This window comes from Botryllus schlosseri, chromosome 6 (assembly GCF_051294905.1).
Source record: "Botryllus schlosseri isolate E-star chromosome 6, Bs_hap1, whole genome shotgun sequence".
NCBI classification, from domain to species: Eukaryota; Metazoa; Chordata; class Ascidiacea; order Stolidobranchia; family Styelidae; genus Botryllus; species Botryllus schlosseri.
The window spans coordinates 3,132,193-3,204,281 of NC_137241.1; the positions used below are offsets into that span (position 1 = coordinate 3,132,193).

General features: G+C 40.0%; 4 protein-coding genes, 2 long non-coding RNA genes and 2 other non-coding genes across 8 annotated transcripts; 2 read left to right on the plus strand and 6 right to left on the minus strand.

The window, feature by feature from the left end:
• Positions 1–1,996: 1,996 nt before the first annotated feature.
• On the minus strand, positions 1,997–5,555 carry LOC145440959 (myb/SANT-like DNA-binding domain-containing protein 3). The gene is made up of 2 exons (XM_080318753.1): positions 4,486–5,555; positions 1,997–4,326 (listed from the first exon to the last, which is right to left on the minus strand). Exons 1-2 carry the CDS (start codon positions 4,796–4,798, stop codon positions 4,235–4,237), a joined length of 405 nt encoding a protein of 134 aa, XP_080174879.1. The 5' UTR covers positions 4,799–5,555; the 3' UTR covers positions 1,997–4,234.
• A 6,562-nt stretch (positions 5,556–12,117) lies between these two features.
• LOC145440943 (retinoschisin-like) lies at positions 12,118–22,819 on the minus strand. The gene is made up of 5 exons (XM_080318731.1): positions 22,444–22,819; positions 18,472–18,501; positions 13,238–13,366; positions 13,013–13,179; positions 12,118–12,370 (listed from the first exon to the last, which is right to left on the minus strand). Exons 1-5 carry the CDS (start codon positions 22,736–22,738, stop codon positions 12,233–12,235), a joined length of 759 nt encoding a protein of 252 aa, XP_080174857.1. The 5' UTR covers positions 22,739–22,819; the 3' UTR covers positions 12,118–12,232.
• A 6,785-nt stretch (positions 22,820–29,604) lies between these two features.
• On the minus strand, positions 29,605–40,484 carry LOC145440942 (retinoschisin-like). The gene is made up of 5 exons (XM_080318730.1): positions 40,102–40,484; positions 31,015–31,044; positions 30,439–30,567; positions 30,218–30,384; positions 29,605–29,991 (listed from the first exon to the last, which is right to left on the minus strand). The coding sequence occupies exons 1-5, from the start codon at positions 40,394–40,396 to the stop codon at positions 29,854–29,856; spliced, it is 759 nt and encodes a 252-aa protein (XP_080174856.1). The 5' UTR covers positions 40,397–40,484; the 3' UTR covers positions 29,605–29,853.
• Positions 40,485–41,085: 601 nt separating this feature from the next.
• On the minus strand, positions 41,086–48,106 carry LOC145440964 (uncharacterized). Its single transcript, XR_013915661.1, has 2 exons — positions 43,690–48,106; positions 41,086–41,913 (listed from the first exon to the last, which is right to left on the minus strand). It is a non-coding gene; the product is annotated as an uncharacterized LOC145440964 (long non-coding RNA).
• Positions 43,362–43,444, plus strand: Trnal-uaa (transfer RNA leucine (anticodon UAA)). The gene has a single exon. It is a non-coding gene; the product is annotated as a tRNA-Leu (tRNA).
• Positions 48,107–48,393: 287 nt separating the features above from the next.
• Positions 48,394–55,183, plus strand: LOC145440965 (uncharacterized). Its single transcript, XR_013915662.1, has 2 exons — positions 48,394–52,579; positions 54,356–55,183. It is a non-coding gene; the product is annotated as an uncharacterized LOC145440965 (long non-coding RNA).
• On the minus strand, positions 52,825–52,907 carry Trnal-uaa (transfer RNA leucine (anticodon UAA)). Its single transcript has one exon. It is a non-coding gene; the product is annotated as a tRNA-Leu (tRNA).
• Positions 55,184–62,579: 7,396 nt separating the features above from the next.
• Positions 62,580–71,453, minus strand: LOC145440944 (retinoschisin-like). Its single transcript, XM_080318732.1, has 5 exons — positions 71,114–71,453; positions 71,020–71,049; positions 69,992–70,126; positions 69,761–69,927; positions 62,580–62,954 (listed from the first exon to the last, which is right to left on the minus strand). The coding sequence occupies exons 1-5, from the start codon at positions 71,397–71,399 to the stop codon at positions 62,817–62,819; spliced, it is 756 nt and encodes a 251-aa protein (XP_080174858.1). The 5' UTR covers positions 71,400–71,453; the 3' UTR covers positions 62,580–62,816.
• Positions 71,454–72,089: the final 636 nt, after the last annotated feature.

The following is a 72,089-nucleotide window of genomic DNA, read 5'->3' on the forward strand; positions in this document are numbered from 1 at the left end:
TCTTGCGACTTAACAGCCAATACCTCACAACAGCGACACTGTGACCATGAAAGGGACTCCATCATTTAACTAGTATAGTGCCTTTACTATAAGCCATATCGATGATTTCGGGCTTTTCGTGCTATTCGTGAGCACGGGATGTGGACGCGGTAAGTGTTGGATGTGAGAAGTAATTCCCGGGCACAGAATGTCTGACAGCAACGTAAAGTCGGTGTACGAAGTGATTAAGGTACATCAGTGATACTAGACAAAGCATACCTTCACCGCCCACTCGGAAAGTCATTATGAATCATTTCAAATTTATAAAAAAATCAAGTTTCCTTATTTTTATAACAACTGTATTTAGGTCGATTTTCTGCGTCCACTGTTGGTGTTTATGTGACTAAGTAGGCTTACTCAATGAGCGCTTCCGCGTTTTGTTTGAAAGAAAATTTTGTTGTAGTCCAACATGCAAAACATATAAGGCGCGCATAATAGATCACTTAGGGTCGGTTGCATAGATCGTGATCAGAAACGATCCGCCGATAGACATGATCGTCGATCTTTGGATCCGCGATCGACACTGTAGCACGATCACGTCTCACTGATGCGGATCCAGTGGCGAGTCGAATGATCTCCGATCGTTGACGCAAACTGACGCAAATGACGTCAGACAATCCGCGAAATATCAGCTGATGGCGAAGGCGGGAATGGTGTAGGCATCTTTCAAGGGGACGTTGCATGTGTTGTGTAGTGTGTACTTGAGTGCACAGCTGAAAATGGATTTGTACCGATACGTTGACGTGTTAGAGACACAGCGGAGCTTGAGAGAAGAAAGAATACCCAGGAGGGTGCTTAAAGACCGTTCGAATCCTCTGGAATACCTTGACGATGCAAAATTCGCGAAACGGTATAGGCTGTCCAAGTCATCAACTTTGGATCTTTTGGACATGGTGAAAGAGGAACTTTCATTCCCCAGTCGCCGCTGCCATGCAATTCCACCTCATTTCAGACTGCTGGCTGCCCTGCGTTTCTTTGCTTCCGGTCACCACCAAATGACTGATGGAGACCTTCTGCATATAAACAAAAGCACTGTGTGCAGAATAGTACATAAAGTTTCCAGGGCTATAGCTGGCAGGAGGAAGGAATTTATGAGGTTCCCGACAACGCCTCAAGAAATAGCTGCACAAATGAATGCATTTTATGCGGAGCACCAGTTTCCAGGAGTCATCGGTCTCGTCGATGGCACCCACATACGCATTTCAAATCCTGGAGGGGATGATGGAGAACTTTACCGCAACAGGAAAGGATTCTTCTCCATAAACGCACAGCTTGTGTGCAATGCAGATATGGAATTTACCCATATAGTAGCCAGATGGTCTGGCTCTACGCACGATAGCAGAGTCATGGATAACAGCACTGTACCAATCCTGATGGGCAACAATAATGGTGTGCTACTAGGAGACAGCGGCTACCCTTGTGTTCCATATTTGATGACGCCAATTTTGAACCCCTCATCACCAGCTGAAAAGAGGTATAACAAATCTCACATTGGCACCAGGATCAAAATTGAAAGATCGTTTGGGGTATGGAAACAAAGATATCTTTGCCTCCAACTAGGCCTACGCACCAAGCTTGATAACACCTTGCCCATCATAGTGGCAACTGCCTGCCTGCACAACTATGCCATCAGGCGCGGGGAAGTGGATATGACGGAGGAGTTTGAAACTGGTGAGGCAGATGACATTGTATCACCTGACTTTGATATGCCTCAAAGTTCTAGTTGTGGACTTGTGAAACGCAGAGGTATCGTCAACAATCATTTTAGTTGAGCAATGTTTTGCAACGAGCTCACTGGTGTGGAATTTACGATAAAAAAATAACAAGCCTCAATACACAGCTTGTTTCATTAGTTCTTATTTTGGTTGTCATAGCACTCACCAGAGAATGTAGCGTTCTTGATATTTCAATAGTTTTTCACAGTACCCACCGGTCATACAAATGCATTACACCCTCATACAAACTGTCGATGTATTGTTACTTTTGCAGAAAAAAAATGCAGACATGTGGATTAGGGTTGTTCAAAAATGACTTCCACATTTTACTGGTTACTTGTATCAGGAAAGAACAAGACAGGCGTAGGTTGGAAGTTTTAAAAAATAACTTCAAATTTTACTGGTTACTCATAGCAGAAAGAAAAACGAGGCAGGTTGATCACGTGTCCACGGAAATGTCCGTTCCACTAATACCTGTTACATATAGGGGAGAGGTGGCAAAGATGAGAGACACGGGGCAAGATGATCCTACGGATTTGACGTTATGCATCAAAATGCTAAAAAAATATTTTTTGTAGTATGTGTAAGCAGAAGCACACATTATATTATTTATCTAGCTAGTAGTTGGCCGACCAGATATGACATTACATGAAATTTGAGCGAGGATTTTTGAGGGCCAAGAAGGATATTGTTCAATATAACTCAAGACATACGGTAGTCATGAATAGCACAGATCACAGGCTTTTCATTGGTACCAAAATTAATCCTCAGAAGGCATTACTCTCCGAGTGGCATTAAAATATCAGAAAAGTGTTTCAACTTGGCCTACTCTCCCCTATGCTGCGAATGGGCCAATCAACGTTTGAAGGCTTCCGAAGTTGAAAATACCGACCCGTGTAGAGCCACAGAACGGTTGGTCAAATTCAAATAAGAATTAATACTCGACGCAGATTCAAGTACTGCTTCAGATATGCTGCGAATAGGCCAATCAAGGGTTGAGGCTCCTGAAGTTGAAAATACTGACTGTTATAGAGCCACAGAACGAATTAGAGTAATAATTAATACTCAATTTAGATTCGAGTACTCGAATCATTGTGTCCAGTCCTACTGATGAGCAGTGGCAAGCAATAGAGCTTGAGCAAAACCAGCAAGCAAAAAATGAAGACTGAAGAGTCAGATCAGGCGGTCGTTCAAAACAGTGTGTCATCCGGTGGCAAGTTCTTCTGATGAATGTTCAAAATGGTTTTTTACTGGTACTTCTTCATTTTGGCAGCATGTAATTCTTCAGCCATTTCTTGCTTTCTCTTCTTCAAGGCAATCTTCATATTTTTTTGCGCCATTTTGATTTCAAAATATTTCAAATGTAGGTCATGCTTCTCCTTCGCCATTGCCAGTATGTCATCTGGAATAAGGTGGTTGAAAAGAATCAGCGTCAACGATTCATGGTTTCTTTAATGGCGTACTCATTTATTTATTGGAATATTCTATGCATTAGTCATACAAACCTTGCTTTGTACTGGACACCTGTCCTGCTGTCTTGACAACCGTAGTGCTGTTTTTATTTGGTGCATGGTTTGAAGATCCTCTTTTTACTTTTGCTGCGACAGGGGTGCTCTGGAGTGTGTTACCTGTAACAGTATCTGTAGATGAATTGCATTATAAGATCTATTTGATAATATAATATAGGTATTATGCATAAACTACTAACCTTTGTTGGCATCAAATGAAGCGAATTCGGAGAGTGATACCGGTATTGCAGTGGATGTCATGCTGATATCCACTAACAGGCTATCATCTGTAATGTAACAGATCAGTTATTTCTCCACAATATAATTCAAGATATTACTAATTTACCATCGTTGACTTCTGTAGTCTCAGTGGGTGGAGAATCTGCAAAGACAATTGAATGACAATATGAGCTTATGTTGTAGACTTGTAGCAATCTATCTATAGCAATGCATTACCGCATTACCGCACTACAAACTGCTCATTGTTCATATCTCTTTTGCATGCATAATTTGACTCGGAATAAATGCGGTAGCGACTCAATCTGTACTTCAATCATCTTGCAAAAATGCAACTTGAATCATGCCTCGTATTTCAAACTGTGCAATGACTTGCAACTTGAAGATAGTGGAAAAGCATATCGGTGGGTATCCGAAAGTTGTCAAGGATGATCACATTCAAGTTAAATTACTGAAGACATACTAGTCAGCCCTCCAGATTACCGTACTTCTATCTGACATATCAACCTCGCCTATCAACACATGCTTCATTCATTTTCATCACTACTCATTTTATGTTATCCCATATTTTCTTCCATCTGGTGTGCATATTTACATCGCCTAGGGCCAGGTGGGTATCTGACTTCAAAGACTACTGCCAGACGTTTCGGCATCTTCCTCTCTTGTGGTGTTTTGAAATGATGAAATTATTAATAAACTGATACCGACACTGTAATCACCTACATATAATAGAATCTACTCACTGATAGCTGGCTCTTCATAATTGTCTAGTGCAGAATCACAGTCATATTCATTTTGTAACGACTCTATTTGAGACGGGATGAGGCCTGGAAAGTATGTAAACATATTTTAGGTGCCCTGGCACAAGTGTATTGCAAAACAGAACCTTGCTGTTTAGATGTAATTGAAGGTATATATCACTTTGTGCTACCTGCTACTATTCAATAACTTTATCTGATCAATGAAAATACTACTACGGTACTTACTGTGAACTTTCTCAAACAAAGCATCAATCTCTGATGGAGGAGGTCCTCCACCAGTTTTGGCGCGTTCTCTCCGCTGACTAGAATAAGCTTTTTTTGTCCTCTGCTTCAGATTTTTCCAGAGGTTTTGAATTTGACCAACCGTTCTGTGGTCACCAGTATTTGTTGCTCTATACTGTTCAAATACTGTCTGCCAAGCTTTTTCTTTTTGTTTTGTGGTGACCCCATCAGTTTTCTTATTTTCAATGATATTCAGGTTCTCTTCAACAAGTTCAATGACTTTATATTTCTCCAGTTTACTAAAATTCTCTCTCATTTTGTAATCCGTCTCTGTAATTAAAAAAAATGACCATCAATAATAAGAACTTATTCGCATCACATTCGAATGAGACACCAACACTGTACATCTGCAAAACCTACAAGACATCAAGTAAACTATTGTATAAGTGAGGCATGTGCAGGTATATTGTTATTGCATCATTTTTCAAGTTACTGTGATTATGAGTAAAATCAACGATACCGGTACTCAAAACCAGAAAACACGGAATGCAAAATCTCAACGTCAATACACGAACAAGGTACCGGTATACCTATACAAGCAACGCATGTTTCTCTTACATTGATTTTTGATCATGCCTCATTTTACAACAGTTACCTTGGTACCTTGTAGTTATTTTACATGTATTACAGTGTCTCATGCAAAATAGACCAAAACGACACACCAAAACAATCCTTATTGCCCCCACTGATATTGAAACATACGAACTGCATTGGTAATTCCTATTGATAGCACCGGTACACGAACCTTCAGTAGTCCAATACGATCTATTTATACCACAAAATCCATCTATAAAACAATCTAAGCTCTCACTACTGATATCTTTTGCGGTAACAACAGCAAAGCACACCGCCGATCAAGTCCTTGAACCACCTATCCAGATGGATCAAATCTCGCCGATCAAATTTCACCGATAATGGCCTGATCGCCATCTATACCACAGAACTCCGACGATCTGTTACGCACGATCGGCGATCATGCTTCGATCGCGATCTATGCAACCGACCCTTAGTATCCATGCTAAATCATTCTCCACTACACATGTCTGACATGTTTATACTGCAGCAGCATTACCGATCGTGCCTAGTGTTTTCGTTCCAAGGTTAAGAATACTAACTGGATTGAACTCAAAATCGGACCGCCACTCCTCGGTTAGGAGATTTTTGCTGTACTTCAGCATCAAATAACCCTCTGGTACTGGTATCTGGAACTGAAAAATCTGAAACAATCTGAACAAGCTAAATTTAGCAGACTCTGTTCGATTGATCCAGATCAGTACCAATTTCATTTCGATTCACCCATGAAAGATAGATTCAGTCCATTGTCAGGACTATACAGGTATACACGCTAGGCCGGGATCACAATTTTTTAGAAATTCCAGGACTAACATAATCGTGCACGGTAGTTTGCAAAATAAAGCCACCATATTTCGCCGGGTTGCACTAAGCGCCCCAAACGATTTTTGTTGTATTCGTATCTGCACCCAATAGGCCTACGTCGCGTTGGTTGATTGATTATAGTTGTTCACGAAAGTGATTGTTGCATTTTCCAAACGGTTTGCCACGGCCCACAGAGGTCGTGTCGTAATCAGGACCATAACAGCACTTCTTCACACCCCCCCCCCCCAAAAAAAAAAACGTTGGTCTTGGGCTCCCAGCTAGTGGCATAAATTTTTATAAAAATTATCCATGAATTATGTTAATTCTCGATATAATTTTGGGCCCCCTACGAACGCGCCCGCACCCAATCGGGGGTTTGGGCTACGGCAGTTACGGCCCTGGTCGTAATCGTCTTCTATAGATAGCGCTAGCACAGGGGTTCCTCAACCCTCTGGCCACGGGCCGCATGCGGCCCGCAGACGCTTATTCTGTGGCCCGCGAGATCTTTCAATATGATCGCAATTACCACCGGCACAGTATTGTTACATATTAATTTAGTTACTTAAGCTCTTATATCGCACCGTCTCTGTTTCGTTTGATTTATCCTCATTCTTCAATGTGTTCTGGTTTCTTGATATATGGTCGAGTTTAGATTCTTATTGTTTTGAATAGGTCTTCGGACAGTTCCATCTGGAGTTATACATATCACCTGATCTTAGAAAAAAGCGTTGCTATCTAGGTCTCATGTCCAGCAACCCATATTTCGAGGCATTGTCGAGATTGCCGACGACGTTAAAGACGCATGGTTCAAAATTGCTTGGTATATCGCTAAACCCATGAAATCTGCTAGAAAAGGTGTGTTTTCAACAAAACGTTACTATACTGTGCGAATCTCCGCTGTTTCCGGAATTTAGCAGCAAGGACAACTTCACCTAACAAATTTCGAAGCTGCAGTTGTCTGATTCAACCGTGACAAGAAGAGTAACAGCAATGTTAGTTGATCTTTTGTCGCATGTTTTGAAACACGTTGCCGCGGAGACTACTTCAACCTAGCATTGGACAAAATCCGCGGATATTGCAACGCTAATTGTATTGGAGTATTCTATCGGAGTGGATATATTTGTAGACGTCATGCTGGCCGGGCAAACGTGGGGGAGGGGACTAGTAAACAACATCAACTCGACAAAGCTGACTTCTGTAACTATTGGTGCAGAGCATCAGAGCCATGGAAGGAAAGGAGAATGGTTGATTGGTTTGCTCAGAAATTACCCCGAACATGAGACTTCTTCTCATATCACTGAGAGCTCAAAGTGACAATGGCCTCTCTAACGAAATAGTTACCGTAATTTTATACTTGCTCGCTCACGCATTGAAACAGAGAGTTCAATTCTCTGGTGCAAGGGTTTGAAGGTGCATACTGCACATACCGACTTGGGAGCGAATGCAATGCACGCTTCATGAAGGGATTTACTTGTTCCGTCGGAAGATGACATAGAATATCACTAGAAACAGCAACTGAAAGCTTACGAACGCTGTCCATTAATGCTGTAGAATGCATACAAATGTACTAAATGTCAATATACGACTGGAAAATAGGCTATATTAGCCTAAATATAAGAGTAGTCCACAAATATACGGTAATAATGTTCTGCGGCCCGCAGCGGTTTTTGCTGTTAAGATGCGGCCCGTTATACAAGGAAAGTTGAGAACCCCTGCGCTAGCACATATTTTGGTACCACTATTCCAATAGACGTGACCATCAATTGACTACGCGCATTATGAATATCATTACATTCAATGAGTACTGACAATTTCGTCAGGTGTTGTCATTTCGAACCAATCTATGTTAAAAACTCCTTCGCAGATAGGTTTATTTCATCCTAACTGAATTGTGAAACAAATGCAACCAGACATTCGCATCGGGCGGACCGCCGCGATTTTCAGCGGCCCGCGAGAAGTTCCTTGAATTTAGGCTATAAAATCCATTTATTGTATTATGTTAATCTGTGAACAAAATGTACTGTACAAACTGATCAGGCAATGAGATAACTTTGAATTCTAGTATATTTATGTACCGTCATAACGTAACCTACGTACGTCGTGTGAGTAATCCAGGCTCAAAATGAAGCCAATATACCAAATTATGCCGTAAGAATTGAGGTTACAAGTCACTGTTTCAAGTTCAAATCTTGTTTGTCGCCAGTTCTGTGCTTTAAACTGTGACGTCATACGTTTCCAAATCCAATAATGCAAACAGTGCACATGAATAGAAGTCATCCTCACTCACTAACGAGATTATGTCGATCAATGAAAGATGTGGCTGAAGGTCGACATTTCAAAAAGATTTAGAGCCGTGAACCGGTCTTGAGCACCGAGCCGGTATCTGTGTTTAAGGAATATAATTTTATTTGGCAATATGAGAAATCCGGCGACAGGAGAAAGTGCCCACCCTGTTCTACACGGTGTACTTTTTCATACAATACAATTTTTCACGTCCTCCTAACATCAAGTCTTTCCCCTTCAACTTCGGACCACTTCCTGTATGGCGCGGGCAGCATGAGAAGAAACTCAGGACTAAACGAGCATGCACCTTGCTAATTTCAAAAAATTATTTGCTTCGTTATAAATTTTTTTTCAAAATATTCAGCTTTCCGTTTGTGAATATTTAGTGTCTGGCAATTACACGACATCTAGAACGAAATGCACCAGATTTAGAAAATTAGAAAGTTTTCAGCTTTAATATTATTATACCAAGATAGTTCATTTTGAATTAGGACTAGAATTAAAGTTATATCTATACGTTTTTTAAAATTAGATTTCAATTATAATTAAGCTACACAGGTTTTTCCAAATTAGAAGCTTGGTTTATTTTGCATATGCAGTTCCATAGTATAGTGTAGCATTTTCAGGAAAACTATAAATTATATTATAATTAAAATTGCGACATGGAATTCTTTTCGTTCTAATTAGTCGCATTAGGCAAGTTCAAGTCTGTTCAAGTCTAAAATGCACTACATGCAGCGAATTTTGCAACCAAAGAGAATCAAATATTGACGTCAACGAAATTGCTACAAAGAATGCATCGTTGTCTGATGATACCCTAGCAGGCCTACGGATTTGTATTGATTCGATGTGTTTATTGTATCATAAGAACCAAATCCGTCCGATAGGTGTGTTAGCTACTGTATTGCATGTTTTTTAATTAATGTATGTAGCCAGTATAGAAACCAGCCGGTTTTTAACTCTGATCAATATCAATGTGGACTTGAGAACACATTTTCAGGTCCAACCTAGACTGTAAAGCTTATATGACCTTGTGAGTTCGCGTCGAGATTGTTGGCAAAGCGATGGAAGATATTGATTGATAGCATTTTCTTGTTCCAGATGATACTGCTGGTGATGATTAAAAAGCTCGTCTGCACTTCAGAATTGTGACATAATGTGTCCTTATTCGCCGCTAGGTATCTTGTCGAGGGATGGTGTGAACCTCTGAAAGGTTCAGCTTCGTGAGAACGCGAACCTTTTTCAAAGGTTCTGTGTGAACGCGAACGTGAACCTTGTGACGACACGTGAAGTCATATTGCTAATTCAAACCCTTCATTACAGTGAAGTGATTGCCTATATTAATGTACACCAGGGTTGTCAAACTCAAATTACGTCGCGGGCCGTATTCAAGCCTTCAAATTGCTTGCGGGCCGGACCAGTCAACTAATTCCAAAATGTCATCTCGTGGTTTTGCTTTTCACTTTAATACCTCAAAAGCATGTATAGAAAATGCACGGACCATAGGGTTTTAATGTAGCAAGTCGCAAAATCCTTATTCGCGAACAATGGAATTGCCAAAAATACGATTAGTGTCTGGTTGAATACAGAAACGAACCGAGTTGCGAGATAGCGCAGTGGTGTAATTCACAACTACAATACCGATAGGTTGTGGTTTCGAGTCCGACCGAGGTCGACTCCAGAATTCCTACCCAAGTGTTGGAGGTTATGTAGGCTCCGCCTCGCCATTTCATCCGCGTAAGCGGTGTCTTACTAAAAGCCTAGAAATGGGCCGTGCTACAAGTCGGTAGTCACGGAATAAAAAATAAGGAATATATCGGCCTGGTGTAAATGACCATAGTAGTCGACAAGCACCAGGAATACCATAGACAACAACAACAGTCAAGAACCGCTAAAACAGAAACAGAGAGAGACAGTATTTATTTTATAAAAATTACATTGAGAAATAAAATACAGTGGCGTTACCGACGATATAAGTTGGCATATTCTATGCTCCCTTTAATTTAGTCGTAATCCTGCGTTAGCCCTGCATATGAGTTGTGAGGAATAGCAGATATTTAATTGGAAGCTCGGACTTTGAAATTTGGTTTTTAATATTAAACCTCAAGTCCGGTTGATCTCATGACTGTGGATCTATTGCAGTGGTTCTCTACCATTTTGTCGTTGCGGACCCTTTTGCACCATCATGGACCACAGCGGACCCCCCTCAAGTGTTCGTAAAAATTTAGCCTCAATTATCTGCGCCGTTGATGTGATATGAACGAGTGCAAAAAATCCATTTCTACAAATATGTAATATTAACGCGTATCGCTTCCGACTACACCTTTGGGTATGATCACAACATATACGGCACCAAAATTGAGAAACATATTTTAATGATTATATGTAACGTCCAGCCTAGTCCTTTCCGCATAGCAGCTCATCTTGAACTTATTCTGGAATAGCGGTTATGTTTTGTATATCACAAGAGAAAATGGATTTTTGCAAACAAATTTTTCCGAACTCCCAACATACACCTCTAAAAAGCAATATGATTTAGGCTATTGGTAATTTGGCAATTAAAATGAGTATGCACCCTGACCCACTGAAAATGCTTCACGGAATCCCGATTGAGAACCACTGATCCATTGGGTCGAAAGTGAAACAGCAGTGCGACCACAAATATTTCAATTATATATTTGCGCAACTAATATATTTTCCATGTAAAGTGCATATCACGGTTCCGCATTGGCGTTTTGGCTTCTGTGAATACCTAGCGTTGTTTATAATATAGATTTGTAATTGGAATGCCACTTCCAAGGCAGTTCATTTCTCGGAGTAGATCAAGAAGACAATGTGTATTTGAAAACTACACTGAAAACTACACTGTCATATATACGTCCCCACGTCTGCTATTCTGGATCAATCAATGTATGGTTCAATCCAAAATTACGCAGCGCGCGATGCCAGGTACACCGAATTCGCGAGGGATATTGGTCGCTGGCGCTACATCAACTTAAATTTGAGGATTTTGTAAAGGGGTCCGAGCCCTTAACCCTGGATATGCCACTGCCTTGATCGCTCAAATACATGTTTAAGCTGCAACGACAATAATTATTCTGGCCGTTGAAAACATTTACTGACAAGTTGCTGCAATATCGATAAAATTAAGTACAAAATTCAAATTATGTCAAAGAGCCATATGTTATACCCAAAAGAGCTATATATGGCTCGCGAGCCATAGGTTCCCGACCACTGCTCTACCAGGTACAACTAAACTTTTATTCGTGTATATATAAACGTTATTTTTTCGGGCCAGTCGTACATTGTTACAATAGTAAATCACGTTTTCTGGATGTGTTTGGGATGCCAGTTTGCAAGGTCGGCGTTCTTCCAATCGGAAAATTTCATCCCGTCAGGTAAGGCTTACTTGGAAACACTTTAACTATCCCGATTGTACTGCGGCCTGCTGGATCATCAAAAGATATGGAATTGGCCCGTGAGCACATTTGAGTTTGAGACTCCTATAGTAAGTAAGCAACAAATCATGATGCGCTGCCGGAAACACTGTGACGACCATTTGGTTGATAAGATTTATTTTAAGTTATTTTGAATCTGCTTCAGGTCAGGTCATTAGGAATCCTGATTTATCGTGTAAATTCGTCAGCCAAAGGCTTTACTTTAGTTGCTTAGAATTTCGTTTCGACAGACTGCTGCCTATCGCTGTGAGCAGTTCCTAACGAACCATGTAGAAAATTAGTGATTCGATTCGATTGTAACATAGAATTCTTGGAATCTGATTTGGTGAACCGAAGATTCATTTTTCCCATCGCAATAACCCAGAACTAAGAACACTATAAATTTCCTCCAATATCACTCAACAAACTGCATATGCGGCAAAATATGCTGCAGTCAGTCACAAGGAATTACATAGCCTATATATAATATATTCAATTTGAAGAGAGCGTACATGACGGTTGATGGTTATCGTCTAGCGATGAGCCTGTACGGTATATAGGGAATACATCAGATAGCCGATTCTTGAGATCCCTCAACAGTCTTTCATCTCCATTCTCATGCTCATGTGACGGTGATATGTCACAGGGTGAATGCGAACATATCTGGCGTTGATTGGAAAAGACAGTTCGTTCTCAACGATAGTGCTTCTGTCAGAGTTTGCGGCGAATACCTGAATTCAGTGCTGATAATAATTATGCGGGTATAACGAGCACGGCTCTGAAAGTTTGAATTAGGTTTCAATAAAAACGAGAAATTCATCTACACATCTGCACTTCTCATTTTATAAGACCAAGCCGAAGTAGCTGATGTTTTGAGCCCTAAAATCATCAATGCACCAATGTCGGAGTGCGAGAATGATGACAACTGGAGGCGATTACGTATTGACCAGACGTGGACAACTAAATAATTATAGTCAAAATAATTAGAGTACAAGTACTCTAACTCTATTCCAATTGGTGAAATGTTTCTCTGCTGTAATTCCACTTCCAATTTAATGTGTGAAATGTTTCTATGTTCACTCAAAATTTAATTCTAATCTAATTTGTGATCTTCTCGAGAATGCTACTAGAGAACTGTATGGTGCAAAACGAGCTAAGCTAACTAGAGTCCCCAGTCATTGTCATGCTTACCAGAATGACTCTGATTTGATATAAACTGAACTTGATCCCAATTCCAAGTTTTCATGAATTCAGTATTTCTAATTTTATTATAATTTAAAAAAGCTGTCCAGCTGTAATTCTAATACTAGACTAATTTGGAAAAGCTTGAAATTTTCAAGTAGCACAACTTAGATATTAACATTCACACCTACTTCAACTTTCTCGAACGCATCGTAATATTGCATTTCCAAAGTAGAATTTCCATATGATAAGTGATATCCCGTGACCCATTGATCAGCAAATCTATTTCCTTGGGTTAAAATCGTGGTAACTGTCCTCGCAACGAGGAAATCGACCTGTATCCACTGATTTCCATTATCTAAACCAAATATTCGTGATTGTAATTAGCTTCGATTCGATGGATAATGCGATCTCACTCGCGTTTGTGCACCAGGCTCCTCCGGAATTGAGAATTGCGTGTTGAAAGGGACAGGTAGAATGTACGGAAGACGCGGAAATCTGTGAAAGCTTTACAGCACCAGTGGAAATTCCCACGTAGCACATTCCTGTCGAAAAAGTATACAGTTGATCATGCGTTTCCAAACAACCATACGTTTAGGAGACTTCGATTGAGCAAATCGGAAGCAGACGCAATTTGCTTACTGGACGAGTTTATGTTTTCAACGCCATTTTGAAGACTGACTTTTGTTGCCATTATACTTGTGAAATTCGAATGGTGTAGATGTAGAATGAGCGGAAATAATGATTAAAAAATTGTCTATCACTCCTGCATCACCCAGATTGTAAAGATACATTGTCCTAGTTATAAACATACATCGTACAATCGTAGTCCAGTTTTCTTTATCGGACTGCGATTTGTGCACTAGATGGTCATGAACGCGATAGCTTTTGTAGCGTTTAGTACTCTCTAAAATGTTTACACTTCACTTTCTCACATGAGACTGCTATCCGCAATACACCCTCAGGGATGGTGCGAACCTCAGAAAGGTTCAGGTTCGTGTGAACGCGAACCATTTTGAAAGGTTCTGTGTGAACGTGAACGTCAACCTCATGACGTCACGAGACGTCATATTGCTAATTCCAACCCTACATTACAGTGGATCCACAGCCTATATCAATGTCACGATACCTAGCGACGTCTCCGGCCACATGATGCCACAATACTGAAGCAAATACTGACGTTTTTAAACGTCGCAAAATGTATCATCATCATTGGTTTATTAGCAATTTTATCAGTTCAATACACCACAAAAATGCGATACAATGAAAAGACAGGAAGATATCGAAGCGACAAGGAGTAGTCTATGGCAGTGCTCTTCAACCTTTTTCGTCGTGGTACACCCTTTTAACATTTTCTCAAAACTCGTACACCCCGGGCCGTATAATACACCGATAACGCCGAAAGCCGCATTTTGATTACATATACAATACGTCCGGATTCCAACGGGGATTCGCCATGGCGCATGGATGACAAATGCTCATATGAAATTTGATACTGGGAACTTAACACCACGGAGAGCCCTTGTGGTGTTCTGTGCCTTCACTTATTTCTTGAGATATGCAATGCGCAAATTTTCTTACTGTAGAAGCAAAACATCCCAGCAGGCTTACAACATATAATTTATGTACCAAAATCGCGAGTATAAATGTCAAGAAAAGACACTAGGATTATGTGTGTAGTCGCGCAGAGCGCGAAAATTTTGCCCCTTGAATGGATTTCATCGAAAATGTTGGTAGTTTCACATATTATTGTCAAAAATTTATTAATTCTTAGCTCACGTGATCAGATTAACCCGTAGAGCTGATGGAGGGTGTTTTCGAAAATATTGGGTACAATATTAATGATGATGCATCTTGCGGTTCCTATTAATCACTTAGTTGCATGTTGTTATTTCTTGGCCTCCCACCAGGATTGTTTGTATTATTATTAATAATATTTTATTACACATCAATGACAGTGGTGATAATCGCCTGTTTAGAATTTGTGCGCCACGACAGTGCATTTCCTAAAGTTTAGTATTTTTGCTTTGGGTAATGAGGACGACTTTTGCTTGCACGCGCACTCCCATTCTTCGTTCTCTCTCGCTAACGTGCGTCCACTTTCAGGACTTTGCTGCTGACTTTGAAGCTCGGTTAACTCTTCTTCTGGGCTTTTCAAGACGCTACGTTAACAGGGGGTCGGCGACGAGGAGCCTAAACCTCCGACACATAGAAACATGGCAGAGCCGAGACTAGAACCAGCAACAATTGGTTACATAATGACGGCCGCCAACACACGCTAATTTAAATATGTGTAGAAGATCGCAAAATTATGGTTATGCTGAATGAGGCCGTACGTCCGCAGGTTGAGCACCCCTGACGTAGCCGAAATAAGGATGGACATTTGAGCAAGGCTGCAACGTATAGTAAATGATAATACGAATAAGGGCTCGAGGTTACTGGACCACCATCTAACGCAGTGGTTCGCAAACTCGACCCCGTGGCTGCGTAAGTAGGCTATGTATTTTGCACTATTCATAAGCTGGCCGCAGGAAGCACAAATTCAAAATGTCCGAGATTTAGCGGTGGTTTCCTCGAGAATCATCAGACAGATATCGCAAGCTGAACACATGCTAACTACACCCTGCTCTACTCGAAAAGGAAGTAATAAGTCCCATTACCAAAGGTTGAATAATTAGAAACATTTGCTTATGACATCACATTGTACGATATTACACATCCAGTCATTCTGTTTTGAAGCATAAACTGGCGTATTTTTGTGATAGCTATAGTCATCGTATGATCGGTTCATCATAATGTGGATCTGGTACACCCCTGTACACCCCATCCGAGTGGTACACCCTTTAAAAGTTCTGGTACACCCTAGGGTGTACGACAACCCCGGTTGAAGAGCACTGGTCTATGGTATCAACTGGGGCATTAAAATGATATAATAATCCCATAAAATCACAGTGGCGGCTCGTCCTATAGGGCAACTGGGGCATTGCCCCACCTAAAATTCTGTTCAATAACAATTCTTCACCATTTATAGACGCACACTTATCTATATAAACCGAAATCACAGCGAAAATCGTATACTTCTTGTCCTTTCGCTTGTAAATGCCCATATATAGCGAAGTCTCTGCAAAAATCGAATTCTCTTCTGTGTTTTCGCTTTGCGAATGCCTAGCCGGGGCTTGCCCCGGTAGCGCTCATAACAAGCTTTCACTGTCTATTCTCTCAAAGCCGCGCACAATAAAGAAACGGTGATTTACTCTCTCCTATTCATAAAATTACCGAGCAACCGGGGCACGATAGCTCTGTGCCCTTAAGGTGTGATGTAACAATCGTATCTATAGCTGAACTCTGTTACCGTCATATGCGTTTAGTCGACCTTTGCTGGTATAGGTCGATTTTAATGGGGTTTCACACCATGAAAACTCTTGAAACTTGTTATGTCATGTCGTGATGGTGGTATTTAACACTGCCCCAAGTTTCAGGGTTTCTACTTAAAGTTTAGGGTAGTAATTCCGTTTCTGAAGTTGAGTGTGTACTGATCCGTCATGTATCGCAAACAGATTTTACTCAAAAGCCAGTATTGGTATCCATTGGTTTTGACGGTGTTCAATACTGAGATCGGTTATGACATTTGGCACGGTAAGTCTTAATGTTAGTATCGAACGCTGTACCAAGTTTTAAGTTTGTCACTGAACTGTGTTAGTGGTAATTTCGTTTCCTAATTCGAGTGAGAGCTGACTCGTCATTTATCGCTAACAGATTATACGCAAAGCCGGTATTGGTCTCTATTGATTTTAACGATGCTCCTTACCTAGATCCGTCATAAGCTTTTGTAAGGTATGTCTTGATTTTAGTATCGAACGCTGTGCCAAGTCTCAAGGTTGACACTCAATGATTAGGGCAGTAATTTCGTTATCAAGGTCGAGTATGGTAAAGATGTGCTCCGATCTGACACTTTAGCCTACAACACATTGCGGATTTCACGCAAAAGCCGGTGTATCTGCGGTAACGTTAACTGAGATGATGATATCATTCTCAGTTTGCATTCAAATATTTACTTTGATATTATATTCTCCAATGTCAATTTCACCGTGAAATTGTGGCCTTCAAGCCCTTTGCTTACAACCCCCTGTCAAGCGCGATAGCTACCGTATTTCGTTTTCGATGGCGGCTAACAGCTGATCAATTGATCAGCCTATTCCTCAGTAAAATTTACGCAAAATTCGGTGTTGGTCTGTTCGCATTAATTTTGACAGTGTACCATACCGAAAAGGGCCATGAGGCCACTTCTCGATAATGTCATGTAACAGTGTACCAAGTTTAAGGCTTTCATCCACGTATTTATTCGGTAATATATTGTCCAAAGGCGATTTCGCAGCAGACCTATAAGACAGTAATAAAAACGTATGTGTCGTGTTACAGTCTCCAGTTTCAAGGCCAAAATCTCTTATGCTATACCGACTACCGAGACCAAATTTCCGAGGCTGCTATTCTTATTTCTTTAGAATGATGTTTTGGATTCAATAGGACAGGCCCAATCTATGAGATAACAATTGCGTATCTGTCCGAATTCGTTGACCTTTCCAACTAGGCTTACGCTATCTCTCGAGTTATAGTCATTTCCATTTCTGCAGATAATTAGTCAGGTCTAATGCGAACATGAGCCGTGTTGAATCTTTGTTCCGTACGCCGTTTACGCAGTTACCACACTTCAAGTCACAGCTCACCAGCGGACCTCTCGTGGCACATACGTTAAAATCACTGTTGCCGGGAAATTCATGTTACCGTACCATCATTAAGTTACTTGTTTACGTTGGAAAACGCCATTGTGACGTCATCTTGATAAAAAGTCGCTTGCAGCCCTTGCCCCACCACCCGATATTGTCACGAGCCGCCACTGTCAAATCAATATCTTCCGTCGCTTTGCCAACAATCTCGACGGACTTGCAAGGGAATATAAGCTTACGCCTTAGCGGTGTAGGCCAAACCGGATAATGTAGGCTATTCGGTGTCTGAGTATTCCTACGTTGATATTGAGCAGAGTGTAAAACGGGTTTCTATACTTGCTGCCGATATTACCTCATTATTGATCAGTATAGCCAACACCCCAATAGAAGCGATTTGATTTTTATGGAGCAATAAACATATGAAGTCGAGATTGAACCCGTACGCCTGCTAGATTTTTTTTTTTTGCATCAGACAGCGATATCAATTTCATTGATTGGTTAAACAAGCATCATTCGCTGACTACAGGCATGTAAATGTATTTCGCTCTTGATGTTGTGTGATTGCGGGTCCAACTCACAGCAGAGAGTCACTACATATTCACAAACGGAAAGCTGGATATTTAGAGCGAACATTTGTAACAAAGCAAGTAAAAATTTTGAGATTGTCATTGCATGTTCGATTGGTGTTGATTTTTATATGCCTCCGGCGCCATGTACAGAGTGGCCCGCAGTTGAAATGCAATATATTTCAACCAGAGATGTTACAATGAAGTGAAAATTGTAATATATGAAAAAGGTTCACAGTGCAGAACCTACCAAGGTTCGTTTGTGAACGTGAACCTCTAAATTGCTGATGTTCACACACAGAACTCGAACGTGAACCTCACGTTCACACCATCCCTAACCAATGTTCATATGTATCTTACCTGCATATCGTCGAGCTTTTTTTCTGAAATCTGTAAAACAAGGGTTGTTAAACATAATATGTAGTGCCAGTAGACATAGCGCTATGGGCAATATAAAATTGGTGAATTAATTAGATCAGTCCCTCTGATCTTATCATCATATTGCTAACGATATCATATTATCAGGTTGTAGGCTTAGCCCAGTGGTTCCCAACCTTTTTCCACCCGCGTACCATTTCGAGGTTTTATGCGGTGCTCGTGTACCACCTACATAAGTTACTCGCGCCAAAGGTGGTCAAGAAATGTTTCCGCCAGGTTGAGGTACCGAAGGCAGCGAAACAGAAAATAAACTGCCAATTTTAAGGTGCAGTATATAATTTCTGTAGTGGATCCATTTGGAATTCTTGTGGTCAAATATAATAAAACGGAATTTGGTTAGGTAAAAATCGCAATGCTTTACGGCTAGATCTCTTCGCCATAAGTCAGGGGTGGCCAGCCTTTTTGCCATTCATGACTGCATTTAAATTACTCATGTAGCCCACGGCCGCATTCCGTAGTCGTAATAAATTAAAGGCGGGCGCCAAATGCCCACGTTAGAGTTTCTTTGTCCATTTCTGGTGAACTCCGGATTAATCTATTTAATCTATTTAAGTGGGCTTGCTAAACGCACCGAAATCGCAAGTGGTCACTAGTGACGATACGGTACTGCATGAATTGCCGCGCTAAGCGCGAATTTTTTTTCGGATTTACTAATGAATTTCATGAATAATATTAGTAGTTTTATATATTACTATCAAACATTCATTACAACTCGGACATTTTGACTTGCGCAAATCGTAACCGAGGCTTCGTATTACGCGTTGCTAAGCGCGTATTTAATTGTTCACGAGAGATCAGGGACTCGTTAATTGACAGCACTTTCAGACTCGTTGACAAGCTTATCATACGCGTAAGTTCGTCAACACGAGAAGATTGTATAATCGTAATTAACACATGTACTTAACTTAACCCTAATGAATTGATGCTACATTAGTAAATTCGAAAAAAAAATCGATACCCCTCTTTCATATCAACCCACTCATTTTTCGGCTGGCTACGTGCCAGGTAGAAAGCATATTTGTAAGAGAAAAATCCTCATGATTTAATTATGTCAGTGAAAGATAACATATTCAAAGAAATAACAGCAACTTCAAACTTGCTAACGCTGCCCGTCAATGCTTTAGAATGCATTATTAAACATGTAGGCCAATTAAACTTCCGTAGCCTATACGAATGGTAAATGCAGTGAATTCAATTTTAGCCTACGATTAGGTTATAATGTTCTGCGTTACGCGTTACTTTTTGAAGTTAAGATGCGGTCCGTTTCAGAGATGGAAGCGGGCCGGGTGAGCCGGACCCGAACCCGGCCCGAACCCGACAAGTTCAGCCCGAACCCGGCCCGAACCCGACGGTCGAGTTTTGAGCCCGTTTCGGCCCGAAACCAAGTTCAAATAGCAATTTTCAACTGTTGCGAGCAAATAAGCTGATATACGATTCAAATTTCGAGCTTTTCAACGCTTTCAATGCTCTCACTTTGTTTTCTTTCGATAGCAATCTTGCATATGGCAAGAGAACTTGATATATCTGAATGAGAATACGCTGAAAACAGCCCCACTGTTAACTTAGTTCCACCATCCTTTTTGCAAAATGTGAACTGTATTAAATGGTTCAATATTAAACTAAATTAAAGAAATAAAGAAATGAAATTGGCCAAGATGAGAAAAATAGTGTGTTCAAAATACAAGTCAACTGTCATCCATACAAAGGGCGTTGCATTCACACGTTATACGAAGAATTGATTATTTCAATAGCCTCAACAGTTACTGGATACAGTCGGGTTCGTCTCTCAATTTGTAAATGGGTAATGTATTGCATCTTATCAATTCGTTCTCAATCAATTCTCTATTCTCTATTTTGGCTGGTGACTATCAACGTAGTTTACCAGTTCTACGTATATGTGAGCGATACAGCGCCTTCTTGCGTGTATATTCAACTCTATATTCGTTTAGCGGTTCAGAATCAGGGACCACTCAATATGTATTTCAGACAGCTAGCAAAATGCAATGATGCAATCATGCCTCATACTTCGAAATGGCAACTTGACTTGAATTGTGACTTGACTCGTGACTTGACTTGACTTGACTCGACTTGACTCGAGTCACCTCCAAAAATCGAGTGACTTGACTTGACTCGAGTCAGCTTTGAAAATCGATTGACTTGACTTGACTCGAGTCAAAATGCGCAATGACTCGTGACTCGAAGGTAGTGACTTGATCCCAACACTGCTATGTAACAATACTACCGCTGTCACATAGCCTAATACAATATAAGTTAGTTTCCGTATAGACCTAAAGCAATTCACCATGGACGACAAAATCACTATGGTGCATCTAAAAGCTTTCTTTAATAAATATCAACACCGCCGTAACACATCTATCGATCAATTCTGCTGTGCCACAACGGAAGCCGTCGTCTCATCACCTGCTTCTAGCTGTTCAGTTCAGCATGCCTCATCGAAATTAAAACTAAATTGGTAGTAATCCAGGCTCCAGCATGGTAATCCATCCATCCGTAAGTCATGTTTTCGTCACAATGTGGCCTGAACAATGATCAATGTCTGGCGTATTTGGGACACTTGTTTACTATTTAGCTGACATTGTTTCATTATTGAATCATAGTCTTCGGGCCGTCTTATATTGAAGTTTATCTGGGTTCGTACTTCGTATAAAATTTATTCACAGATATTGCCATACTTATACGTGATACGGTATTGGTGTATCTTATATGTAGTTGTGCCACTTTCGAACAAAATTGCAAATCAAATTTGTATATGAAGTCAATGCTTTTCGTAGTGACTATTCGGCCCGATTCAATCCCGATAATTTTTATAACTTCGGGCCCGAACCCGGCCCGAGCCCGGCCCGAACCCGGCCCGAACCCGAAAAGCCCGGCCCGACTTCCATCTCTGGTCCGTTTCTCATGGTAAGTTGAGAACCCTTGCTCTACAACCATAACCGTATTCGGGACCAGCATTGACTAAGGGTCAGAGAAAACACGAGTGATGGCTGGTAATATAACGAATATTAGGATATTGTGCTGTTTGTGTCGAAAAGTGCTGAAAGTGGCTGCCTCTTGCACAACATCATCAAACCGACTCAACAGTAACAGAATATTCCAAAGTCATACTCAAGCCATATATATCGATTTATTACCACTATATCGCCTCAGAGACAAAATTTTTTTATTACAGTAGGGAGAAAAATCGTTTCATCGCATTCATCTCAACTATAGTCTCTTGGAAAATATTCGATTACGTGTGTAATATTTTTGCTGCTGTAAAATGTTGAAGCTCATGTTCTATCCCGAAAATGATTAGATTGCAGATGAAGCTGACCACTGGTGATTCTCTACCTCCGTAATAATAAAGGATAGAACGAACTTTTGGTCTGGCCCATCCGCACCGTGATAAGTAGAAATGTCATGTGTCCGAAACGTAAGTAGACAGTATCCACGCGAAACCCCGTGTCGTTGCCGTTTTATGTAACATAGGAGGAAAAAGTATAGTCACAATCTCAAATCAAAATGTAGGACCTGAGCAGTGAGCACTCTTTCCCAGTCCACTGATGATGTGTGCCATCAATTTAGTTATCGAATATGTTCACATAAGCTAATGTATACGGATACGCTTTCAATACACCATGACTGATAACTTCGTATAAATGTAAGTATGCAGATGATTAGAACAAGACTTACACGAACTTGAAGGCGCAGAGCTTCTTCCAAAAGAAGATTTACCACGGTTACCTACCATTATGCATACATATGACGCATGTGGATGCGTTATCTATATTTTCCGCATATCCATGTTACCATTACATGTACCCATTCATGCATAAGGCACAGCCAACCCATTACAAGCTATAATGCAAATAGCAACAGGATTACTATACATACCTTGCAATTCACCAAGTTGAGACATGACCTCATTAAAATCACAAGTGCAGATACCTTGCTCGCCTCGCGGTCCGGGCGGGCCCGTTACACCCGGTGGGCCCACGGCACCGCGCTTTCCAGGCCTTCCTTGAAAATTCTGCGATTCCTCGTCTGGAACTGCTGGTACTTGGTAGCCGTCGTCCGCAAGGAAGCTTTTAACTGCTTTCAGCGTGTCTTCACAAGTTCGGTTCGAAAAACATTGAGGAAAGCCACACGCCAGAACATATATAAGTATCAGTACTATCGCTGATGTCATTTTGAAGATGTATTTCCCGACTAGCAATCAGTCCACTGCAGACGATCTCTTTAATGTCGCAATGGCGGAACATAATTTTTCGATGGAAACTGTCATTTATATTTACATATGTGACTCCAAGGTGCCTTTTTCGCTTATTCACTGCTCTCTTTTAGCACCGAATATGCATCAATGTCACAAGAGACGTCATTACTTTAAAAAGGTCGGCAAGACTAAATTTCGCTTTCCGATGGTCTATTGCTAGATGATCGATTATGTGTGTCTTATGCATTCAACCATCTCGAATATAGTCACCGGTCTAATACTATGGTGGTAATAGTTATCCAATCTGTCAGAAAATGTACTACAATGCAATCGGCAGTTATATTACACTTTTGAACAATTTTGAAAGAAAAATTTGTTGATTTTGATTATGCAGTTGTTTTAGGTTACTTTTGATGTGTTGATTCCGAAAATAGTACCAGTTTTCCTTTATCGTCTCGAGTTTTCGCTCTACATCAGAGATCTCAAACTCATCTGTGCTCGCGGACCAATTTCCTAGTTTTAAATGACGCCGCGGCTCGCAGCATCTATCATAGGGGATTTCAATGTATTCCCAAGTAGGCCTTATTTGACGGGACGCGTAGACTGGCATTCCACACACATCGTGAAAATGTGATGTACAATCGCAGTATTTAAGCATAGCACGAAAAAAATCACACTTTGAATATTTATATATTTATAACTGTCGTGGTACTTGGCATACATACACTAGGCAAGGGGACAAATGCATCATGATATCGTGAAATATCTCCCGTTACAATTTTTCCGCTATAGTAGACATTTGTGGTACCTCATTTAGAGGTGTAATATTTGACAATTTAACCAGGATTCATCTGATATCGGAACATTTGAGCAGTGTAGCCCAACGGGTTACTCCTGATAAGTATACTATTGATCATGTCATTGCCAAAGTCAAATTAAATCACCATTAGATTTACCTTCCAATATCGAACAGATAAATACCAACGTAAATCTAAAATTATTGTGTCATAGCAATAGAAATGTCAAATCGCAAAACAATCCATAGGTGTTAGAGCTGTGGAGCATACCACTAAGTCTGATTCTGTAATGCAACCTCGTCGCATTGAGTTATTGTTCAAACAAGATCAAGAACATAACAACTCGCCACCTTTAATTGGAGATATTAGCATGGATGGATATACCCAATTAGTAACCAACTATAAATCAAGGAGGTAACAGAATGCTAATGGTTGTTATACCGACCTGCTTAGATAGCGAAATTCGCTACACTATACGCAACGCCCACAACGACCTTTTAATAAATTAGTATTTCTCGTGTAAGTTCGATAGTTTGTTGGATCCATGGCTTTACCGACCCCCGGCGTTCCAAGTCACAGTTCCTCCTCTGAATTTACCGTTTGACTCGACTCTACTCAAGACATTATCAATTCATCACCCAGTCTGTCTGAGTGCGAGTAATTTTACGAATGATCGTTCATAAGTTGAAATCATAATTGCCAGAATCCTCAACGGGTCATACCTAATGCGATTTTTTTTAACTAAAAACGGAAGATTTTGACCTAAATAATCAAAATTATGACATTTTTTACCTTAAAAAAACCTTATTTTGACCAAATTTTGACCTAACGTATCCAAATTTGGTGTTTTCCCACATAATGCGAGAATGGTATTACCTATCTTCATATCTGGCTGGAACTGGCCTTACGAAGTAGTTTGACCTGAAAAAAACTTTTTTAACTCAAAAACTGACGAATTTTGACGTGAAAAAACTTTATGTAAACAAAATTTAGCCGTATGAAGAATTCCAGTAGTTACATCACGTGTTATGGTAGAAATAATTAAAATTTGTTGTAGTAGAACGAAAGATACTTTTCTACATTCTCGACTAGAAAGAGTCTCTCCCTACTAAGTAGCGTTCCAAGTATAGACAAAAAACGTTCAACAGCTGCAGTTGTTGGTGACACAACACTGAAGTTGTGCGTACACTGCTGGTGACACACCATATTGCTTCATTCTGACAATGGTGTCTACATCGCAATTTTTCATTATGTGCTTCTTGATATAAGAACCATGCAGTCCCACGCAGTCTTGCTTCAGTTATTATATTGCGGTACGTTGAGCATAACACCATGTCAACCTATTTGTTTCATTGGAAAGTTTATGATTCACTATGAGCCTATAAAGTAGTCTACTATAGCTGTAAAATGTCAAATGATAAGTTCACCGACAGTGCCAAATCTACGATACAAATGAAATGCGGGTAGCAGAAATAAATTGACTTTGTAAAGAATTTTAAATTTTTTTTACCTAACGATACAATTTTGACAAATTTTGACTTTTTTTGACATGTCAAAAATATCGCCCTAGTCATAACCCAGTGGTTCCCAACGTGGGCGATATCGCCCTCCAGGGGACGATTTGGCGGTCTAGGGGGGCGAAAATACCGAAGGGGGCGATAGGGGCGGAAACGGACGAAGGGGGCGACAGGGGGCGAAAACAACTAAAGGGGCGATAGGGGGGCGATGGCGAACTCGAAGGGGGCCCAAAATTATTTCGTGAATTAACATAAATTATAGAGTAATTTTTTAGAAATTCAATAAACTTTTTAAAGAAAATTTCGCGCTAGACGCGATTTATTATTGTCATGTATTTTGGTTTTGGGTACCCTTGTCCCAACAAAAAATACGCATGATTTATGGAAATGGAGACTGCGCAACGACGCACCAAGACACATGAAGTTATAGGCTATGTAAAATGTGACTTCTCAGAACGGTCAGAACGATCAGCAGTGAGAAGACCTTGGCCGAAAAGGAATGCCCTTGTGCTGACCGAAAACTTCGATAAAATATACATATATGTTTAATTGTCTATAGGCGCCTCAATGGCTGGCGTCGAATGTTCCTGTCCTGGCGATCTGAACCCTACATGACAAATGTCATCCCGCAGGGAAAAATTCTTTGCCAGTTTAGAGATACCAATTTGAAATACTGTGCGGCTTTCAGTGTGGTACGTTTAAGCGATTTCCATATTTTTTTGACATAGCAGATATAGGAGGTCACGAAAAAGCATCATGTAACGAAGTCGATATACCAACGGGTCTGCCCGAGGATGTTTACTTATTATCTAGGGTCCTACCTTTTCCAACACAACACACTCAGCTCTACCGGTAATTCTGATTACGTGAGCAGAGAGAGGATAAAAAATTGATAGCAATATATAAGCAATTCCCGACCATATTGACCGATTCAAACATGAATTTAATAAATTGGCCGCGCTACGCGCGTTTAGGCGAAATACGGTAACTCCCCGAACAGTAAATGAAATAGGGCATAGCTATATGTAACTGGGGTTTGGTTTATCACCCTATGCGGGCCAAGACCAACGCTTGAGGGGGAGCGGACGAAGTGCTGTTACGGCCCTGATTGGGGTCAAGTCGGAAAAATGGCCTTTTTTTAGTCAACTTACGAAAAGTTAGCTGTAAAAGTGTAATTTCGAAGTCGAGCCGACAAGTTGGCCGTTTTTTAATTAGTCAACTCGCCGATGATCTCAGTTTGTATGCCCATTTTTCAATTCACAATATTTGGGGGACGATGACAGGTGTGGAGGTTCAAAAAGGCGGCGATGAGTCGAAAAAGGTTGGGAACCACTGTCATAACCCATCATGAACAGGTAATGTGATGTAATAGTAGATCTTCCATCGCATGGTAGCTGTTAAAAGTCTGATAGTGAAGTTCGGTGAACACTTTAAAGTTTTTGGAGCAGTTTTGGAGTGAATTTTAAGTTCTCAAACCTAAAATAGATACGTGGCAGGGACATATTGTTGAATACTTGAAAATCCAAAATGTCGACGCGGACGCACAAAATGTTCTCGCAGGTCGCGTGTTCGAGACCCCTGCTCTACGTCATGCACCCGAAATATGCAACGTTTGACGAATTTAGCCGTATTGCTGTTCCATGCGTTATAGGAATGCAGATGCTAATCATTTTTATGTTATATATATTCAAAGGGTCAATTGAATTATCAGGCAACATAAGCCGCTGCTATAGATCTAGGTCAGGGGTCGGGAACCAATGGCACATTTGATGATATAATAGGGATGTTCCATAAATTTGTTATTTCTCACTTAATTTACTTCTTATTTATCAATTTTGCGGATTATTTGTCAAATGTCATAACGCCCGGAATTATTATGCTTCTGGTAGACTGAAACAAAGTCTTTGTGGGGACAAAATGTGGAATAACCAGGGCATTGTAGGGACTATAAGCTCTTGTTTCCAAAATATTGAAAATCCATCCAGGCTGGTAATTGTTCTTTTACCAGTCTAATATAGGCCTAGTCGTTTTTTCATGATGGTGTAAACACACCCACGTTTTTTCGGGCTATGCACCGCGGTATACGCAACATGGCATGGCTTCCAATCTCGGATTTTATTACTAAGAGAGAAAATCGAATATGACAACGCCTTCATGACAATGCAGTGTTCAAACCCACCTTCTCTTCCTGGTCAACGGGAAGAAATTGACTCCTAATTACAAATTCAACTTTCAAGTATAGTTTTCTAAAATACCAATTGTTCGGTTTGCTGACAACGCCGTTGAAATGCTGGCTACTGAAGAACCGGCGAAGAATTTGAGAATTGCATGGTGGAGTTAACGATATGATATCGGTTGACGATGGTAACCGACACTGAAGTTTTTCACGGCTTGGAGAAACTGATTTAACAGTGCGTCACTGTTAGAAGAGCCATTGAGGCATGGCTACCCTGACCCTTGCGCGTGCTGCACGCCAGTGATTCCCACACTGTGTGCCGCGGCATATTAGTGTGTCGTCACAGATTTCCAGGTGTGCCGGAAATATTTTCTTACCTTATGGGAATGGACTTCATAAACATTTAAATGAAGACACTCAGGCCAACAACTTACATCGCAATATTTCCTCACAACTTTATAGGTATAATTTGTTAGTTTTGTGGTATTCATGGCGTTTGTCGAATACTATGGTCATTTACACAAGGCGCATACTCTTCATTTTTTCCGTAACTGCTACTTTTAGGCCTTTTGTGAGACACCGCGTACTTGGGTATAGAAGTTCTGAAGACAACCTCGGTCGGACTCGAACCAGCACCAATGACTCGAACCAGCACCCATTGGTGTTATAGCTGCGGAATATACCACTGCGCCATCTCGCACCTGGCATAGTTAGATCATTTGGAAGCAATGAAACGAGCAATCGCTTTGCAGAAGAACGGCTCATTTATATATACGACACTTCCCGTTTTTAAAATGCCTTTTCAACAAAAATGGATGAGTTACGAGTGGCGTATTTCTAGCGTGATTCTTCTGACCAAAAATGAAGGATTTTACCCTAAAAAAATCAATTTTTTTTGACATTTTTTGACCTCAGAAAACTAATTTTGACTCAATTTTTCCTCATGTATATTAGGTGTTTCGCACTTAATGTTATAATTTTACCACTCAGCTTCATTTCTGGTTGGATTAGTTGGGCCTGAAAATAAATTAACATAAAAACTGACAAATTTCTGCGTCAAAAAACTTTATTTTAAATCTGGACATATGAAGAATTCCAATAGTCACATCCGGCATTATAATAAAGATATTAAAATTTGTTGTAATTTCCTACACTCTCGGGTATTATTACGTGTTAGCCAATATTGTGTGTATCAATCCACAATAGGGTTGTTCCCTTTGCTGGTCGCATTGATACCGCCATATTCAGATTGCAAGGACAGGGGCATTTGACGTAATTTTTAGTCAAAGCGTTATCGCTATCGCTGGCGTTCGTTCTTGGATCGCACTTATAGTGATGGCTGAAGCTTTATGTGCCTTGTTGTATGTTTTGGCGATGAACAGCTGGTGCCTAATTGTTCCGAAACTGCATGGAGCACACAACAATACCGCTAGATTCAATTGTGTACATCATGCATATTTTAGGCCTATTTATGTTAATTTATCGGCAGGTATGTAGGCTACTCAAGAATTATAAAATGTACTGAAACTATATATCGCGCCAAGAGTGAAGAAAATTTTCAAGTTGAATTTATCTGCTCAACAATAGTTCACGTTATTGGTGAATTGGGAAAATGTTCGAAAAATTTTGGGAGGACCATTGCCAATGTTTCAACGTAATTTTTCACGAGTCTGCGCGCACTTACCAACTCACTACACGGTCGCTCGGACAACATTGCGTTACGGCTAAAAAAGGTCATCACTTCAGATTTTCTGCGCGGATAAGCCTTGTCAGCACTGCGCTACTGAGCACGTGCGCAGCTTTGAAGGAACATTGGTCATGGCCCCTTTGACCGCCTTCTGGCTACGCCTGACTGTATAACCCAAAACCTGGACGTGATAGACAGAAACTGCTGCGATTTTGGGATTCACCGCTCAAGGGTCAGTCAAAGTTTATTGTTAGATGGTCAGATCAGAGTCAGTAAAGTTTATGTTTCTCTGTGTTATTATTCTCGGAAGTGCAGGTCACGTTCAACTTTTGGCGGATAATAGCGCTTGCGATCCTCCCATTTGTATCGTCGGCTGTCGCAATAGCTCCATATGTCAGCGTCCGACTGTTATCGTCTGACTGGTGTAGACTTTTGGAAGCGAGTCCCTCACCCTAACACAAATACCTGAACCCGAAAAAAAACTGGTATCCGCCTGATTTCTATTTTCAGAGTAACATACTGTTCCGAGTCCTTTCATTCCGCAATGAGATTTATGAAGCTAAGGTATGACTCAGTTTTGACAAACTAAAACTTGACGAAACAGTTACATTCGCCGAAGTTCACACACCATACCACCCAAAGAGGGTTTCACAATACAACCACACTAAAATAATCGTTATTTAATAGCTCACACTTCGATTTAAATGAATATAGATAGGCGTATTCGCCTTTTTGATTCTTTGTGTCGCGAGTCTCTTAACGCAAGGTTTTGTAAATATGCGGCTGGAATATGAAACAGGCCTGGCCACCCACATATAGTATATTTTAACAAATGGAGCAAACACGACTGTCGATAGTTATCACGTAGCGATGAAATATATACAATACATCCGATCCACGATTCTGGAGATCCCTTAACATTGTCTCATTTCAATTCTCATGCTCATGTGACTTCGATACGTCACCGGGTGAATGCGAACATATCTGGCGTGGATAGGTGAAGACAGTTCGTTTTCAACGATGGTGCTTCTGTCGGAATTACCGACGAATACCTGAATTCAGTATGGATAATAATTATGCGAGGATATCGAGAGCTAGACTGTGATAGTTTAATTATAGTTGGACAGAAATGAGGAGTTAAGCTACATCTGCACTTCTGAAACAGATTTCCGGTCGCAGATGTCACTGATGTTTCGATCAAGGCGTCAATGTCGAAGTGGAAGGATGATGCCAACTGAAGTTTATTATACTGTATAGCCTACTGGCATCGACACCCACTTTAACTTTCTCGAACTCTTCGTAATATTGCATTTCCGAAGTGGCATTTCCATATGACAAGTGATAACTCGTGACCCATTGATCATTATTTCCCCTTCCCTGTGTTACAATGGTGGTGACTGTCCTGGCAATGAGGAAATCGACCTGTATCCACTGATTACCATTACCTAAAAAACATCGCATTACTAATTTGCTTCGATTCGACAAATAATGCATCTCACTCGCGCCTGTGCACCATGCTCCCCCAGAATTGAGAATTGCATCTTGAAATGGACAGGTACTATGTATGGACGAAGCGGATAACTGCGAAAGCTTGACCCCGCCGGTGGAGATTCCTACGTAGCACATACCTTTGCAAAACGGATACAGTTAACGATGCGTTGCGAAACATTTATCTGCTTAGGAAACTTGGGTTGAACAGGTGAGAAACAAATGCCCCTTGGTAGCTTCCACGCCCTATATAACGTCTACTTGTAAATGAATATATCTTTATTTGTTACACGAGTTTTTTTATATTGCAACCTTCCTGTTATATACAGAATGTATATTCACCGCTAAAGCATATTCCGAGTTCGTCATTGCTACGAATCGTGCCCAATAAGCAAAAATTACGATGGAAAAGGTGGCTATCAAATCTGCATGTCAAGTCGACAATATCCCAATTTCAAGTGGACATCGTAAAGTTATCTATATTCGACAGTGGCCGATATGCAATTGTGATTAGTCATCGCGATGGTTTAAACACCTGACTTTCCCTCATAAGATGTCTACTTCCTGTGCATGCATATGTATCATACCTGGAGATCGTCGTACTCTTTTTCTGAAATCTGTAAAACGAGGGTTTTTAAACGTAATATGTACGGCTGGGGTTATTCACTATGGTATGGGGATGGCGTGAACGTGAGATTCACGTTCGCGTTGGCTGTGTGAACCTCATAAATTTGGAGGTTTGTGTTCGCAAGAGAACCTTAGTAGATTGTGCGCTGTCAACCTTTCTCCTGTATTACAAAGTTTCACGTTATTATAACATCTTTAGTTGGATTTTTTACTATTAAAACTTTGCACCGCTCTTTCCATGGTGCTGGCAGAAAGAAAATAAATTCAGCACTAAACGAGCATGCATCTCACCCTTTTCAAAAATTTTATTTGCTTTGGTCAAATATTTTGCTAAAAATATTCAGTTTTCTGTTTGTCAATATTTAGTGACTCTCTGCTTTAACCTTGACCCGCAATAACAATTATTCAATGATTAAAATGATATGAAATCATATTGATATAAATGATATATTGACTCTATCGTTGTCTAATTTAAAAAGTATAGCAGCCTGCGGGAATTATCTTGATTTAATATGAATATTAGGGATGGTGTGAACGTGAGGTTCACGTTCGCGTTCTGCGTGTGAACCTCGGAAATTTTGAGGTTCGCGTTCACAACAGAACCTTGGTAGGTTCTGCACTGTGAACCTTTTGTATATATTGCAATTTTCACTTCATTTTAACATCTTTGGTCCAAATTTATTGCATTTCAACTGCGGGTCACTCTATGCATGGTGCTGGCAGCATAAACAATCAACACTAAACGAGCATGCACCTTGACAGTCTCAAAAATTTACTTGCATTGTTACAAAAGTTTGCTCGAAATATCCAGCTTTCCGTTTGTGAATATTTAGTGACTCTTTGCTGTGAGCTTGACCCGCAATCACATAACATCAAGAGCGCACTGCATGTACATGTAGTCAGCGAATAATGCTTATTCAACCAATCAATGAGATCGATATCGTCTTCTGATGTAAAAATCTAGCAGGCGTACGGGTCAATCTTGACTCATATGTATACTGTATCATAAAAACCAAATCCGTGAGATTGGGGTGTTGGCTACTGTTTCATAACTTGTTAATGGGGTAATATTGGTAGCGAGTATAGAAACCCGTTTGATATTTTGCTCAATATCCTTGTGGCAATACTCAGGCGCCAAATACATTGTCCGGTCAGGTCGAAGTTATTGGCAAAGCGATGGAGGATATTGATTTTATGGGATTATTATATCATTTGATTGCCTCAGTTGATGCATTTGGCGACGTTTAAAACGTCAATATGTACAGTACATTTGTATAGGCAATCACTTGATTGAAATATAGGGTTGAAAGTAGCAATATGACGTCACGTGACGTCATGAGGTTCACGTTCGTGTTCACACAGAACCTTTCAAAAAGGTTCGCGTTCACACGAACCAGAACCTTTCAGAGGTTTACACCATCCCTAATGAATATTGTATTATAAGATACAAATACGCCTGATCAGGGTGTTGGTTACTGTATAACTAATTTTGAGGTAATAGCGCGTCTGCAGCAAGTATAGAAATCGGTATTTTACTCTGATCATCACCAATGTAGCAATAGTCTGACGCCTTGATAATACATTGCCCGGTCTATCCTAGACTGCTAAAACGTAAGCTGATATTCCACTGCAAGTTCTTGTCGAAATTTCTGGCAAAGCGACGGACATTGTAGATTTCATCATCTTCATCATTGGTTCATTAGCAATTTTATGAGTTCAATACACCACAAAAAATGCGATACAATGAAAAGACAGGAAGATGTCGAAGCGACTAGGAGTTGTCTATGGAATCAGACACCCACCTTGGCCTAGGCGATGTAAAGAGGAGGCATGCACACTGAATGAAAGTAAAGAAGATAGTATAGAAAGAGGAAGCGACAAGAAATAGGGCGGCATGTCATGGGAAGCGAGCAGAGGTGGTCAAAGTAGTCAAGAAAGCTACTCAAGTAGAAGTAGAGGTAGCGACGAAAAAATTTACTCAAGTACAAGTAGAAGTACTTTCTACATAAGCAACCTAAAACTACTTGAAGTAGAAGTAGAATTGACCGACTTTAAATCTACTCAAGTAAGTAAGTAGTTGTTAAAACGATCCTAATTCGTTCACATGGATAGTAAAAAGGTGCGAATTGAACTATGCGAAAGGTGCCGAGCTCGATCATGGGATGAAAATGATAGTATTGATATGGAAATGCGATACTAATCCTGTGTTTTCTCGAACAGCACATTTTAGAAAAAATCATGGCATGGCGCCCTCCGCCATATTATAAGGCCCGTAGTTTAGTCGAAGAGCAATACGGAGGAGTTGTTTAGGATACGGTGTAAACACATGGCGCGATTAGTAAACGGTAATAAAAATATGGTGGACCTTAAAATTGCCATATTGTGTAGCTTTATTTCCGGAAATTAAAGGCCTTACAGCCCTTGCTTTTATACTTCAACATGTATGTTATCCAGACAATAGAACTGATATTAATTAGAACTCAACGTATATGATACTGGGAAAAGAAAGTGAAGTATATATACTACTTCAAAAAGCAGAACATGTATTTCATGTCTTTAGTCCAGAAAGTTTCAAAGGCGGTATGCTAAAACAGCTCTTAAACTAAAAGAAAAGTCAGAGTCCACTTTTTCAGATTAGGACACTCCATGGACATGCTAGATTACGATATGATATGCTAGATTGCGAAGCATCAGTTTCAAACGTTGTGATGAGCCATATACTGTGATGAAATATTTCATATGGGCGAGGGCGACAATGTGGTGTGAACGGAACCACGCTAACCCGCTACCTAAATTATATTCCCCGATACTTTTGTGAAACCATAGTGGTCAATCCATATCCATTGCGCACGAAACGCAACGAAAATTCTGGGCTCTACTCGACTTTTATGAAAATTAAATGTTAATACTCTGTGAATGCAGCCCCGAAAGTCCTCAAGCTATCTTCCTGATTGGAGGATTAAACTACTTCTACTTGACAAACTGAAAATAGCGAAAAGTAAGTAAGTAGATCACACAATATTATGAAGTAGAAGTAGAAGTAGCAAAAATCAGATATACTTGAGTAAGTACCATAAGTAGAGGAAAACTACTTGAGTACTTCTAAAAAGTAGAAGTACTTCGTTACTGACCACCTCTGGAAGCGAGATCGATAGCTCAGTCGTGGTCCAGCAATCTTGAGGATAGACTGTATTTATTTAGTAGTAATTGCTTGTATTTCGACTTGAATGTGGACATGCTCGTCGACTGCCGGATGGCCGGCGGGATACTGTTCCACACATCAGGTCATGAAATTCATGAAATTACTGTAGCATTTGATTGTTCCAGTTGATGCATATGATACATAAAAAGTAAGACTTTACTTCAGTATTGTGGCTATCGTCGCTAGATATCGTGGGCATTACGATATACCTTTATGGAAATGTAGGGTTAGAAACAGCAATATGTCGTCACGTGATGTCATAGAGTCTTGTTCACGTTCCCATTCACTTAAAACCTTTTAAAAAATATTCGCGTTCACACGAACCAGAAACTTTCAAAGTCTCGTTTCATCCCTAGCACTTAACCGGTGCCCACGGTTCTCTGGTGAGCCACAAAGCCATGTTGACATGAAATTGGCGAACATTTAGAACGATGCTCTACTTATTCTAGCAATAATATAGCCATTTTACTAAATTTATTCTACATACAAATTGACGGCCTAGTCTCATCAGTGGCGAGCATCAATATGCATGCGAAGAGCGGGTTTCCTAATCACTATATATTCGGGATGGTGTGAGCCTCTGAAAGGTTCTGGTTCGTGTGAACACGCTCCTTATTGAAAGGTTCTGTGTGAACGCGAACGTGAACCTCATGACGTCCCGTGTCGTCATATTGCTAATTTCAACCCTACATCTGTGAAGAGATAGCCTATACGACTCGGGCCCAGAGGTGGTCAAAGTAGTCAAGAAAGCTACTCAAGTAGAAGTAGAAGTAGCGACGAAAAAATCTACTCAAGTACAAGTAGAAGTACTTCTTTCATGAGCAACCTAAAACTACTTGAAGTAGAAGTAGAATTGACTGACTTTGAAAGTACTCAAGTAAGTAAGTAGTTGTGAAAACGATCCTGATTGGATGGATTATAAAAAGGTGGAAATTGAGCTATGTGATAAGTGACGAGCTTGATTCATATTGATGCATACCAGCAGGTATCCAATTTCGTTCACAGCATTCAGTTTTTTCACAGCATTCATTCATTTCGTTCAGCATTCGTCCACATCATGGGGTGAAAATGATAGTATTGATAAGGAAATGCGATACTAATCCTCTGTTTTCTCGAACAACGCGTTTTGGAAAATAGCCTGGTATGGCGCCACCGCCCTATAAGGCCCGTAGTTTAGTCGAATAGCAATATGGAGAAGTTGTATAGTATACGGTGTAAACACTTTGCGCGATTAGTAAACGTTAATAGAAAATATGGTGGACCGTAAAAATGCCATATTGTGTAGCTTTATTTCCATAAATTAAAGGCATTACTGCACTTGCTTTTATACTTCAACATGTATGTTATTCGGACAAAAGAACTGATATTAATTATAATTCAAAGTATATGATACCGAGAATTGAAAGTGAAACATAAATACTACTTCTAAAAGCAGAATATATCTTTCATGTTTTTAGTCCAGAAAGTTTCAAAGGTGGTATGCTAAAACACTCTTCCAGATTAGGACACGCCATGGACATATATATGCTAGATTACGATATGACAAAAAAATGCTAGATTGCGAAACATCAGTTTCAAACGTTATGATGAGCCATATACAGTATACTGTGATGAATTATTTCATGGGTGAAGGGCGACAATGTGGTGTGAACGGAACCACGCCGACCCTCCACCTAAATTATATTCACGGATACTTTCGTGAAATCATACTGGCCATTCCGTATCCACTGCGCGCGAAGCGCGACGAAAATTCTGTGATTTACCAAAGCTCCGAAATTCCTCAGGCTATCTTCCTGATTGGAAGATTGAAATACTTCTACTTGACAAACTGAAAATAGCGAAAAGTAAGTAAGTAGATCACAATATATTAGGAAGTAGAAGTAGAAGTAGCGAAAATCAGATCTACTTGAGTAAGTACCAGAAGTAGAGGAAAACTACTTGAGTACTTCGAAAAAGTAGAAGTACTTCGTTACTGACCACCTCTGCTCGGGCCACACAATCTTCCAATGATGAAGTACATATTGACGTTTTAAGCGTCGACAAATGTATCAACTGGGGCAATCAAATGATCCAATATTCCCATAAAATCATATCTTCCGTCGCTTTGCCAACAATTTCGACGAGGACTTACAACGGTATATAAGCATACGCCTTAACGTTCTTGGCCCGACCGGACAATGTATACGGCGTCTGAGTATTGCTGCGTTGATATTGGGCGTAGTGTAAAACGGGTTTCTACACTTACTACAGATATTACCAGTATACACCAGTAGCCAACATCCCAATCGCACTGATTTGGTTTTTATGATACAATCAACATTTGAGGTCAAGATTAAACCCGTACTCCTGCTAGATTGTCTACGTCAGACAACGATATCAATTTCATTGATTGGTTGAATAACATCATTCACTGACTACCTACATGTGTGATTCGCTATTGATATGTGATTGCGGGTCACCTCAAGCTCCCAGCGGAGAGTCTCCAAATATTCACAAACTGTGAGCTGGATATGTCGAGCAAACTTTTGTAACAAAGTATAAGTAAAATTTTTGAAATTGTCGAGGTGCATGCTCGATTAGTGTCAAATATGCTGCCAGCGCCATGTATGGAGTAGCCCGCAGTTGAAATGCAGTAAATTTCAATCAAAGATGTTATAGTGAAGTGAAAATTGTAATATAGGAAAAAGGTTCACAGTGCAGAACCTACCAAGGTTCGTTTGTGAACGTGAACCTCTAAATTTCTGAGGTTCACACACAGAACGCGAACGTGAACCTCACGTTCACAACATCCCTACTATATATAAAAGAATATCGTTACTGTGACGCAGAGGTGAGCGGATTTGAAATTTCTATGTCCTAATCCAATCCAAATCCGAACCTTCAAATCCATATCCAAATCCTAATCCATAACTTTTTCATATTCAAGTCCATGTCCAATCCTAATCCGATTCCAACTGAAATTCAGAAAAAATACTAATTTATACAATGGAGGGATTCGAAAATTTTCTTTCACAACCAACGATTCACTTGATTCAAGATAACTTAGTAACCATAAGTACATTAATAGCTGATCTGAATAAAGTTTGTCGCCATTCGTCACACGACATTTCAATCTCCCAGAAAATAGGTAAATCCAATCCAAATCCTAATCCGTTCCGAAAAAATGTTTAATCCAAATCCAATCCAAATCCGAAAAAAATTCACAAATCCTGTTTTTTCAAAACCTAATCCTAATCCATGCTCATCTCTGCTGTGACGTGTGACATGTGATGATCCATGGTTAACAGCAAGCGAGAGAAAATCAGGAACGTCTTGTTCCTGATGACCCTCAATCCATGCTCATCGCTAACTCTTCATTGGGATAGGGTTCGTCGGGTTGGGAATATCCCATTCCAAACATACGGTTGGTAGGATTCGGCTTCTGGGGTAGGCCTACGGGATATTGAAAACCAGTCCCTCCTAATTTGGCTGGTATGTAGATATACAACACCACGTACAAGCTCCATTGTTCTGTCAACGCAGTGGATCGAGGAGCAGACACCAGGCCTGTTGCGTAGTAGCCCCATATAATGGTGTACGTACACTCAAACTTTAACCTTAGTCTCGAGCAGCATTGGCTAAAAGGTCACGCATAACACCACTGCTAAATAGTAATTTTAGGAGTTTTGAATATTGTGTTTCCATCGTAAAGTGCTGGAATTTGCTTGAACTCTTGTACAATAATCGGAAACCAACAATCCTGCAATGTTAAAATTGCACTCATAAAGCCACGTGTGTCGTTTTATTGTCACTATCACGCCACAAAGTCATAATCGTTTATTTTTAGAGAAAAAAATTGTTCCATTTTATGCATCTCAGCTATAGCTATAGGAAATATTTGACTAATGCAAGGCGGCCAACCTTGTTAGCCAAAGGGCCACATGCGATTTTCCAAACCTTTGCGCGGCACACTTGAGTATTAGTGACCTTTTGATTTGAGCTAGATTAGGTGACGGTAAACGCAAGACCTGCCTTTCTACTCACGAAAATCGAAATTGTTTCTTGGGGTTACCATATTTTTGTAAGACAAATTCCGAACGCGATATTGCGCCCACTAGCGGATATCAAAATGAGGTATGAGTACATTGTCGATTAATATGACGTCACACCAGCAAATCTTTGTCTATCGAATGGTGGTAGTCACGACTCACAATCCGGTTCAGGAGTATGTGGTTGTGTGTTGTAAGTTGTAACCAGGGCCGAATCCACATTTTTTCAGCTCCGTCCCGCCCAAATAAACACTGATCTTGGGCCCATCACAGAGTAATCGATGCAACTTCAGGGGTTTACTATATGCATCTGGTCGTTAGATGATTTGAATGAATTATGTCAATATTATTGGTTCTCCCATATATTACTAAATAAGTTGATCCTCTCTCCGCCCACGTGACCAGAGTTAGCGGTAGAGCTGATGAAGGACGATGACTTCGAAAATGCAAAGAGCGTAAATTGTACATCGTTAAGTCATGTTCATGTCACACCGAAAATATCATTTTTCTGCCTAATGCCGGTGCGCACTGCATTTCATTAGCATAAATCCGCCAAAAATTAATATCATTTAAAAAATAACTATGAACTTACTTCAAAATTCCAGACATTTAGGCATATTTAAGAAATTCCTCCCGGACGCAGGTTTTAACAGTGAAATCCCGGACATGTCCGGGAAATTCCGGACGAATGGCAACTCTAGATTATATCTAGTAAAATCAAAATCCAATCAAGTTCTAGTCGCGCGAATCAAGGAAATATTTCGAAGCGGATCGATGAATTCCGTCTGTAGTATCGGTTCTTGCATATACTGCATGAGTTGCGGGTTACATTTGTACTTAGGGGCTTAGATCGCAATGACTGGAGCATTCGGAGTCTAGACAGGTTTAGACCAGGCGTTTTAATTTTTCGGAATGGGTTTTACTGAAAAAAGCAACATATCAAAAGGCACCTAATATCAAAAGCGAAAGAAAACACAAGTTAAAACAATCTGCTGCCTAATTTTCTACTTAATGTTAATGAAAAGGTGTGTATTGCATGGGAGGCATGGCCCCTTTCGCCGCCCCTGGCTACGCCAATGCGTACAGACTGTTGCTCAGTCATCAACCTCCCAAATTACACAACCAGGCTAATCAATGCTTTGGCTCACCTAGCAAGCTGAAATAAATTACGTTGCCAATTTATTGTTCTGTAATATGCCTAATTTCAAAACTACTGCAAGGGCCATTCAAAATGAGTTGACCACCCATGGATTAATACATCTACAATACTTACCTTGTGTGGTATCCTATCGATGATCGGATTGTGTATGCGGTTCAGCACCGCTGATCCCTAACCGATTATTTCGCCGGGACATAAGATAGAACGCATCTATGATGTAACCCAGCGCCATGCACTATGGCAAATACAAACCAATATGTACGAAACGTTTATAGAAAGGATCCGGGCAAAACCTATTGTACTCGCTGATTTATGTAATACTGCAGAAATTTTGATGTCACAATCCAAATCGAAATATATGGACCCTGACTTCCCTGTCCCACCCCACTGAAGAAGTGCAACAGCAATTTAGTTACAGTTTATATTATTGATATGTAGTCTATGTATACATGGACTATCTCTGGTAACCTACTACAGTGATATGGGATGTAGCCTAAAGACTAATGCGAACTCGAAGGCACAAAGCTCAATAACGGAGCTTTACAGGGTTAACTACACTCTTCACTTCCATATGACGCATCTCTGTTGCGTTACCTGTACCTTGTATGCGGCGTACCCAGTTCAAACTATAATGCAAATAGTAACAGAATCACCATACCTTGCAATTCAGCCAGTTGAGACACGACAGCATTCAAATCACATTCGCAGACACCTTGTTCGCCTCGCGGTCCGGGTGGGCCCGTAGCGCCCCGGGGACCCGTGGCACCGCGTTTTCCCGGCCTTCCTTGAAATTCGGTGGAATATTCATCTTCGACTGCTGAAAGCTGGTAGCCCTCGTTCGTAAGGAAGCTTTTGACCACGCTTAACGTGTCTTCACAAGTTCGGTTCGAGAAACATCTGGGAACGCTACACACCAGAACATATAAGAGTATGAGTACGGTCCCTGATGTCATATTGAAGGTCTATCTCTCGCCAAGCAATCAATCCACTGAAGATGAGGTCTTCACCGTCTCAATAGCAAAACAAGTTCCTAAATCTTTCGAGGTAAGCTATCATTTATATTTACAAGTCCGAATTGGTAGTGCTTTTTTCGCTCTTTCACGACGCTCTCTCAGCACCAAATATGGATAGCTACTGAAGAAGAAGGGATGATTCCAATATGCTAATGCTAAGTAGCACATATTACAAGATATGCCGAAGGTAACTTAAATGTAGTCCTTCATATTATGTGAGGATTGTTTCGAACCTGCTAACCGTTTGGCACCGGCGTGTCTATTTTTCGACATGCCGGTACGAGAGAAGAGTAAGTAGTGTTGTTATCCGTTTTTATTGCCCGCCAATCACAGAAGGCCACGTCATCCTAATTGCCACGCCCATTTTCATACCCTAAGGGTACATTCATCTGCTACGTCATCTGTGCCACATCATCAAGCGCCACGCCTATAGTGCCACATCATCCATCCATTGCTATATCATCGCTGCATTGATTGCCGCATCTTGATACTTTTCTCAGATATTGTATTATGTGTATTTAGGACTAATATCATCCATACATATTTTTTAAACTTGATTTTATGTGTACAAGTTACGGTTTCTGCAGTTTCCACATTTTACGACTTATGATTGCCGCGTCAAAACTTACATTGGCACTTTACTCAGTCTCCTTGAAATAGCATTGTTTAGTGTACGAGTTCATTTTATTTCGAAAAAAGAGCATATCAATGATATCGTTGATCGTTATTGCGTCGATTCACTAGCTGAAATCCTCCAGATCGGTTGATGTTTCGAGGTACACCGCTTTGCTGCCGTCCGACACTGCGATCCGAGTTCTTGCGTTCGATCTGACCGTTTTGTTTGATGTAGCGATCACTGGCTTGTAGTATATACGATACGAGCGGAAGGTCGGGATTATGAACAACTACGCTAGGCGAATAGATGACGAATTCATCAGCTCGCAGTATAACCGCTACCTGTATAATGTTTGCATGTCGAGTATAAGGGTATTTAACTCGCCACTAAAATGCCAACGGAATAGCCGCAGGGAGCCGGTTCTCGTTGCTATAATTAAACGAACACCTTTGCCGCAGGTACGCGATCACCGACGTTATAATGATAGGGACAAATTAGCCGCATGAAAGCGAGTCTAATGAATATAACGACAGACAACAAGTTAGTTGAAAAGTAAAACTAATCGTGACCGATGCAAGACGGCGTGAAACAGCGCTTTCGCTCGATTCTTGTTGATGTAGCGATCACTGGCTTGTAGTATATACGATACGAGCGGAAGGTCGGGATTAGGAACAACAACGCACAGGCAGTCTCACACACTTTGCTGCATCTGAGCTTCGTACTAATACATGCATAATTTTTGCATGACGAGAATACGGGTAATACGGTCAATAAACGCCGGAGGCGAGTCATTTAAACCTTGTTGCTAGATAATACCACTTTCGGCTACAACAAAGTTGCCCTGCAACAAAAAATAGAAGCCCTAATGATCATGCAGAGTAAAGTTCAATTATACATCGAATTATTCGAATAGACTTGTGTAGGTATGAAGTGAAATAGAACGGAGTTTACGCAAAAGTTGCTATTGATCATAGACCAAGCTTGCTTTCAGAGCTGGAAACTAAATGCATATGAAAATTTACCTAGGTTTTCTCCACACGCATCAAATGTAGGCCTACTCAAGTGTTTATGAGGCGGCGAATAGTTCGAAGGTTGTTAGCATGTAAGGACGTCACATAGAATTGTGGAGTTTTCTGTAAACTATAATCCAGTGATCTATTTTCAATCACTATATTTTTCATTAATCTAAACTTCGCAGTTACGCTTTCTACAGTTTACACATTTTACGACTTATTTTCTTTAGACCCATACAAGTGATCCCCAATGTCGGGGCTATGGAAACAAATCAAGCATGCGTACGTAAATCTTGAGCTTAGATCACCGAGACTCTTGTATGCAACTAACATTACAGACAACCATTCGACAATATTCAACTAGCATTAATGCTTTCGATATAGTGCATCATGTACAGCGACACGCTGATCAATTCAAATTCAACAATGGGATCCCCCGCACAATCATGAAGCCCGATTTGCGTTGAATATTAACGATACCAACAAATCGGAAGATCTCTTTTCCCTCTACATCTATGATAGACGTACCATTCCATTGACTACGAATAACTTGAGATTCTGTGGGATTGAAATCGCAATCAAATAATATGAGAGTATCTTTTCCAGCTTTCAGAACTTGGACAATCGTATCAGGACTATATCGCAACACCGCAGTATGTGTGCGTGCAAAACGATACACAGTTATTTTTAGTGCCATCCGTACGACTTATGTTCAACTTGCAGTGCAACTGATGATTTATTTGCGACCGATGCATTAATGACTTTAATACTATGTACTTTAAATTATCCACACCTATGAGTCGAAATGTTGTTAAGTAACTCATGTTTTCAGCATAACCTAAAAGCAAAGTGGACGAATTTCCATGCGACCGATGCATTAATGACTTTAATACTATGTACTTTAAATTATCCACACCTATGAGTCGAAATGTTGTTAAGTAACTCATGTTTTCAGCATAACCTAAAAGCAAAGTGGACGAATTTCCATGTTGATCAAATACCCCAAACACTGCTTGCTTTCATAGTTAGTAATTAAGCGCATCACAGAATTTACCCAAAAAAGTCGGTACTCCGAAAATTTTGTAAAGTAGAGCTTTTGGCGTTGGACTTAAGTTCAAATGAACAAGTGTTCACGTAGGTTCGAGGTCTGAATGAGTCTTTTAAAGTATATAGAAACGAAAAAACTAATCTAAAAAATGTACGAAGTTTGGATGCGGCATATTTGGGTTTTTTAAAAATTATTTATACCCACGATTCGAGATATCGTTACAATGGAACTGGGTTGGCCGAGTGGTTAAGGCGTTGAACTTAAGCTTCAATGAACAGGTGTTCACGTGGGTTCGAACCCCACACCCAGTACGTCTTATGGGGATTAGGATTTTTTGGATTCAAATTTTTCGCTATTTTTTCATGGCCATAAGTCATTCTGGACCGCGAAATTGTGTAGCATATACTAATTTACGATAGCGCACTTGTAATTCGTGCAAATACAGTAATATCATAGTTCTTGTAACAAATTTGTATGCGCACAATATATGTTTATCATAAGTCCCACACATTCATGATTTCGTCCTAGTTTGAGTTTTAGAAAATATTATACCCACATCGCGACATCTTTCAAAAACAAAACGATGGCCAATGCTTGAGAGAGCAAATTTGCTATTTTTCATTGCCAAATATTGTGCTTTCAATTCACACATGGATTATTGGTAATATAATTTTACTTAACATATTTCTTTCAATTCCAGGCCTATTCAGTCCAATTAACGGCCACAAAGCTGAGTCCTCGTCATCTCATACTAGCGCACCATGAAAATGGCGACCTGCAGTCATGGATCGTGGCGAATGGCTTCCGCATAAAGGGATCGTCTCACAATGAAGCGACACCATTTGAGATGGTGCTGGATCTTCTCTATTATGTTTGTGACCTCACATATCCAAAAGTTTTCCAGATACTCTCAATTTTGGATGAAATATTCGAGCGACATCGAACTGTCCTAAACGCAGTCTCCAAACGTCTCCGCTATTTGCACTTTTTCACATTTTATAACACCTTAAGTAGTACTTAACAGTTTTAGTTTTAAATAAAATACGGAATATAAACTAATCGAAAAATTCGGTTTTTGCGTGCATCTGTTTTGCGGGAGCGTATAGCACGTACCTATACATAGTCAACTTTAATAACTGAATTACCATGCTTAACATTGAATCCCAACTCTAAACTTGATACGTAGATGTAGGACATTATGGCAATGCACCATGCTAAATTTCATCACACATCTAATGATGGAACACCTTTAAAACTAACGCAGTCGAATACCGACTTTTACGCGTATCTGTTTGCGTGAACTTAGCATATACCTATACATAGTCAATTTTAATAGCAGAATTACCGTGTTAAACATTGAATTCCCATCTTGAAAGTTGGTACGCGGTTATAGGACATTATAAAAATGCACCATACCAAATCCCATCAGACATTTCATGATGGAACAACTTTAAAACTAACGCGACTCTACATCAACTTTTTGCGTACATCTGTTTTGCGGGAGCGTATAGCACGTACCCATACATAGCCAACTTTAATAACGGAATTACCATGCATTGAATCCCAACTCTAAACTTGATACGTAGTTGTAGGGCATTATGGCTATGCACCATGCTAAATTTCATCACACATCTAATGATGGAACACCTTTGAAACTATCGCAGTCGAATACCGACTTTTACGCATATCTGTTTTTCGTGAACATAGCATATACCCATACATAGTCAATTTTAATAACAGAATTAGCATGCTAAACATTAAATTCTCACCTTGAACGTTGGTACGCAGTTGTAGGACATAATAACAATGCACCATACCAAATTTCGTCAGACATTTCATGATGTAACACCTTCAAAACCAACGCAGTTCTATACAGACTTTTGGCTAAATCTGTTTTTCCGTAGCGTAGCACGTACCTAAACATAGTCAATTTTATTAACGGAATTACCATGTTAATATTCGACTCCCTACCTTGAAACTCGGTACGCAGTTGTAAGACATTATGACAATGCACCATGTCAAATTTTGCAAGTACTTTATCTTTACACGACGTTTTTTGTAAAATGAATACTAATTTTATTGAAAAAATAAAAAATAAAAAAGAGCGAAAAATTACATTATATCCCGGAACGCAACAAGAGAAATCGTATGAATTTGTAAACTACTTGTTCATGACATAATAATAATTCTACTTGTACACTTTTTCACATTTTATAACACTTTAAGTAATACTTAACAGTTTCAGTTTTAAATAAAAGACGGAATATAAACTAATCGAAAAATTCGGTAACCAATTTCGCGTAGGCTATGCATGCATACAAATGAGGAAAGTTACATCAACGCGTGTTAAAGTAGCTGTATCGAGTTATCGAATGATTTTCTCCTTACATCAAAACAACTAGAATGTATAACTAAATTAAAAAAACGTATCTAAATGAGCTCCAGGGCATTGTGATTATGCTGCATACCAAATTTCATCACACATTTCATGATGGAACAACTTTAAAACTAACGCAGTTCTATAGCAACTTTTGCCTGAATCTGTTTTCGGCAGCGTGTACATATACATAGTCAGATTTAATAACAGAATTATCATGCTAATATGTGACTCCTCACCTTGAAACTTGGTACGTAGTTGTAGGACATTGTGATTATGCAGCATACCAAATTTCCTCACGCATTTCATAATGGAACAACTTTAAAACTAACGCGGTTCTACATCGACTTTTTGCGTACATCTGTTTTGCGTGGGGGCGTATAGCACGTACCTATACATAGTTAACTTTAACAACGGAATTACCATGCTTAACATTGAATCCCAACTCGAAACTTGATACGTAGTTGTAGAACATTATGGCAATGCACCATGCTAAATTTCATCACACATCTAATGATGGAACACCTTTAAAACTAACGCAGTCGAATACCGACTTTTACGCATATCTGTTTTGCGTGAACATAGCATATACCTATACATAGTCAATTTTAATAGCAGAATTACCGTGTTAAACATTGAATTCCCACCTTGAAAGTTGGTACGCGGTTATAGGAGATTATAACAATGCACCATACCAAATCCCATCACACATTTCATGATGGAACAACTTTAAAACTAACGCGGCTCTATATCGACTTTTTGCGTACATCTGTTTTGTGGGAGCGTATAGCACGTAGCCTACCCATACATAGCCAACTTTAATAACGGAATTACCATGCTTAACATTGAATCCCAACTCGAAACTTGATACGTAGTTATAGGACATTATGGCAATTCACCATGCTAAATTTCATCACACATCTAATGATGGAACACCTTTGAAACTATCGCAGTCGAATACCAACTTTTACGCATATCTGTTTTTCGTGAACATAGCATATACCCATACATAGTCAATTTTAATAACAGAATTAGCACGCTAAACATTAAATTCTCACCTTGAACGTTGATACGCGGTTGTAGGACATAATAACAATGCACCATACCAAATTTCGTCAGACATTTCATGATGTAACACCTTTAAAACTAACGCAGTTCTATACCAACTTCGCGTGAATCTGTTTGCGGGAGCGTAGCACGTACCTATGCGTGATCAACTTTAGTGATGGAATTACATATGTAATTAAGTTTCAACACTTTTACAATGATTCGTCTTGCTTCCTATAACATCCCACTCGAGAAAATGCGTCGTAGGATATAGATGAAACTAGCACAACTCATCAAGACCGCTGAAAACAGTACATTTCAACATTTAGTAGCAGTAAATTTCTAGTAAAGTACAAGACGTGATGATTTCCGAGTGAGTTAAAAAGTAAGTATTGCAGGTATAGTTTACCTGAAAACTGAATACTCTGAAATAGAAGTAGATGCAGTGTAAATAGTTAATCACTTGATTAAGTTTAGTGCAAGCAGATAAAACCTATACTTGAGTAGTACAAAATGCACGAGTACTTCGCTATCGCCTCCCTCCACGTAATAAGTGTCTACGGTTTAAGACTGCTTTTACCGATACTCGTCGGTTTCAGTTTTAGATAGAATTCGGAAACCAAATAATTTCATAAACATAAGCTAATTTAATGAATTTACTCGAATGTACTATGCCGCGCTGATAAGATTAATTATAATATACTTATCATGTTACAGCGATTTTTCTAGCGTTGAAAATCTTTAAAATGTAGTAAGCAGGCCAAATGAAGATATTCGTTGAGCTGAATAAACATAAAAAATACTCTAGACTACTTTATCGGTACTTTACAGTTACAGTTTTAGATAAAATTTGTCCCTTTCACCTATAATTACAACTCCTCGCTATCTAAACATGTTTAGAATATATTATTTGCGATGATACGAACCCGTGAAGTACTCAAGTTGCTTTTCGTAGGATATAGATGAAACTGACAACACTCACCAAGACCAGTGATCCACTGAAAAAAGTAAATTGTAGCAGTAAAGTCCCACTAAAGTACAAGAAGTAATGATTTCCTAGTTAGTTAAAAAGTAAGTATTGAGGTATAGTTTGGTCGAAAAAGCGAAAAACTCTGAAATAGAAGTAGATGCAGTGTAAATAGGTAATCACTTCATTAAGTATAGCGCAAGCAGGCCAAACCTATACTTAAGTACTGCAAATGTACAAGTACTTCGCTATGTTCTCCTTCCACGTAAAAAGTGACTAGGTTTTAGAGTACTTTATCGGTACTCGACAGTTTCAGTGCTAGATAAAATTTGGTAAGACTTTAAATTTTAAAGTAGTTTGAGCTTACGTTTGTATCACCTTGACAAGTAACATTATCAGACATGAAAATGATACTATCACCGAATATAGAAGTTAACACGCGTCAATGTGTTTCGGAATTCACGAGAAATTGCTTACTAAGAGAAGTATATTGTTGTATACACAATAGTGGAGAGAATATTTAAAATGTAGTAAGCAGGCCGATGGGTATTCGTTTAGTTGTACAGGCATAAAAAACATTCCCGCGCGCGTCTTAGTATTAGGTGGTAGGGTTAGGAAGTGTTTTGTTTAAGAGCGCGCGGGAATGTTTTTTATGCCTGTACAACTAAACGAATACCCATCGGCCTGCTTACTACATTTTAAATATTCTCTCCACTATTGTGTATACAACAATATACTTCTCTTAGTAAGCAATTTCTCGTGAATTCCGAAACACATTGACGCGTGTTAACTTCTATATTCGGTGATAGTATCATTTTCATGTCTGATAATGTTACTTGTCAAGGTGATACAAACGTAAGCTCAAACTACTTTAAAATTTAAAGTCTTACCAAATTTTATCTAGCACTGAAACTGTCGAGTACCGATAAAGTACTCTAAAACCTAGTCACTTTTTACGTGGAAGGAGAACATAGCGAAGTACTTGTACATTTGCAGTACTTAAGTATAGGTTTGGCCTGCTTGCGCTATACTTAATGAAGTGATTACCTATTTACACTGCATCTACTTCTATTTCAGAGTTTTTCGCTTTTTCGACCAAACTATACCTCAATACTTACTTTTTAACTAACTAGGAAATCATTACTTCTTGTACTTTAGTGGGACTTTACTGCTACAATTTACTTTTTTCAGTGGATCACTGGTCTTGGTGAGTGTTGTCAGTTTCATCTATATCCTACGAAAAGCAACTTGAGTACTTCACGGGTTCGTATCATCGCAAATAATATATTCTAAACATGTTTAGATAGCGAGGAGTTGTAATTATAGGTGAAAGGGACAAATTTTATCTAAAACTGTAACTGTAAAGTACCGATAAAGTAGTCTAGAGTATTTTTTATGTTTATTCAGCTCAACGAATATCTTCATTTGGCCTGCTTACTACATTTTAAAGATTTTCAACGCTAGAAAAATCGCTGTAACATGATAAGTATATTATAATTAATCTTATCAGCGCGGCATAGTACATTCGAGTAAATTCATTAAATTAGCTTATGTTTATGAAATTATTTGGTTTCCGAATTCTATCTAAAACTGAAACCGACGAGTATCGGTAAAAGCAGTCTTAAACCGTAGACACTTATTACGTGGAGGGAGGCGATAGCGAAGTACTCGTGCATTTTGTACTACTCAAGTATAGGTTTTATCTGCTTGCACTAAACTTAATCAAGTGATTAACTATTTACACTGCATCTACTTCTATTTCAGAGTATTCAGTTTTCAGGTAAACTATACCTGCAATACTTACTTTTTAACTCACTCGGAAATCATCACGTCTTGTACTTTACTAGAAATTTACTGCTACTAAATGTTGAAATGTACTGTTTTCAGCGGTCTTGATGAGTTGTGCTAGTTTCATCTATATCCTACGACGCATTTTCTCGAGTGGGATGTTATAGGAAGCAAGACGAATCATTGTAAAAGTGTTGAAACTTAATTACATATGTAATTCCATCACTAAAGTTGATCACGCATAGGTACGTGCTACGCTCCCGCAAACAGATTCACGCGAAGTTGGTATAGAACTGCGTTAGTTTTAAAGGTGTTACATCATGAAATGTCTGACGAAATTTGGTATGGTGCATTGTTATTATGTCCTACAACCGCGTATCAACGTTCAAGGTGAGAATTTAATGTTTAGCGTGCTAATTCTGTTATTAAAATTGACTATGTATGGGTATATGCTATGTTCACGAAAAACAGATATGCGTAAAAGTTGGTATTCGACTGCGATAGTTTCAAAGGTGTTCCATCATTAGATGTGTGATGAAATTTAGCATGGTGAATTGCCATAATGTCCTATAACTACGTATCAAGTTTCGAGTTGGGATTCAATGTTAAGCATGGTAATTCCGTTGTTAAAGTTAACTATGTATAGGTACGTGCTATACGCCCCCACGCAAAACAGATGTACGCAAAAAGTCGATGTAGAACCGCGTTAGTTTTAAAGTTGTTCCATCATGAAATGTGTGATGGGATTTGGTATGGTGCATTGTTATAATCTCCTATAACCGCGTACCAACTTTCAAGGTGGGAATTCAATGTTTAACACGGTAATTCTGCTATTAAAATTGACTATGTATAGGTATATGCTATGTTCACGCAAAACAGATATGCGTAAAAGTCGGTATTCGACTGCGTTAGTTTTAAAGGTGTTCCATCATTAGATGTGTGATGAAATTTAGCATGGTGCATTGCCATAATGTTCTACAACTACGTATCAAGTTTCGAGTTGGGATTCAATGTTAAGCATGGTAATTCCGTTGTTAAAGTTAACTATGTATAGGTACGTGCTATACGCCCCCACGCAAAACAGATGTACGCAAAAAGTCGATGTAGAACCGCGTTAGTTTTAAAGTTGTTCCATTATGAAATGCGTGAGGAAATTTGGTATGCTGCATAATCACAATGTCCTACAACTACGTACCAAGTTTCAAGGTGAAGAGTCACATATTAGCATGATAATTCTGTTATTAAATCTGACTATGTATATGTACACGCTGCCGAAAACAGATTCAGGCAAAAGTTGCTATAGAACTGCGTTAGTTTTAAAGTTGTTCCATCATGAAATGTGTGATGAAATTTGGTATGCAGCATAATCACAATGCCCTGGAGCTCATTTAGATACGTTTTTTTAATTTAGTTATACATTCTAGTTGTTTTGATGTAAGGAGAAAATCATTCGATAACTCGATACAGCTACTTTAACACGCGTTGATGTAACTTTCCTCATTTGTATGCATGCATAGCCTACGCGAAATTGGTTACCGAATTTTTCGATTAGTTTATATTCCGTCTTTTATTTAAAACTGAAACTGTTAAGTATTACTTAAAGTGTTATAAAATGTGAAAAAGTGTACAAGTAGAATTATTATTATGTCATGAACAAGTAGTTTACAAATTCATACGATTTCTCTTGTTGCGTTCCGGGATATAATGTAATTTTTCGCTCTTTTTTATTTTTTATTTTTTCAATAAAATTAGTATTCATTTTACAAAAAACGTCGTGTAAAGATAAAGTACTTGCAAAATTTGACATGGTGCATTGTCATAATGTCTTACAACTGCGTACCGAGTTTCAAGGTAGGGAGTCGAATATTAACATGGTAATTCCGTTAATAAAATTGACTATGTTTAGGTACGTGCTACGCTACGGAAAAACAGATTTAGCCAAAAGTCTGTATAGAACTGCGTTGGTTTTGAAGGTGTTACATCATGAAATGTCTGACGAAATTTGGTATGGTGCATTGTTATTATGTCCTACAACTGCGTACCAACGTTCAAGGTGAGAATTTAATGTTTAGCATGCTAATTCTGTTATTAAAATTGACTATGTATGGGTATATGCTATGTTCACGAAAAACAGATATGCGTAAAAGTCGGTATTCGACTGCGATAGTTTCAAAGGTGTTCCATCATTAGATGTGTGATGAAATTTAGCATGGTGCATAGCCATAATGCCCTACAACTACGTATCAAGTTTAGAGTTGGGATTCAATGCATGGTAATTCCGTTATTAAAGTTGGCTATGTATGGGTACGTGCTATACGCTCCCGCAAAACAGATGTACGCAAAAAGTTGATGTAGAGTCGCGTTAGTTTTAAAGTTGTTCCATCATGAAATGTCTGATGGGATTTGGTATGGTGCATTTTTATAATGTCCTATAACCGCGTACCAACTTTCAAGATGGGAATTCAATGTTTAACACGGTAATTCTGCTATTAAAATTGACTATGTATAGGTATATGCTAAGTTCACGCAAAACAGATACGCGTAAAAGTCGGTATTCGACTGCGTTAGTTTTAAAGGTGTTCCATCATTAGATGTGTGATGAAATTTAGCATGGTGCATTGCCATAATGTCCTACATCTACGTATCAAGTTTAGAGTTGGGATTCAATGTTAAGCATGGTAATTCAGTTATTAAAGTTGACTATGTATAGGTACGTGCTATACGCTCCCGCAAAACAGATGCACGCAAAAACCGAATTTTTCGATTAGTTTATATTCCGTATTTTATTTAAAACTAAAACTGTTAAGTACTACTTAAGGTGTTATAAAATGTGAAAAAGTGCAAATAGCGGAGACATTTGGAGACTGCGTTTAGGACAGTTCGATGTCGCTCGAATATTTCATCCAAAATTGAGAGTATCTGGAAAACTTTTGGATATGTGAGGTCACAAACATAATAGAGAAGATCCAGCACCATCTCAAATGGTGTCGCTTCATTGTGAGACGATCCCTTTATGCGGAAGCCATTCGCCACGATCCATGACTGCAGGTCGCCATTTTCATGGTGCGCTAGTATGAGATGACGAGGACTCAGCTTTGTGGCCGTTAATTGGACTGAATAGGCCTGGAATTGAAAGAAATATGTTAAGTAAAATTATATTACCAATAATCCATGTGTGAATTGAAAGCACAATATTTGGCAATGAAAAATAGCAAATTTGCTCTCTCAAGCATTGGCCATCGTTTTGTTTTTGAAAGATGTCGCGATGTGGGTATAATATTTTCTAAAACTCAAACTAGGACGAAATCATGAATGTGTGGGACTTATGATAAACATATATTGTGCGCATACAAATTTGTTACAAGAACTATGATATTACTGTATTTGCACGAATTACAAGTGCGCTATCGTAAATTAGTATATGCTACACAATTTCGCGGTCCAGAATGACTTATGGCCATGAAAAAATAGCGAAAAATTTGAATCCAAAAAATCCTAATCCCTATAAGACGTACTGGGTGTGGGGTTCGAACCCACGTGAACACCTGTTCATTGAAGCTTAAGTTCAACGCCTTAACCACTCGGCCAACCCAGTTCCATTGTAACGATATCTCGAATCGTGGGTATAAATAATTTTTAAAAAACCCAAATATGCCGCATCCAAACTTCGTACATTTTTTAGATTAGTTTTTTCGTTTCTATATACTTTAAAAGACTCATTCAGACCTCGAACCTACGTGAACACTTGTTCATTTGAACTTAAGTCCAACGCCAAAAGCTCTACTTTACAAAATTTTCGGAGTACCGACTTTTTTGGGTAAATTCTGTGATGCGCTTAATTACTAACTATGAAAGCAAGCAGTGTTTGGGGTATTTGATCAACATGGAAATTCGTCCACTTTGCTTTTAGGTTATGCTGAAAACATGAGTTACTTAACAACATTTCGACTCATAGGTGTGGATAATTTAAAGTACATAGTATTAAAGTCATTAATGCATCGGTCGCATGGAAATTCGTCCACTTTGCTTTTAGGTTATGCTGAAAACATGAGTTACTTAACAACATTTCGACTCATAGGTGTGGATAATTTAAAGTACATAGTATTAAAGTCATTAATGCATCGGTCGCAAATAAATCATCAGTTGCACTGCAAGTTGAACATAAGTCGTACGGATGGCACTAAAAATAACTGTGTATCGTTTTGCACGCACACATACTGCGGTGTTGCGATATAGTCCTGATACGATTGTCCAAGTTCTGAAAGCTGGAAAAGATACTCTCATATTATTTGATTGCGATTTCAATCCCACAGAATCTCAAGTTATTCGTAGTCAATGGAATGGTACGTCTATCATAGATGTAGAGGGAAAAGAGATCTTCCGATTTGTTGGTATCGTTAATATTCAACGCAAATCGGGCTTCATGATTGTGCGGGGGATCCCATTGTTGAATTTGAATTGATCAGCGTGTCGCTGTACATGATGCACTATATCGAAAGCATTAATGCTAGTTGAATATTGTCGAATGGTTGTCTGTAATGTTAGTTGCATACAAGAGTCTCGGTGATCTAAGCTCAAGATTTACGTACGCATGCTTGATTTGTTTCCATAGCCCCGACATTGGGGATCACTTGTATGGGTCTAAAGAAAATAAGTCGTAAAATGTGTAAACTGTAGAAAGCGTAACTGCGAAGTTTAGATTAATGAAAAATATAGTGATTGAAAATAGATCACTGGATTATAGTTTACAGAAAACTCCACAATTCTATGTGACGTCCTTACATGCTAACAACCTTCGAACTATTCGCCGCCTCATAAACACTTGAGTAGGCCTACATTTGATGCGTGTGGAGAAAACCTAGGTAAATTTTCATATGCATTTAGTTTCCAGCTCTGAAAGCAAGCTTGGTCTATGATCAATAGCAACTTTTGCGTAAACTCCGTTCTATTTCACTTCATACCTACACAAGTCTATTCGAATAATTCGATGTATAATTGAACTTTACTCTGCATGATCATTAGGGCTTCTATTTTTTGTTGCAGGGCAACTTTGTTGTAGCCGAAAGTGGTATTATCTAGCAACAAGGTTTAAATGACTCGCCTCCGGCGTTTATTGACCGTATTACCCGTATTCTCGTCATGCAAAAATTATGCATGTATTAGTACGAAGCTCAGATGCAGCAAAGTGTGTGAGACTGCCTGTGCGTTGTTGTTCCTAATCCCGACCTTCCGCTCGTATCGTATATACTACAAGCCAGTGATCGCTACATCAACAAGAATCGAGCGAAAGCGCTGTTTCACGCCGTCTTGCATCGGTCACGATTAGTTTTACTTTTCAACTAACTTGTTGTCTGTCGTTATATTCATTAGACTCGCTTTCATGCGGCTAATTTGTCCCTATCATTATAACGTCGGTGATCGCGTACCTGCGGCAAAGGTGTTCGTTTAATTATAGCAACGAGAACCGGCTCCCTGCGGCTATTCCGTTGGCATTTTAGTGGCGAGTTAAATACCCTTATACTCGACATGCAAACATTATACAGGTAGCGGTTATACTGCGAGCTGATGAATTCGTCATCTATTCGCCTAGCGTAGTTGTTCATAATCCCGACCTTCCGCTCGTATCGTATATACTACAAGCCAGTGATCGCTACATCAAACAAAACGGTCAGATCGAACGCAAGAACTCGGATCGCAGTGTCGGACGGCAGCAAAGCGGTGTACCTCGAAACATCAACCGATCTGGAGGATTTCAGCTAGTGAATCGACGCAATAACGATCAACGATATCATTGATATGCTCTTTTTTCGAAATAAAATGAACTCGTACACTAAACAATGCTATTTCAAGGAGACTGAGTAAAGTGCCAATGTAAGTTTTGACGCGGCAATCATAAGTCGTAAAATGTGGAAACTGCAGAAACCGTAACTTGTACACATAAAATCAAGTTTAAAAAATATGTATGGATGATATTAGTCCTAAATACACATAATACAATATCTGAGAAAAGTATCAAGATGCGGCAATCAATGCAGCGATGATATAGCAATGGATGGATGATGTGGCACTATAGGCGTGGCGCTTGATGATGTGGCACAGATGACGTAGCAGATGAATGTACCCTTAGGGTATGAAAATGGGCGTGGCAATTAGGATGACGTGGCCTTCTGTGATTGGCGGGCAATAAAAACGGATAACAACACTACTAGAGTACCGTAATTGAAACCACGATATATTACATATTAATCGTGCTAGGTCGTCGCTGTTCATTTCTGGAAAAAGATATTGTTCGTACAAGTTCATTGATACCTTGCTGTAAATATCCGTCAACAAATACTAAAATGACTAATATAGGGTCACAACAGTTTGAGTTATAAGCCTTTGAAGTTACCATACGCGCGCGCATCACTCGCCTTGACTCACTCTCTCGGCGGCCTGCCGCAAGCTGACAAAAACAGTCGGTATTGTTTCGATTAGAAATTAGCGCCTGCTAGACGTAGACCGTCGACTCAGGGCTCTCTAGAACGACGAATTCTGAGCCTATACAATACACCAGACTGTATCGTCGTCGAATACCTATACTAAGGTTCATAAAGTTCGCAAATTAGCATGTCTGTTCCCAACCAACGTTTTCTCGGCTTGCTCTTCATATAAGTAATCAGACACGGTGTCCGTAGCGATATGGATGGCGCAATCGGTTGGGCGCGTTGGTATTTCGAATCGAACGATACCTTGGGGACAGTGTTCGGATCCCAGGAAGGTACCATTATTAGATTTTGAAAAATGGAATACAATTTTTCGAAAATGGCAGCCGGTGCCAATCGGGGACTCCCTATCCGTTCGCGTAAGAGGAAGATTGTTTTCGTTTGGATGGTGGAGATGCCAAGGAAACACAAGATTATTGTGTCGGCACCGACCAAACTGCGGATATCAATTTTACGTGCGAGCGTTCTGCAGGACTAGGTCGTAGCTTGAAACCACACTCTACCGATCCAGGAGCACATATATCAAACCACTATCTCAGCTCATCAGTATTTTTCGAATCATTTCTTCTTATACCTTGCAATTTCTACGTCCCTGATTGAAGTGTGCACCTCAACGTTACTAATTTTCGTTTAAGGGTAACATCCAATAACATCCTCCCGCTAGGAGCCTTTTAAAAAAGTCAATAGACTGCTGGTCCTGTTATGTGGAACTCCATGTTAATATCGACCTTCCCTACCACTCCTTTTAAAAAGAAATATTCCGTCGCCTGCGTATGTTCTACTGACCCCCTTATCCCACTCCAAATTTCCATTGTCTGTATTATCCTGAGTTAAATTAGATTGTTCATCCCAATCAACCACATCATAATTCTAATTAATTTCTGTAATTCTTGAATGCGAGGTGTGATTAGACAGGTGGACTCTAGCCATAGTCATATCGATGGGACTTATCCTACACCTTCAATTTTCGGTCTTCTTATTTTCTTTTCGGTTGACCAAAGAATAAATAGTACCAGGAGGAGGGCGTCATATATTTTTGTCCTTGTAGTTTTCACGGCATATACACCGACTCTAGATACACACACGAAATGTGTACGGTATATACAGAAATAACCTTTAGTTTAGCAGGGATGGGGGACATGCTGCCGTAGAATGTAATTTATGCGACCGTGGACCCGTAATTCAATTAGTATGTGTTGGCGGCCGTCGAAATGAAAATTTAATTTACGAATTGAATCCTAAATATTTGAGAGATTAGTTATTCTTTGAGCGATTTAATCATTCTTGAAATATTCTTCGCGCTTCGCGCGATTCAATGCGACGTCGTTTTTCCATTTTTAGTGTAATAGCGTCCAATGCAATCTGAGCTCCAGAGTACAGATACGAGCAGCGGAGAAAAATGATGCACCCCATATAACTGGGAATCGTGTGCTCCCCACGAAAGAAATTTGTTTCTGATAAGTTTGAAGATTCCAGTATTTCACAACTATACCGACAATCCAGATAGGAGGTCAAGAAATAACAGCATGCAACAAAGTGACTAATAACAATTGGCTCACCCGAATATGCCAAATCGTTTATAATATAAATTTTATAACTTGTCCGAAATTTTCGAAAACACTCTCTCCATTAATTCTACCGGCGAATTAGATCACATGGGCTGAGAAAAGATATATATTTGGTTGTAATGTATGAAACTACTATAATGAATGACGCAATTCATTCGTGAATCCAAAAAAATGTTCGCGCCTCGCGCGACCATTATCACTACCAGTAATTATTCAATATAAGACCAATTATAACTTATATGCGTATAGTGAAGGCGATATGAAACAGTAGATTAGTGTGGATTTCGCCGGAAATGGCCATGGACAGTTTAACATGGTATTAGGTGTCCAGTTAGTTCATTGCGATTATGTCCTGTAATGCGGCCGTAGGCTAGATAAGTAATCGCAATGCGGCCGTAAATAGCAAAAAGGTTGCCCACCTCTGGTTTAGAGGCTTTCTTAATCTTGTACCACCCCTCCATGCTATCCCTGAATGGATGTGCGCGAAACGGGGAAGCCAAGGATAACAGTTTTACTGACCAGGTCTTTGCGTCTTTGGTCTGACGCGGTCGGGGATTAAACCCACGACCTACCGATCAAGAAGCTGAACGCTCCGCCATTACGCTATCTTGTCAGCAGGAAACATACCATACCTCTCGCTCTCTCGTATGTAGACCTGGCCGTAATGGCTCGCTATCACCACTCTGCTGTTTTCATCACGAACTTTCGTCGGGGTCTTGTTAATGTGTCGCACAGATGCAGTATCATTATGAAACGGGCACATGTAGGCTATATAATAGCCAGCTTATGAACATGGGTACGTCTAGGCTTTCATAAATCCTCAATAACGCATGCATACGTTAGGAAGTACAGTTAATTTGGAAACGACTGCGAGTCGTGTGCGCGAGAGTTTCACGTCACAGCAGTAACAGAAGTGATAGTCTACTTCAGAGGTCTCAAACACGCGGCCGACGGGCTGCATGCGGCCCGCTAGACCAGTGGTTCTCAACCGCCGGTCCGCGGACCGGTGCCGGTCCGCGACGACATTCCTGCCGGTCCGCGAGGAATATTACAATTTTATACTTTAATTTCAAGATGCAATGTTGAAGGCTTGTCCTTTGATAAAATAAATAAAACATCTAATCTTAAACTGACTCAAAACTTCGTGAGGTAACAGTAGGGCTAGAAACATGTTCGATTTGACTTAAAGTACAAGACGTTTCATTTGACGACATGCGTGCGACAAATACAGAACAGATACGAGTTCACTCATTACTAAGCATCGCAGTTCGATCATTGGTTTTCGATTCATTTATTTTGTGCAGGACCGTAACTGGGGCACCCCAAACCACCCAATTGGAGAGGGGCCGAGCTTGAAAAGGGCCCAAAATTATTTCGCAAATGAATATAAATCATAGCGTTTTATTTGAAACTTTTTCCAACATTTTTCAATTTCTTTTCGGGCTTTGCACGATTTAGTGTTCCTAAATGTCTTGCTTATTAGGTGCTGTTCTCTGAGAAATGATTTATAGGCATTTCGGCGTCAGCCATTGCCGCACCACGACGTATCCACACATAATGAAGTTTAGGTTAACATAGGAGACTCCAAAATTTGGGCCTAAAATTCGACCGCGAGAAAAGCGCTTCAGTCGTGAATGATCGAAAATTGTCGCCATTGTCGCGATAAGCTACGTAAACTCTCTGCTTACGCTGAGTAGAATGGATGTGATCACAAGTACAGGTGAAAATATCAATCCAAGTGTAGGGTCTTGGGGCGAAGCCCCCAGAAGTTTGGCGTATCGCCCTGTGGGGGCCCCAAGATCAACGTTTTTGGGGGTGGGATGACGAAGTGCTTTTTCGGCCCGGATTTGCGGATGGCCGGTATAGCTGCGGTAATGTGTTTTCTTGCGGCACGCATTGTATTCGCAGTTGCCGGAGTAGCCTGCGTCTGGTGGCAGTGGGCAATGAGCAAGGTAGCACGACAAGGTGCTAGGTTCGACTCCGATACTCTTCTTCTCTTGATATTGTCGGTCGGTATTGAGTTGGCGTGGCCAGTTAAACCCACGGCCTTTGCCGCGAAAAACTGTAAACGACTCTCAGCGGTAGCACGTTTATCTGGACAAGGCAATTTTACCTCGACTTGGCAGACTCACTACCATAAAATCCCATGGATGCCATCATGAATATTATTAAATACGATTAAAACCCTCCAAATGTCACTCTCTAGCATCATATAATTGCCAAAAACGGTTGCATGCTTTACATTTTGGCTTCATTTCAATTTTGACAGTTAACCGGTCCGCCAGACATTTTTTGAAATTTTACCGGTCCGCGAGGCGTAAAAGGTTGAGAACCACTGCGCTAGACCATTTTTTGCGGCCCGCGACCGTATTTTGGATTTCGAAGTATTCGACAATAATTAAGTGTCATACATCATTTTTTTGTTAGAAAACTGGAAATTGACCCCAAAACGACCCCAGAAGCTTGAAACTACTCATCAAACTTCACTATTACATCACTTTCAACAGTTACCACTGGGTAGAGGAGGATCACTGAATACTTCAGCGATTGAACATTTCTATTGCTATGGCACAGTAATCATTATATTCAAATTGTTTTAGATCTGTCCCAGTATATTCGAAGGTAAATCTAACTCTGATTTAATTTGGCATAGGTAATGACATGATTAACAGCTGCAACACCAATGGGCGCGGGTTCGAGTCCGACTTCCGATACCTAAGTGTTAGAGATTTACCTAGGCTCCTCATTGCCACCTCATCCGCGTCAGCGGTGTCTTACAAAAGCCCAGAGGTGATCCGTGCTATAAGTCGGCAGTTAAGGAAAATAAGAAGAATATCGGCCGGCTGTAAATGACCATAGTAGTCGACAAACACCATGAATACCCCAAAACAAACAAACAAACAATAGCCTTGTTATCAGGAGTATGCCCGAAACCCGGATTAGGTCGTACTGCTCCAATGCTCTGATATAAGCAGATCAATATTTCTAAAATTCTAAAATATTCTACCTATAACGTCAAATTTCCGCTAGCTGCAAAATTATAACGCAACAGCTTTTACGATGTCCTGATGCATTTTTTTGTACTCTCGCATAGTGTCTACAGCAGCTATGCTAAGTACAGCAACAATTTATTCAAATATTTTAAAATGTGATTTTTTCTTGCCAAGCGTGAATTTACAATAGTAAACAACATTTTAAAGATGCGTGTGGTATGTCAGTCTGTGAGGTCCCGTCAAATAAAGCCTACTCGAAAATACATCAAATTCCCCTATTATCGTTGCTGCGGCCCGCGGCGCCATGAACAAGTAGGAAATTGGCCCGTGAGTACATTTGAGTTTGAGACCTCTGGTCTACTCGCTAACGTAATCGTATTACAAGCCAGCAATATTTGTTCAATTCAGATTTTCAGCTAGTGAATACTTTTTTTGATAGGATTTCAAATAGTGGAATTATTCCAGATTCAACAGCAAGCTAACTAAAGGATTTCAAAGGTAGATACAAGCGGTAATTATAGACACTATCGAGAGTGGCATACTCTCAGGTGGAACCTTGTTTTTTATCGCAACCGAGACACATAAACGTCTGATTAGGTCTGACTAGAGTTGGTCAGTACCGGAATACTTCTACTTGTCCGAATTACTCAAGTTTCCCTCTACTTGCAGTACTTAGTCAAGTAAATTTAATTTTCCGCTACTTCCACTTCCACATCGCCATATGTTGTAACTTACTTACTTACTTTTCGCAATTTATGGTTTGTCAAGTAGAAGTATTATGTATATGTAATGAGAGAATGAGACAGACCAAGACGGAGGAATTCCGGGGTTGTTTTGGCGGAGTGTCCAGAATTTCCGTTATAATTGGAATGAAATATATATAGAATGACGAAGTATGTTTCCATGGAATATAGTTTACGTAGCGGTTGCGTATCTCATATGCGCAATGCAGTATCCCATAATACAGTGTCATTGCAGTATACACAGCTCATCAAAACGTTTGAAATTATACGATACCCGAATAGTTGATTCAGAATTGAATCACTTAGGTAGGCTACTTGATTACCTCATCCCTAACCGAATGTACTGTGACGCAGGAAATAACCGACATACAGCGACTGAAGCGACACGTCCATTGATTTTGTTCGATGACTAATTCAATACATGCTTGGTGCATTGGTGTGACCTTCGTAGGAGAGGCTGCATATGATAGCATACCATCACGATTTGTGTCAATCAATATTACGATTGAAGGGCATTTGGCACATGAGTGCGACTGAAGACGGATATGCCCTGGTTTCGCGACGCGACGTCAGCAGGAAAAGATCCGCTCTGTCACGAGTTGGAAGCCTTACAATTCTCTATCACGAGGCGAACCTCCGAAAATCCGATCGAAGGATGCTCCCATTCGAGACATAAGTCAAGTCCTTTCCTATACTGATTTGTATTAACGTTGCAGTATTCGGATCGGGTGAATTAATTTCGCGCAGAAATCTCGCACCTACAAAACCCAACGACGCGAAACTGGCCACATCGAATTTTAAGTGTAGTTGTGGTCTTTCTTACAACCATTATGACTACCTAAATTAAGTATACATGTTTTAGAAGTCTTTGTCAGCTTTTAAATCAGAAGGAAAATCAATTTTATATAGCGCAGGAAATAACATCTATCGCCGCGAACCATTTTCGAAAACCCCAGGAACCACCAGCGAGCCAGAGAGCGCCCTTGCTGCATAATATCCGTCCATCTATCTTGCTTAAAATACTTTGTACATCAACCAAAGTCGATAGCTGCATGATTGCACATTGTGTATACACGACAAATCTGAGAATCTTAAACCAGCTTAAACTTGACAAGGTTGAGGGCATGTCTATAACTCACGAGATATGGGAAATTTCCTTTGAGATTTCTGTACATTAGTCAACACATTTTCAGGTTGTTCGAAGGCAGATCTAGTGCGCGGTGCCCGGTGATGTTGCGTCGTAAAATATCGTTTATCTTGTGATACCAAATTTTCGCCGTGGCGCACCAGACCGATATGGTTATAAGCGTCACATGGTCGCATTTTCACAATTAATAATGAAGATAATCTGGGTGAGGGTGAGGTTGAGATGAAATAATCGTTATCACGTCTAATCTAATGCTAATTGATGGTTATCGGTTACCTTGACGTCTAATCATAAGTGTCATTTAAATCTATCCATAACTGATGTTTAAATGTAACAAAATGATACTCATATATTTTGTCCAAACTAGTATCGGAAACAACTCACGAAACATGACTGCGCGTGAAATCCCTGCTTTGCAAAATTACACAAGCAATGGAAACTGGAATGGTTTCAATCGTATAAATCGGAAATCCCAACACAGTATGCCTATTATACAATACATTTCTCGATCATATTCTAAACCAGCGATCAATACTGTGGGACTCCGATATCATCGAAAATAGTATTTTCAGCATTGCCTCATTTCCATCCGCATGCTGACGTGACCATCATAGGTCAAAGGCTGAATTCGAACATAGCGCGCGGTAATTGGTGCGATGAAGAAGTTCTCGACGACGGTGTTTCTGTCTGAATTTCCATTGAATACCTTAAATAGAAAGAGGCAAACATTTCGAGACATGTGGCGATCGACTGAAGCGAACGCTGCGCTCGCATATGTTCATTTTCATGACCAGTAGATAGCTTGATGTAGCCAATGTCCAGGACAATATGTTATTACTCAAATATTCCTTGCTTTTGTTAACTTTTTATACACATTCATTCGAGGTAATCGAAGTGTGCAATATAGGTTACTCATTACTCAGCTATTGAGAGACGCCTGTGGGGTAATCAGTCCTGAACAGTACAATCGAATCTACGTAATTCCATCATAACATCGAGACGACTACTTTATTGTGGATTCGCAATGGACCTATTTGTACTATTTTGTAGGGTTTCGCATCATAAAAAAGGTATTTGCATGGAACGCATTTTCATAACTGCTGGAAATCGATTTAAAAAAAATATATATAGTTGATAATTTAAAGCTCACTCAAAGCCTGACTACTTTGACGAATTTAGGCTGAGACACAACATATGCGGACAATCTGGGTATTCATTCAATAACTGCAGTGAATGCTCATTGATCTGACCCAGTGGTTCCCAAACGGTGGGGAATTTTCCACTGGTGGGTAATTCGATGGTTGCTGGTGGGGAACAGACGCATTTGATCGAAATTATATACAGGACAGTCCAGGCTACATATTCACGGAGACACATGCGCAATTACCGTTACCAGTTAACTTCTCTGGAATGTATGTATCGAAAATTATATTGCGTGTTGTTCACAAAACATCATTTTTACCTCTAGATGGCCAATGATAGCGTCACAAACGCATCCAGCACGACTAGTTTGACGTGAAATAACGCTTGATCGGGAAATTTTGAGCGTTACTGGTATAGGTTTACAATACGTTTTATATTGCAGTAATAGGTGATTGTCTTGCGTACTGGTGCGGGTGTGTGTCTTGTGTAGACAAACCAGCAAATAGTTGCTCTGTGATGACAAAAGTGCTGGGTAGTGGGGAACAGGACCGTAACTGCCGCACCCCAAACCCACCAATTTGGGTGGGGGGCGAGCTCGAAGAAGCCCAAAATTATTTCGTGAATTAACATGAATTAGGTATTTTTTTGGAAATTTATGCCACTTTTTCAAGATTTTTTCGCGCTGGGTGCGCGATTTATTATTGCCGAATATCTGATTATTGGGTAGGCCTACCCGTCCCCCACGAAAATACCAATTTGAAATCGTATGTGTCTTTTAGTTTTGGCGGTTTCCATATCTTTTGACATAACAGATGCAGGAGGTCACGAAATAGCGTAATGGAACGAAGTCAATATACCAAAGTGTCCGCCCGAAGATGATTAATTCTTTTTTAGAGGTCCTACCATTTCCAACACACCTCACGCAGCTCTACCGGTGAATCTGATTACCTGAGCAGAGAGGGGATAAAAAATTCGTAACAAAAAATATGCAATCCCCGATCATATTGACCGATTCAAACACGAATTATATAAATTTTTCGCGCTTCGCGCATTTAGTCGAGATGAAGTGACGCACTGAACAGTAGACTAAATGTAGCTGACAAGTAGCGGGAAAAAAATCGTACAGGCTGAGCGGGGCTGAGAGGGTTCTGAGGGGCTCCTCCCCCCAGAAGTTGGGTTTGTCACCCTGCGGGGACCAAAGACCAACGTTTTGGCGGGGCTGACGAAGTGCTGTTACGGTCCTGGTGGGGAATGAAGGCTCGGAATAAATCTGAAGTGGGGAATGAAGACAAAAAGGTTGGGAACCACTGATCTGACCAAATATTATCATGACAAGAGCGATGCGTCAGTTACTTGCGACATAAGAAACTGTAGAGTGTATATGGGTATATTATGCCACTAGAGTACAGTGTTGGGATCAAGTCACTACCTTCGAGTCACGAGTCATCTCGAGTCATTGCAGATTTTGACTCGAGTCAAGTCAAGTCAATAGATTTTCAAAGGTGACTCGAGTCAAGTCAAGTCACTCGTTTTTTGGAGGTGACTCTAGTCAAGTCGAGTCAAGTCAAGTCAAGTCACGAGTCAAGTCACAATTCAAGTCAAATTGAATTTTCGAAGTAAGAGTGATGATTCAAAGTCATTACATTTTGCTAGCTGTGTGAAAGACAGATTAAATGATCATTTATCTAAATCAAATAACGAATATCTAGTTAAATATACAAGCAAAAAGACGTTGTAACCCTCACGCACACGTAGAATTGCTAATAAAGTACGTGAGTAACTGCACAGCTACCTACTACAGTCAGTGCTTATCAGCCAAATTATAGGACCTAATAAGAGGCTTCGGGAAGTTAAAACAAATTGATATGGTACAATAGCCTACACTACCCATCTACACACATCCGTGAGAATATAAACGCACGATATATATTCGTTCGATTTAAATCACACAAGAGGTTTGGTAAATGTGAGCACTGGGCAACGTAAGCATTGAGCCGTCTAAGAAACAGAGACACATTGCTATTTACATTAATTTTTTACTTTGCGGTCAATTTATTTGTGATCTAACAATGAAGGAACCTTGTAACGTACAATCACTGAATGACTGGTTCTTTCTCACAAGTGACACCGGCGTATCTGGAACAATCCGAACATCCACAAGATACTGGGATTTATTCGACACCGCTTACTTAATGACTTGAAATTGACTCGTAAATTTTGCTCCGAGTCACGAGTCAATGCACATTTTTGAAGCTCCGAGTCAAGTCAAGTCAAGTCATTTTTCCAAAGTGACTCGAGTCAAGTCAAGTCATACGAAAAAGTTGACTCGAGTCTGACTCGAGTCAAGTCATGACTCGAGTCATCCCAACACTGCTAGAGTAATGTAGGTCTAAATAAGGTCAATAATGCGAATTGAGGCTACTAGATTACGAGGGGGTGGGGTGGGGGTCATTTGGTAAACCTTTCGAATACGGGTTGTGAAAATTTGCTAATGTGATAATATTACCAACTGGATTGCCAAACATTGGGAGTTTTGTCATGTTCAGCGCTTAAAGCGAGGAATCACACCAACCGCCGATCTTAGGCTCGCAGCGGCAGCGGTTACGCCAATGGTTCTCAAAGTTTTAATCACGAAGTGTATAAATTTTGGTCACTACCGCACTAGACATATCGATTAATGCACATGATATTTGCATGTCTTATTTTTAGTCGCGCTAAGATCGATCTTCTGTGGTTGCTCTGATCGTTTCAAAGTCCACTGTGTTCGGTACCATAGCCAATAAACGATTGGTCCATTAAGTTTGTTACGACGATATGGCCTAATCATGAAAAAATATTCCCACCCCTGTATCATACAAGTCGGTTTGATTTCCCACTAATGTTGGTCTGCCAATAGGTTTTTTTCAGCAAAGCTCCAAAGATCGCGGTAAAGCGGTAAAGATTGTCGTTGTTCCAGGTATATTAGAGCCGGAAGAAATTAAGAGTAAATCTCCTTTCCTGAGACGAATACGATTCCATATTCACATTTCGTCATATGGCTCATATTTTCCCATGCCGGTCACATTTGCAACTGGAGGCTCGGGCTGCGGCCACTGGACTATTAGGCACCGGTCATTTTGGCGCCTAGACATATCAATATCGAACATTTGACCAACATGCGGCATGTATTTTATTTGAATGCGTTATCACCGGCACTTATTTCGGCAATGCCCAAAGCGCACGCAGACACATGTTGACCGAAACATTATATGTCTACGTCTGTTGTTGTTGTTGTTGAGTATGATTTGATTGGCGATTTTACCTCAATGGTTTTGTTCGCCATTTTCGTGATAACTGTTCAGTGTTCATGCATTAGATGACTGCATTCGTTGATAGAGTGAAATCTCTTACATCCTTGAAGAGACGTGCGTCTGTCAGTAGTACTTCCAATTTCATTGGTACTTTGAGGTGCGAGCATTTGTTAATTAGCGCTTTCCTTTGGCGACGGTACTTTCGACAGTACATTACGTAGTGTGATACGTCTTCTAGTTCAATACACCACTCGCAATTTGGAGAATCCGACAAACCAATTCTGTTGAGATGTGCTCTTAATCCACAATGCCCGGTTTGTAGGCGGAATAAAATTGACTGGCTTTTCTTCGGCATTTCAAAGAGACTAACAGCTGAATAAACATCGGGAACATCGTTATATTCGGGCGTGGAAATGTCCTGCGCCGAAATGCTGTTTCATATAATAGTCGCGATCCCACAGGCTGAACAGTACACATTACTAGGCTATGGCATCCAGACGGTCTCATGCGATATTATAGGGTATCCTGCATTCTTAAATGCCTATACCATTGTACTCATTTCTGTACATTATCGATATGATTTTATTTATTTTGTATATCTATATAACCGTACCTGAAATCATTTGGCGTGCCATGAAAATCTCCGCACATGTCACGGGTTGGCAACCACTGCGATAATATTATAAAATGCAGCAAGATGAAAGATTTTGAAGAAAACTAACAGAAACAATAAGACAAAATCTCTAGTATAGGGGTGGGCAAACTTTTGAGCTCGCGGGCCGCATTCAACATCTGAATCCATTCGCGGGCCGCACTATATAAAATTGGGATATAAACCAAAACGCAATATTGGTATTTGATTATACAGTGAGGACGCATGGAGATGCCTGTTTAAAACAAACCAAGCATTGCTTTGGTGATATCATACATGCGTCAGAAACAGTGGCGAGATTTCATAGGCTGGCCGACCTCAATAACCAATTTGTCAAAACTATCGAGATGAAAGTCGGTGGTCCCGATTCTTCGACCAGGATTGAAATTTAAATCTGTCAGCAGCGATCTGTTCGTAGATTTGCTAATTCCACTTTTGGTTCAGTTCCAGGACACACAATGCTGACAGCATCATAACCATGTTAGATTCAAACACGCTTCTAGGCTACTGTGTGTGGATAAAATGTAAATACCCTAATTCTACGCATACAGAGAACGAATCTATCTAAGACACGCGCGAATCATTTTTTATAAGCACATCACTGAAATAATTAAAACTAGACAAACTGGAGTGGCCAATCTGAAATCACACTCGTGATCCGAATTACGTCAATCTCGTTTAGGATTTCTGTGATTTTTAGCAGTTGAAACCTTTCAAACTGCGCGGGCTTTAATATCGGGCTGTCGCGGCAGACATTAAACATAAAAAATAATATAGGAAGTATCTACCTTAGAACAATGGTTCTCAAACTTTGCGAGTTACGCCTCCTTATGATGGTGAAAGATTTCGCGTCGCCCAAATCGTCATATCGCAAAACGCAACCGGGATGCTAGCAAACCTAACGTGTAGTTTGATGATATGGAAGGCTACGACTGTGGATGGATGAGAGATTTTTAAATGTGAAATTCAAACTAAATACAGATCAAGAATGGTGAATTGATTGTAAATCGCGCGGAGCGCGAAAAAAAATTTCAGTTGTTCTTAGCTTCGCGCCCCTTTTCAGATGCTTTCACGTCCTCAAGGGGGGTGCGCCCATCAGTTTGAGAACCACTTCCTTAAAATTATCATGGTGAAATATACTAAAAAGTTTAATCAAGTCCCTGCATTAATTCGATTTTTAGCACACATTTTGTCAATATTTTTGATAAGTTTCTTTAGATTCTCGCGTGCCGCACAAAACGGTGTTGCGGACCGCATGCGGCCCGCGGGCCGTAGTTTGCCCACCCCTGCTCTAGTATATTACTTGAAATATTACGCTACTCTGGTTTTAAATGTTAAATTCACTCGATTCCGTAACTACAAATGCGCAACCCAGAAACGGGGGAAGCGAGAGACGCGGTTGGTTAAGCGCCAGCGTCACGACACCAATGACAGTGGCTCGAACTCGGTTCGGACTAATTTGTGTGTGTCGGAGGTTTATCTGGACTCCTCGTCGCTAACCTCGCTGCTATAGCAGTGTCTCAAAAAGCCCGAAATAATGGTGAGCCGAGTCAGTAAGAAGTCGGCAGCAAAGAAAAAGTCCGTTTCCATGAAAGAGAGGGAAAGACAGAGAGACACTGATGTTGGGAGCCCGCGAGTGTACAAGTCGTCCGAAGATTTCGAAGGCAAAAGATCCCGAACAATACAAAATCATTTTTGTGGTGACACATGACCCTGATAGGCAATAAGCACCGCTGTTGTATGATAAATAAACAACAATAGCAACACCACCGAAACGGGCTAAAGCCAAGTCATGGAAGATCTTCTGGTGCAGTAAGCTGTGTGTCATGCAATAAAAAATTACCATTGTGCCCAGCGCTGCATAATTTTTCCTTGGATCCATGGATTTTGTGAGTGACCCAACTATACCGTGGGCGATTTAGGGCGAAATCGCACTAGAATTAGAATCACAGCTGCATATTTTTTCGCGAAATCTTGTATATTGATTTAATTTCAGTTCATGTCAAATCAGGGTTCAATCCCACAAGCATGATAATCGCAAATCCTACAGAAAGCGTGGCTCATTTTCGCCAGCACAGATCTCTTTTAGCATTTTCAGCAGAACAAGAAATTAGGTAAGAGCTTAAAAACATTCGACATATTAGATTAATATTAGATTACCAGCATTTCGCTTTAAATATAATTATAGGATCATGATAAAAGTCACACCGCCAGTGACATCTTACGAATGATGCGCAGCTTACTCCGATTAATTACCACTAATATGGCGATGTGTTACGATAGGGCGAGGATGGAATGATATAAAGCGATTTTAAGTTTCAATGTGAATATCCTGTTCACAGCGCAGCCCATATGTACAAACTTCTGTGTTCATATTAGTACCCTGTTCCTTTTAGAGCTCCGCATTAGTTGCAAGAACATCCTTACCTTCGGTTCTCCTTGCTCTGAGTAATACTGCAACCCACTTGGGTCAGTTCCGTAGAGAACGCGGAACGTCTTCACCCACTGGTCATGGTCCGCCCTGCCTTGTGTCGCAACTCCTGCTATTCTTCTGGGTACTAGGAAATCAACCTGCAGCCATTGGTTTTCGTCGCCTGGTAAGAAATAAGAGTCAGTGAGAAACGTCGTCAGACAGCATATACGAGCTGACGCTCTCACTTGTTGCCGCACACCACCCTTTCGCAGAATTAAGAACACTATTTGTAATTTGACAGCTTGGATGAGGATATGCCGAGGAAGCGGATATTTGAGTCGGTCTGATTTTGCCGGTTGATAGTCCCATATAACACATTCCTGAGATCGATATAGTACTGAATATCCTGTTTTCTAATGTATGTTATAGTGGCTAACGACAGGAATGCGACGGGTCGGAGAACACTACTGACAACCGGAACGATACTTCAGGAGTTCGAGGACAAATCACTCAAACTATAGCATTGGGCGAAACAGTTCTGACTGCTCTAAATGCTAGTGTTATATTGAAAATGTCACAGAGAGGGGGGGTGACTTTGGTTAGTGTGGAATGCCCGCAATCTTCTAATCATCATGATAGCAATTTTATAGTTGTAAACAAAATACTTTTGGAACAGTGGCGATCCTGCATGTGACGGAGGTCGAACTTAGGTGTACCAGTACCTTGAATTGATTTATTTTTGGATATTTTTGAGTAGGCTGGTTTAAACAAGTCAATCAAACTTAGAATTGATCTGGAAACTCAACTTTCGCATCAATAAAAATATTATATGTGTACACGTTCTTTCATTTTTCATTAATTTGTTTTGCAGTTGTTTGGTCATATTTCACTGTGGGCAGCACAACAGAACTTGCATTAGGAGTGGGTCGCCAACTTAAAAAGGTTGGGAGCACTAACCTAAAGAAGCCCCGTTTTTTAATATATAAACGGGAATTTGGATCTTTTTATGCTAAAAATGAGTATAGTTTTGTTATGATTCAATGCGATTAAGCCACTTCCATTCCTCATTGATGGACTACAATTTTAAAGTATACTCGTATATAATAGATTCATTCCGACATATGCTGGTTTGCCTGATCAGATCTGACAATTTGATCTATAAAGTTCTGAATTGCCGGTATTCTTCGGGGTCTTTACGCCCACTCCTCAAATAGGAGAGGAAGTAATAAATAATGTGCTGTAGGTCTAATTAATTTCAGGTTGTTCAGCTTACCTGGCGATCTTTTAATACTGTCAATCAAGTCTAAAAAAATACTTCAATTAGTAGATAATTCATGCCGCATTCACCATTCACCACTACGCATTACCCTTCAAATCCTGTAGCTGCGGGACAATTTCGGCGAGATTGCATGAACAGACACCCTGCTCCCCTTGAGGGCCTCTAGGCCCCGGGGGGCCATCTGCTCCACGCTTTCCAGGGCGGCCGTTTCGACCAGATGAATTACCCTCCCCACCAGAAAAATACTCCTGTTGGCCAGCCGTTACCAAATGTTGAACCGCTGTCAATGTATCTTCGCATGTACTGTCGCAGAAGACGAACGCAGTAACGCCGAGAACGACGCAAATTGTCAGCAGCAGTTTATAATTCGTCATATTTCTCTCTCAATAGGAGTAATAAACTATAATATTGTATCGAATAACTAAGTATTAATGCATGCCGCCTGAACACACTTTAATTAATACTCTTAATCTCAGGTATTAGGCGTTGTCGCAAATTTGAGACCTAAACCAGGTATCACCGAGTCGCGACAGGCGACGCCCATCACCTTACGCTGATTGATTCACAACTGAAATCATCTAGACATCGCGCGTTATAAAGTGATGATGTAACGAATTCCTATACATGACGACGAAAAGTTATGGATAACTCGGGTGTCTAGTCGGAAAGATGACTTTTTTAGTCAACACAATAACATTTCCAGTGAAATATTACAGAATCAGCAGTTGTCTAGTCCGGTAATCTGACTTTTACGATTTGTGAAGAGTGTCCTTTTAACCGGGTTACAAAATACGGTCACTTATCGAAATGCTAGACTCTGTCCGAAATTTCGACGGATCCACGGCAATGAAGGACTTGTTGACTGAATTACAACAGAGGTTGTCTCGTGCACACGTATATCAAGATCACTCGGACATCTTTCTTGTTTTTTCTGTCTCCCTGTTAATATATTTAACCAATCGTTCCACCGATATATATGAATATTTCCAAATCGTAATGTCGAATGCAGTGGCGGCTCGTGACAATATCGGGTGGTGCGTGGGGCAATGGGTGTAAGCGATTTT

Excerpts from the sequence above, each read along its gene's own strand:
- LOC145440942 (XM_080318730.1), bottom strand. The coding sequence starts at position 40,396 with ATGACATCAGGGACCGTACTCATACTCTTATATGTTCTGGTGTGTAGC. Across the intron at positions 31,045-40,101 it reads TCAACTGGCTGAATTGCAAG|ATTTCAGAAAAAGAGTACGA; the intron begins GTATGGTGATTC and ends CTCGTTTTACAG. Across the intron at positions 30,385-30,438 it reads AGCATGGTGCACAGGCGCGA|GTAATGGTAATCAGTGGATA; the intron begins GTGAGATGCATT and ends GATGTTTTTTAG.
- LOC145440944 (XM_080318732.1), bottom strand. The coding sequence starts at position 71,399 with ATGACGAATTATAAACTGCTGCTGACAATTTGCGTCGTTCTCGGCGTT. Across the intron at positions 71,050-71,113 it reads GCAGCTACAGGATTTGAAGG|ACTTGATTGACAGTATTAAA; the intron begins GTAATGCGTAGT and ends GTATTTTTTTAG. Across the intron at positions 62,955-69,760 it reads CAGAGCAAGGAGAACCGAAG|GTATTCAATGGAAATTCAGA; the intron begins GTAAGGATGTTC and ends TTTCTATTTAAG.
- LOC145440943 (XM_080318731.1), bottom strand. The coding sequence starts at position 22,738 with ATGACATCAGCGATAGTACTGATACTTATATATGTTCTGGCGTGTGGC. Across the intron at positions 18,502-22,443 it reads TCAACTTGGTGAATTGCAAG|ATTTCAGAAAAAAAGCTCGA; the intron begins GTATGTATAGTA and ends CTTGTTTTACAG. Across the intron at positions 13,180-13,237 it reads AGCCTGGTGCACAAACGCGA|ATAATGGAAATCAGTGGATA; the intron begins GTGAGATCGCAT and ends TATTTGGTTTAG.
- LOC145440959 (XM_080318753.1), bottom strand. The coding sequence starts at position 4,798 with ATGAGAGAGAATTTTAGTAAACTGGAGAAATATAAAGTCATTGAACTT. Across the intron at positions 4,327-4,485 it reads TTTGTTTGAGAAAGTTCACA|GCCTCATCCCGTCTCAAATA; the intron begins GTAAGTACCGTA and ends CATACTTTCCAG.